This window comes from Phascolarctos cinereus, unplaced genomic scaffold (genome assembly GCF_003287225.1).
Source record: "Phascolarctos cinereus isolate Bilbo 61053 unplaced genomic scaffold, phaCin_HiC Scaffold_2;HRSCAF=192, whole genome shotgun sequence".
NCBI classification, from domain to species: Eukaryota; Metazoa; Chordata; class Mammalia; order Diprotodontia; family Phascolarctidae; genus Phascolarctos; species Phascolarctos cinereus.
The window spans coordinates 54,940,955-55,001,902 of NW_027555625.1; the positions used below are offsets into that span (position 1 = coordinate 54,940,955).

The 60,948-nt window shown below is 39.3% G+C and overlaps 1 non-coding gene and 1 pseudogene across 1 annotated transcript; one reads left to right on the plus strand and one right to left on the minus strand.

The window, feature by feature from the left end:
- The first annotated feature begins 42,080 nt into the window (after nt 1–42,080).
- LOC144456122 (U6 spliceosomal RNA) lies at nt 42,081–42,188 on the plus strand. Its single transcript, XR_013485023.1, has one exon. It is a non-coding gene; the product is annotated as a U6 spliceosomal RNA (small nuclear RNA).
- Nucleotides 42,189–44,404: 2,216 nt separating this feature from the next.
- On the minus strand, nt 44,405–50,585 carry LOC110210495 (WASH complex subunit 3 pseudogene; annotated as a pseudogene).
- Between the last annotated feature and the right edge of the window lie 10,363 nt (nt 50,586–60,948).

Here is a 60,948-nt window from a genome sequence, read left to right on the forward strand (position 1 = left end):
ATGATTGCTGTGTTGTAGTATTGTTTAAGATCTGGTACTGACAGGCACTCTTTCTTCTCACCTTCTCCTACCTCTATTATTTCCCTTGAGATTTTAGACCTTTTTTTCCTCCAGATGAATTTTGTTTTTATTTTTATAGCTCTAAAAAGGAATCTTTCAGTAGTTTGATTGATATAGACTTGAACAAAAAAATTAACTTTGCTATTATTGGCATTTTATTATAAATTTGTTCTGACTACCCATGAACAACTTACACTTCCCCAGTTATTTGAGACTGTCTTTATTTCATTAAATTGTGCTTTGTAATTGTTTTTGTATAATTCCTATATGTGTCTTGGTAGATAGACTTCCATGTATTTTATAACTCTCTAGTTATTTTAATTAGTATTTCTTTTCCTAGTTTGTCTTGCTGGGTTTTATTGGTAATATATGAAAAAAGCTGATGATTTATGTGATTTTATTTTATTTATTGTATCTTTTCTGAAGCTATTGTTTTATTTATTTGTTTTAGTTGACTTTCAGATTCTCTAAGTAAACCATGTTATTTATAAAAAAAGGATTTTTCTTTTCTTAAGATCATTTTTCTCATATTATCATTATAGCTACCATTTCTACCATTATATCAAATAATGGTGGTAATGATAATATCCTTGCTTAACTCCTGATCTTATCAGAAAGGTCTCTTTTTATTCCCATTACATATAATACTAGCTCTTGGATACGTACTCCCCCTTGCCCCCACATAACCATATTAAGAAAAGATCCATTTATTCCTGTGTTTTCTAGTGCTTTAAACAGAAATAGGTGTTGTATTTTGCCAAATGCTTTTTTTGTGTCTATTGACATAATCATATGATATTTGTTGTTCTCATTTTCTATAATTTTTTAAATATTTAAATAGCCCTGCATTCCTGGTGCAGAACCAATCTAGTCATTTTATTTATTTATTGGAAGAGAACTTTTAAAAAATTTTGATGTTTATTTTTTCCCCAATTACATATAAAAACAGATTTTAATCTTTATTTTAAAAAAAAATTTTAAGTTTCAAATTTTCTTCTACTCTCTCTTCTCCCCATTTTCTGAGCCAGTAAGCAATTTGATATAGGTTGTACGTGTACAATCATGCATAACATATTTTCATATTATCATGTTGTGATAGAAAAAAAAAACAAGAAAAATTAAAAAAAATCCCCAACAATATGCTGTGATCTGCATTCATTCCATCAGTTCTTTCTCTGGAAGTGGATAGGATTTTTCATCACAGGTACTTCAGAATTATCTTGAATCTTTGTATTGCTGGGGATAGCTAAGTCATTTATAGTTGATCATTGTACAATATTTCGGTTACTGTGTACAATGTTCTCCTGGTTATGCTCATTTCACTTTGATTCAGTTTATATAAGTCTTCCCAGGTTTTTCTGGGAAAAAACTGTCTTACAGCACAATAGTATTCCATCACAATTACATATCACAACTCGTTCAGCTATTGCCCAATTGATGGGCATCCTTTCAATTTCTAATTCTTTGCCATCACAAAAAGAGCTCTTTTCCTTTTTATTTCTTATATCTTTGGGATACAGACCTAGTAAGGGCACTGTTGGGTCTAAGGGTATGCACAGTTTTATAGCCCTTCAGGCATGGTTCCAAATTGCTTTCCAGAATGATTGGGTCAGTTCACAACTCCACCAACAGAGCATTAATGTTCCAATTTTCCCACATCCCCTTTAACATTTGCCATTTTTCTTTTCTGTTATATTAGCCAATCTGGTAGGTGTGAAATGGTACCTAAGAGTTGCTTTAATGTGCATTACTCTAAATAATAGTGATTTAGAGCATTTTTATATGACTATAGATAGCTTTGATTTCTTCATTTGAAAACTTCCTTGTTCATATCCTTTGACCATTTATCAATTGGGGAATGACTTATATTCTTATAAACTAGACTCAGTTCTCTATATATTTGAGAGATGAGGCCTTTGTCAGAGAAACTTGCTGTAAAAAATTTTCCTCAGTTTCCTGCTTTTCTTCTAATCTTGGCTGCATTAGTTTTGCTTGTTCATAACCCTTTTAATTTAATGTAATCAAAACTATCCATTTTACATCCTGTAATGTTCTCTGTCTCTTATTTGGCCACAAATTTTTCCCTCATCCATAGATCTGACAGGTAACCTACTCCACACTCCCCTAATTTGCTTATGATATCACCTTTTATATCTAAATAATATACCTATTTTGAGCTTATCTTGGTACATGGTGTGAGGTGTTGGTTGATACCTAGTTTCTGCCATACTGCTTTCCAGTTTTCCCAGAAGTTTTTGTCAAATAGTGAATTTTTGTCCCAAAAGTTTGGGTCTTTGTGTTTATCAAAAACAAGATTACTGTTGTAATTTCCTACTGTATGTTGTATTTCTATTGATGTACCACTCTGTTTCTTAGCCAATACCAGATTGTTTGGTTTCTTACCACTTTGTAATATAGTTTGAGATATAGTACTGCTAAATCCCCATGTTTCACATTTTGTTTTTGTTAATTCCCTTTATCTTCTTGATCTTTTGTTCTTCCAGATGAATTTTCTTATTACTTTTTCTAGCTGTATATAATAATTTTTGGTAGTTTGGTATGGAATTGAATAAGTATATTCATTTAGGTAGAATTGTCATTTTTAGTATGTTGGCTTAGCTTACTCCTGAGCAAGCTAATATTTTTCCAACCTTTTATAGCTGACTTCATTTAGGAAAAAATGTTTCGTAATTGTGTTTATATAGTTCCTAGGTTTCTCTTAGCAGGTAGATTCCCAAGTATTTTATATTGTGTACAGTCATCTTGAATGGAATTTCTCTTTCTATCTACTTTGTTGATAATATGTAGAAATGCTGATGATTTATTTTATATCCTGTGACTTTGCTAAAGTTGTCAATTATTTCAGCTAGATTGTTATTTGATTCTCTGTAATTCTTCAAGTATATCATCATAAAATCTCCAAAGAATCATAGTTTTGTTTCCTTACTGTGTATCCCAATACTTCAGTTTCTTTTCTTCTTTTTTGCTATAGCTAGCATTTCTAATACAATATTATACTAGTGATGATAATAGACGTCCTTACTTCACCCCTGATCTTATTAAGAATGCTTCTAGCTTATCTCCATTACAGATAATACTCGCTGTTGGTTTCAGATAAATATTAATTATAACCTGGTCACTTTATTAATCTCTTCTTTGATTTTAATAATTTTTACTTGGTGTCTAATTGGGGTTTTTAATTAGTTATTTTTCTAGTGTTTTAAAGTTGCATGTTCAATTCATTGGTCTGTTCTTTTGTTGCTGACAACGTTTATATATATTATGTTCTCTTACAGATTGCTTTAGCTGCGTTCCAAAAAAATTGCTACATTGTCTCATTCTTGTCACTACCTTTAATGAAATAATTTACTGTTTTAGCATTTTCTTCACTGACCCACCAATTCCTTGGGATTTAATTTCTAGTTAATTTTAACTCTGCCCTCAATGTTCTTTTATTTAATATAATTTTTATTGCATTGTGTTCAATATGGAATATTTAACATTTTTACTTTTCTGAATTTGTGTGGTTTTCATGCTCCAATACAAGGTCAATTTTTTAAAATGACATGCATAGCTGAGAGGTATGTATATTACTTTTTATTTTCATTCAATAATCAACAGAGATTTATCCTATCTAATGTTTCTAAAGTTTTTAATTTTCTTTGTTAGAATGTCTAGATCTGAAATGAACATATTGAGATCATCATTTATTATAGTTTTACTCTCTATTTCTCACTGTAACTTGTTTAGTATTTCCAGTATTTAGATGCTGTAATATTTGGCACATACATGGTAAGTATTTAAATTAATTGTCTATGGTCCATTTCAGCAAAATATTGTTTCCTTTTTGTCTCTTTTAATCAATTTTGTTTTTGCTATTGTTGTGACTGAGATCATGTTTACTACCCTTACCTTTCTGAGTACGGCTGAGGCATTATAAACTGTCTTCACTTCTTATTTTTCCTCTGTGTAAATATGCTTCAAATGTGTTTCTTGTGGACAATGGATTATTGGCTTCTGCTTCTTAATCCATTATAATACTCTTTTCTATTTTATTGGTGAGTTTATCTTACTCTCATTCACAGCTATGATCATTAACTGTGTATTTTTCCCCACCTTGTTCTCTTAAACTTTTTGCTATTTTTGCTGTGTCTCCTCTTTATAGAGAAGAAAGAGGTGGGAGATAAGTAGGCTCAGTTGTGATGTTCTTTGTTTGATGCAGTCAACTTCTTCCCTGCTCTCCTCTTCTTCTTTCCCAGATCCAAATCATAGGTTCTCATCCTTTCTTTCTTTCCATTAAATTTATCTTCACAATCCCATTTCTGATCTTAGATTCTGTTTTGCTTATAATTATTCTTTCCCTAAATCTCGCCTCTCTGTTATTCCCCCATTACTCCTTTTCCTGTTCTCTTGTGTTTCCCTTTTGAGTTGAATGCATTTCTTCACCTAATTCTTTGTATGTCTTTGTGATGCTTCCCTCTTTTGAGCAGTTCAAATGACAGAGAGGTTAAAGTAACATCCAGTCCCCTTATCTCTTCCTTATTCTTTCCTTTTACTTGCACTCCATGATTATGCAAAATAATAAGATCCCCTCAGTTGACCCCTTTTTTCTTCCTTAGTATATCCTTCCCTCTCCCTTTCTTTTCTTCACAAAAATATGCCAAAATCTCTCCTAGGCCTTCTGTCTTCTTTGACTACCTCTTTGACTCCTGATGACATTAGGGTTGACAGAGGATGCATGTGTAACACCCACTATTGGAATGTAAACACTTCATCCTTATGAAGTTCTTTCTGATTACTCACTTGTATATTACCTTTTTATGTTTCTTTTTATTCAAGTATTTGTATTAAATAGTTGTGATTTTGCTCTAGTCTTTTTTTTTATCAGAAATACTTGGAAGTCTTCTATTTTATTAAAGGTTCATTTTCCCTCCTGTACGATAATACTCAGTTCTCCTAAGTAAGCGATTCCTGGTTATTACTCTATATTTTGCCCTTTGGAACATCAAATTCCATGCTCTCTGCTACATCATGATTCGTAGCCTTCTAGAGCTGCTTTGATCAAAAGAATTTCATTATCCCATGACCTACCTGCTGATTAGCTTCTCTGAACTGGAGGTACGGATTGGAGGTGTCATATTCAGACGATGAAAATAGGCTGTTGGTAAACTCGTAGACTTCTCACCTCAGTGTCTGCCAGACCTTGCTTTCAAGAGCATTGTATTCTATCTACATCGAAGAGAAAGGTTAATGTTATTAGCCTTTCTTTGAAAAACTCTGGGCCAGGAAGGATGAGGCAGAACTTACTTTTCAATGCTCCTTTATTCCCATCTTGGGCACTCAAAGGAGAATCTGTCCTCCTATCCCCCCTGCAGCTTTTGTTCCATAACCCATAGTCCTCCTCCAATCCTCCTTTACTCAGGCAGCCTCAGTCCTTGAGACAATGAACCACTAAATTCTCCAATTCCGTAGAACTGAGAGCTGGAAGAGATTTTTGACAGACCATCTAGTTCAGTCTCCTCATTTCGCAGCTGAGGAGTCTGAGCTCCAGAGGCGTTGTGACCTCAGAGCAATAACTAGGAATTTTTGCTTGGGGCAACTGTCATGAGGTAAATTTTCAGCTGTGGGGAAGGTGCGGCTCTGCTCCAGTGTGAAGCAGATCCTAAGGCAGAGATTCTTAACTTTGTGTGATAGACTTTTCTGGCAGGCTGGTGAAATCTATGGATCTTTTCTGTGAAGAATAGTTTTAAATGCATAAAATAAAACACATAGGATTACAAAAGAAACCGATTATATTGGGATACAGTTATCAAAATAATTTTTAAAAAGTTTAAAAAGTTTAAAGTTTAAAGAGGATAAGAGCCTCTCCTCTAGGGTATGGATGTAAGGCCACTTCTGGGGAGACCCTTTACAGGGAAGCAGTAGAGCACAGGGGTGAGTGAGAAACTCATTCAAGCCTGCCATCTGGTAGCTTTCTATCTTAACTAATTATTTTTGTCATCAAGGTGTTAAGCTCTGTTGCCAGCTGCTGAAGGGCTGCACATGCTGCAAGCTCTTTAACCTTCTCCTTGGGGAAAAGCCCTAGTCACCCCACTTTAGTTATAGCTCTGAGTGACTTACCCAATGTCATACAGTGACAATAAATGCTTGTTGACTGACCCTTTGCCTGCTGTCCAGTGACCAGTAAACTAAACTCAGAGATGCTCATTACCAGAATGGCCATAGGGTGGTGAATGTGTTGGTCAGAGTTAACACTCAAGTATTCACTAAATTGTTAGAGGGGGTGAAATCTATATAGGAATCTATGCACTTTCTTCCCTTCCCCTGAGCCTAGAATCAAGAAGACCTGAATTCAAATTAAGCCTCAAACACTTACTAGCTGTGTGACCCTAGGTAAGTCACTTAACTTTGTCTGCCTCAGTTTCCTCAACTGTAAAATAGGGATTAAATAGCACCTACCTCCCAGGATAGTTGTGAAGATCGAATAGGATTATATTTGCAAGGTGCTTTGCAAACTTTAAATGATATATAATTGCTAGCTATTGTTATTATTATTCTATTAAACAAAAGAAAAACTTGTGGTAAGAGATGGCTTTTCTTCCTATTTGATTCCCACAACAGCCTATTAGGTAGATAATACAATACTTGTGTTGTTACCTCCCTGTTTTATAGTTGAGGAAACCTGACTGTCAGAAAAGTTAAATCATTTATCCAAGGTCACACAACTAGTAATTCACAGAGCCAGGATTTGAACCTGTCTTCTGATTCTCAGGCTAGTTGGCTTATCAAGTACAAGAGGCTTCCTCTTGAGGACCCAGCTCAGTGTCCTCAGCAGATAAAACCCTCAGGAAATGTCTGTGGTTTGGTTGGTGTCCCATTCCTGTAGAGTCCTTCTCTTTGGCAGTGATAGGTGGTAATGGATTAATCCTTAGGGCTCTGAATTCAATCAGTTTCCAGCTCCTGTCTCCACCAGCTCTCACAGTCCCCTTAATTCAATCCCTTATCACCTTTCTTCTGGTCTGCTAGCATCCAGGGTCTCCTCCAAACTGTCCTTCACACAGTTGCCAAATTGATATTATTAAAGCACAGGCCTGGCTGCCTGACTCCTGTGCTCAAGAAGCTTCAGTGACTACCTATTGCCATGAGTTTAAAATACAAACTCACTTGTTTGGCATCTAAAATCCTTTACAATGTGACTCTAGTTTATCTTTCCAGGCTGTGCACATATCACTTCTCCTCATACACTCTATTACCCCAACATGATGACATTTTGGCTATTGTATATCCAGGATGTTATATCTCTCTATTCTATCCCCCACTCCTGAAATGCTTCTCCTCATCTTCATATTTTGGCCCCTCTAGGTCCTTTCAAAGATTAGTGTGACTTTCAAGAAGGCTTTCCCATTTTCTTCCCTGTACCTAGCCTTTTTATATTTATTCTATTTATATTTACTTATACTCTCCTCTGAACATATTATATTTCTCTAGTAGAATGCAAGCTCCTTGAGAGCAGGGATTGCCTCCCTTTTGTCTTTCATTTCCAGCACAGCTAATTGGAGCAGTGGATGGAGCACTAATCCGGGACTCAGGAAGATGTGAGTTCAAATCCAGCCCCAGATACTTATTAGCTATATGACCCTGGGCAAGTCACTTAACATTTGTTTGTCTCAGTTTCTTAACTGTAAAATGCAAATAATATCCCTCATCTCACAAGGTTGTTGTGAGGATCAAATGAGAATATTTGTGAAGTGCTTGGCACAGAGGGGGTACTTAATGGGGATTGACAGATTGAGGCCCAGCCCTGGTCTTTTCTAACTGTGTAACCTTTGACAAGTTGCTTACCATTTTGGGGCCTCAGTTTCCTCCTCCACAAAATGAAGGAGATGGACTAGGCATTCTTTAAAGTCTTTTTTCAGGTCTAAACGCTGAAAAATTTAGGAAGCAAGATTTAGCAGGAAAAAAGTCCCAGACTGGGATTTGGGAGCCCAGCTCTGCAGCTCCCTACATGAGCTTGAGTGAGTCAATCAGTCAACAAGCTTTTATTAGCACTTACTTTGTGCCAAGCAATGTGCTTGGCCCTGGAGCTACAAACACAAAAAACCCCAAATAGCTCCTGACCTCAATAAGCTTAAATTCTATTGAAGAGAGTGCAATAGGGAAAAATGTAAAATTCATATGAAGTAAATCTGGCAGTGGCTGAGTAGTGGGGTGTGGGGCTCAGGAAAAGTCTTATTTACAGGTGGTCCCTACCCATATCTTGCCTTCCCCATCTGTAAAATGGGGTTGATTTTAACCTAGGGTGTGGAGTTCAATCCCCACTAGAAAGTGTCTGCCAGCTTTGCCTACCTGTGAGGCCAACCCTGGCCAAGGTCTGCGGAGACTCTCCAGCATTCTGCATCTCTCTCTGGATCCAACCTTAATTTCATGTGCCCCACAAAGAAAAGCAGAGCCCTCATCTCATGTTGGCATGGGCCAGTGAAGGGAAGCTGATTCAGAGGTGTTGGCTGGATAGGGCTTTCCTCAAATGGCCCAGGGATTGAAATGGACTGAAGGCCCCTTCTTCACTCTCAGCTCTTTAGCACCTGGGTGAGAATTAATTGTGAGGGCAGTGCACATTTGGAAAAATGAAAGCCTTCAGTAATTGAGGTCAGTTACTGTGACTGTTAACTGTTAGCATAGGAGCATTTTACAAGCTGTCAGGCCACCTACTTGGGATGGGGGGTGGAGGAGGGAATTACACCATCTAGCTTAATCAGGCAGTCTGCTTTCTTTCCAGATGCTGTGTCTCAGAATATCTTCAGAAGAAGCCTTATTCACAGTTAAATATATATGTATCGATACATAATATTAAATAGATACATATATAATATTTATATGTAGTATACATGCTTATATATACACTATATAGACACATGCAATGCATATATATATATATATATATATATATATATATATATATATATATATATATATATCAATTAAACTAAACAAACGCCAATTAAGTACCTCCTATATGCAAAGCACTAACAAAAGAAGAATAAGATGTGGTCTCCGCCCTCAGAGAACTTACTGTCTGCTAGCGAGAGTTAGCTGTAGGATCAGTGACTTAAAACTACAAAGAATCTTCGAAGGCATCTACTCCAATCTCTTATATTTAGAGAAAGATGTAAGGCCTAGAGGAGGAAAGGACCTTGCCCAAGATTCACACAGTAGAAAGTCAGAACTGGAAGGGTCTTTAGCAATCATTCAGCCCATCATTCAGATTAGAAATCTGAAGCTTTGGTAAGTGAAATGATTTATTTGAGTTAGAAAGTACCTGAGGAAGGATTTATATGCATGTCTTCTGGACTCCAAGTCTATTCCTCTATCCACTGGACTATGGTGAGGGAACACATTGGGTACCATGGAATCTTCAGGTTTAGAAATGATGAAGCTTAACGCCTTTCATTTATAGAAGAGGAAATTGAAGCTCGTGAGATTAAGTGACTTCCCCAAAGTCACGGAGCTCTTTCATGAGACATCTGGGGCTAGATCTCTGATTTATCTTGTGCTTTTCCCACTTGTTGTATTTCTGTTAGAAAGTTTAGCCACTGCCACTCAGACTACTTCCCAATACCATTGGGCAAAGTCGCTCTATCTCTCTGAGTCTCTGGTGCCTTCTCTGTGAAATGGTTGGGTTGGGAGATCTCTCACATACCCTCCAACGTCTATAATCTATGATTTTCATTTTCTCTTCCCTCTCTTCAACTGCCATCGGTGATGTCCTCTTAAGATCCCAGGTTGCAAAGCAAAAGATATATATGAAACACATTCAAGAAGGATAAGCATCTTACTTAAATTATTTGAATTTAAACAAGGTTCTATCAATATTCTTGGCTGAATTAAATTCTATTGTTTCTATTGATTGGAGGATTTCAATTTTTTTCAGCAGATCTGCTCTCATTTGAGATGTAAAGAAAAATGATATGTTTTACAACTGCTACCAGATGAAACTCTTAAATCACCCATTAAGCCATCTTGATGGTCTTTATCCAACCCTTGCTGAATGACCATATTTAGCACCAAATGAGAGCTTGTCCTTATGGGTAATTTCAGGTAATTTGGAACCTAGATCTAAAAATGAGTGCTGGGGGAAGCTAGCTGGCACAGTAGATAGAGCACTGGCCTTGGATTCAGGAGGACCTGAGTTCAAATCCTGCCCCAGACACATAACACTTACTAGCTGTGTGACCCTGGGCAAGTCACTTAACCCCATTGCCCAACCAAAAACAAAAACAAAAATAAAAATGAATGCTAAAAATAAATAAAATGGGTAGGGATAATTGTCTAAAAAGTCTAAAGATGTGCTAACTCAGTTATATCATTTTTAAAAGGAAAAACAAAGCAAGTAATTAAAAGAACAGTGACCCTAATGCTAGGTCTGCATTGCATAGGCTGAAGAGCATTTACTTAGTGAGTTTAGATAGTGTAGACAGTCAACTTGGAAAGTACCCCGAGAGAACAAGGTGCAGAAAAGAGATCAACTTTTGGACATGACTGCAGTATAGACTTATTTTTCTCAACTAAGTTTATTTGTTGTAAGGATTTTTTCCCTTATCCCATTTAAAAAAAAATTTTATTTTTAATTTATGGAATAAAACAAGCATTTCCATAAAATAATATAATAAAATAGAGATGATTGCACATGAAACTGAAAATCTATCAGGTAAAATTTGCTATTCTTTTAAAATATATAATAAAAATTATCATTTAATTTCCTTTTTTTCCCTTCCCTCCTTTTTCCTCCTCCCTCCCCCTCCCAATGGCTACCTACAGACACTGGGTTTTTAATTGGGGGAGGGAGAGTGTTGGAAGAAAGGACAATTAATAGTGGTGTCCCCCAAAAGAAGGGGATAGAAATAGTTTTGAAATGCACACAAGGGAACTGGAGGAAGCACAAATAGGACAATTTTGAAAGTAATATACTGGATTATTACATTTTTTTTTTTAAAAGCAAGTGACATGATACGGAGTTTCATCTGAAGTCTTTGTGTTCTGTATGTGAAAATGCTTGTTTTTGAAGTTTAAGTTCAGGATAAAATATTTTAAAGTACAAAAATAATCACAAGAGACACTTTCCCCTCAATTCCTTCATGAAGTCCCACTCTGAGGCCTCATTGTGGCCTAGAGGTGATCCTGAGTTCTGGAAGGCTATGACAACAGAGTCGAAATTCTGGAAAAGTGTTTCATGCAAAAAAGTCTTCAAAGATAATCTTGCAACAGACCATATCTGCTTTACAAGGACCAGTCTGGAAGGTAAGGAGAAAGTCTTGAACAATGTACTGGTCGCTTGGTGATCAATTCTTTTGTCAAAGTTATCTATAAGTAAAAAAAAAAAATTACAAAATGGCTCCCAGTCCTATGTGGACCCCCTCAACATCTGCAAAAACAATGAGAGAATGGCAGAAGAGGGAGCAAGGGACGCTAATAAGCATGCAGTTTTTAGATTCCCTATAAACATAAACAGAGCTAATGGTGCCCTGAATATACAATTCTTGTTCAATGACCAATGAGAGTCCATACTCCTGGAAGATCTGAATTGCATCAATCTTGACATTCTTGCTATGAATAAAACAGGAACAGAAAAGGAATATAGGAATAAAAGGAAAGATGTTCCTTTTGGAAAGGTGAATAAAGGAGTTGGCAGAGTTGATTCTACCGTCTGTCCAGAGGCAACAAGAAATACCATTATGGGGGACATTTGGCCGTCTCATATTACAATGCTCTTGGTGAACATTCGAAAAAAAGACCACCAGCAAGATAATTGTAGTTTAAGCACCACCATCTGTTCTCGAGGATGAAGAAGCAAAGAAATTCTACAAACAACCTGATAAGACCCTGTGAAGTAAATTGGCATATCCTTTAATATTCTATGACTTCTGTGTGTAGGTGGGCATGGGGGTGGATGACAAAGAGCAGGTTGAAAAACGTGGTTCGATAATAAGAGAGAGCAAAGACTCAAAGACTACAAAGGAGGCTCATGCCTATATATCATGAATATTTTCTTCAAGGCACTGGACATGGCAAACACCAAACAATATAATGAAAAACTTTATTACATTTTAATAGGTGGAAAATGATTGATTTCTAGTGTGAAGTCACTTATGAACCAGCTATTTGGTATAGTCAGATAACTGACTTGTTAGAAGAAAAATAAAAATAAATAGCAAACAAGACAGAATAAAAATGAGAAGATATGTCGTACAATTGAGACTTTAGTCTGACCCATTTTCAAATGCTGTTGATGAAAATATGGGAAATATATATAAAAAAGATGATGCAAATAATCGCCGCTTCCTACTTCTAACTAATATAAAACACTCACCACAACAAGGAGAACAAAAGAGCTGAGAAATTGCCTAGGACAATAAGCATTTGATCTCTTTGTCAAGCAGAGGTGCAGGACAGACAAGAGCAATATCAGTCCAGATGACAAACTCATTTGCGAGGTTTTATTGAGGTGGATGTTGCAAGATTATCAGCAGCAGCAGCGTCTCATAAAACAGCGAGAGGCAATGGGAGAAAGAGTAAGTCTGCAGAAAGCTTGGTGTGACACCCAATTAAGAAAAATCACAATGATAGCAAATAAGGGTAAAACTAGACAGAGGACGAAAACCAGACAAAAAAAGAAAGACTTCCCCAATAAATTGTTTCACCATCAATGACAGTGGAGGTACTATATTCGGGCAAATAACATAACCGCTCCAGATATACTGCTAGAAAAAATAGAAATGGTACTAAACAAAGCAAAGATAGTAAAACTAGGTGCCCTCTGCTTAGTATTTATAGAGGAATGCTGTGTAGAGGGTGACACAATTCTGAGGGCCTTGAAGGACTGATTCCAGAGATAACTGAAAAAGAGGACAATACTATCACTTAGAGAAAAAATAACAGTGATTTTTTTTTTAATAAAACCTCATCTAGATTTTGCAAGTGATATTCTATAGTGGAACATATTTTTCTTTTAATTTAAAATTTGTATTCTTACCTCTTGTTTTTGTATCACCTTTATTTGCAAATATATTCTTCCCCCTTCCTCTACTCTGAGAGCCCCACCCTGCGGAAAAGAAGGAAAAGGAAATATAAGGAAAGGAAAACAATTCAGCAAAACTGATCAATACATCAACCAAGTCTTATTGTATATGAAATGTGTCACAGCCAAAGTCCCTAATATCAGTATAGAAGAGAGGAAGGTGTATTTTCCCATCCTTTCTATGGAGTAAAGATTGCTCATTACAATTTCACAGCATTCAGGGTTTTTTGATGGTTGTTTTCCCCCATTTCTCTTATGGTTATTATTTTTATGCTTGTCTATCCCGTACTATTTCATATGTCTGTGTTCCTCTGAATTACTATTGTTTATAATTTCTTTTGTTCAATTGATAAACCGAACGATTATTTTTCAGTCGTGTCTGTCTGTGTGTCTGACTCTTCATGACCCCATCTGGGGTTTTCTTGGTGAAGATACTAGAGTGGTTTGCCGTTTCTTTCTCCAGCTCATTTTGAAGATGAGCAACTGAGACAAGCAGAGTTAAGTGACTTCCCCAGGGTCACACAGCTAATAAATGTCTGAGGACAGATTTGAACTCAGGAAGACTCGTCTTCCTGACACCAAGCCCAGTGCTCTATCCACTGTGCCACCTAGCTGCCCCATAATTTCTTAAGATAAAATAATATTGCATTACCTTTACGTACCATAGATTGCTTAGCCGTTCTCCAACTGATGGGTATGTAAGCAGACCACTTCTCTGCAGTTACACTATTGACTGAAAGGTGGAGAGAATACAAGATCCCAAAGTACTTACTGTTTGCAACATTTGATTTGGGAGAAAAAAGAACTTCCTTAAAAACTCTGTTCCTGCAAGATGTTTCCCATGAAGATACCAAGCTCATTCAAGATTCCTTGAGAGATACTACAACAGAGTTAACTTTTCTCAATGATTTTTATCAAGAGATATGTAAAGAAGAGAGAAGTATGCTCACTGAAGATGTTTGTTGCTGTTAATGTAGGGTGTCTTGTTCAGAGTTTAAACAGAAGAGGGATTCCCTATGGATGGTGCCATCTGGAACATTGTAAGCTTCCTAAATAAGAATCACAGGCACTTAAGTGAACTTAGTCTAACTATCCACACAGGAAAGAAAAGTGGATGAGGGATGCCTATGATATACTGTTGGATAGACAAGCTATAGAGCTAGTTTATCAGCTTATAGTTCTTGGACAGACACTATATATGGGAAGTGATCTGGGACTAGAATTCAATAAGAGAAAAGAGCTGGACTGCATTCAGGAAATTGTACAGTGCTTTAATGACCCCAAGCTGGTCCCTGAAGCAAAGGCTCATCTTTGCAATAATACTTTTCTAGTGATGCTATACAGCTGTGAGTCATATAATACCATAGTCTCTGCAAAATTAAAGTTATGGGTTACCCAAAGGTCAATGGAGAGGCACATGGTCAGTGTGAGTAGAATGCAATTCATCCCCAACAAAGAATTATATGGAAGAAGACAGAGGCACAATAGCTAACATTTTGAAGTTTTCAAAGTGCTTTACAATTACTACCTCATTTGATCATCACAACAAAACCCTGGGAGGTTGGTGGTATTATGATTCCTATCTTACAGCTAAGGAAACTGAACCTGGTAAAAGTAAAGTGACTCAACAAGGCTATATAGCTAGTAAGTATCTGAGGCTGGATTTGGACTCAGGTCTTCCTGTCTCCAGACTGAGTGCTCTATCCACTGCACCACCTAGCTGCCCAGAAGGTGGTGAGCAATTTTTTTTTATGGATTCATTGGTTGTTTGGAAAAAGGAAAATGAAGCGGCATGGTATAGCGTTTGGAGACCTGTCCTCAGAATCATGAAGAAGACCAGGGCTCATGTCCCGCCTGACATATACTGACTGTGTGACCCTGAGCAAGTCACTTAACCTTTTAAATGCTGATTCCCTTCTTCCTTCCCTTCCCTCTCCATATTCCAGGCAACTCAGGTGCAGACTGGTTGCCAAATTGCATTTAGAAAAGGAGTTTCTACATCTACCAGGGAGTTTTCTACATCAATGAAATAAATTCTAGACCATGAAAAAAAGAGAAAAGGATGTGAGCATCTCTTTTTATAGCCTTAGGAAGGGATAACAATTAATGTACAGTCTCCTTTCCTCCTTTGGCATCTACCAGTGCCTTCATGTCTAGAAGGAGACTTCCAGGACAGTGGATGGGTCCCTGTGGAAGCTTTCTGGGAAGACATGAAAAAGATAATGAGTGACCCTAGGATGTAAGGTGAAGAGATTGCAGTTAACACCATTGGAGGGAGTGCCTACTTTGTTGAGAACATGGATCCAGTAAAGTATCCTTCAAGTGATTCATGGAGAGCTGGGTGAGGGATGGGAATGGTCAGCTGGTCAGTCAATAAAATACCTACTTGGTGTCACACACTGCAAAGTGCTGGGGAATACAGAGAAAGGCAAAGGACAGTTCCTGCTCTCAAAGAGCTCGCAGTCTAATAGAGGAGACAACACGCGGACAACCAGGTACAAACAAGCTGTCGACAGGATAAATTGGAGATAATCAAGAGAGGAAAGTCACCTGAATTGTGAGTGATGAAGGAAGTCAGGGAATCCAGAAAGCAGAAATAAGACGAGAAGTGAAAGTATTCCAGACAGCCAGGGAAAATGTGGGGAGTCAAGAGATGGAGTTTCCTGTTTGAGGGGCAGGAAGGAGGCCAGTGTCACTGAATTGAAGATCTGTGTGTGTGTGTGTGTGTGTGTGTGTGTGTTGTGTGTGTGTGTGTGTAAGGTATAAGAAGACTAGAAAGACCAGCCTGGGAGGAGTGTCCTCTTCTACAAACTACAGTTTGAAGGGCTTGTGTGATTTATACACAGCTGGGTACTTACGGTGACTAAGCAAGGACATTGATGTCATTTCCTTTTTGTTCTTAGGACTATATTTGTTTATATTTGTAGTGTCGCCTTCTGTTAGCTACAGTGACAGAAGAAATTGTTGACACATGTAACATACAGGACGTTGGTTTACCTGAATTTGCGTAGTGGGTCCTTTTAAAATTTTTAATTAATTACACAGACTGATCATATAATTCTGCCAAAGACTCATTTATTTTGGAAATGCTTGGAACTGTGGGGGCTAGTTTGAGCCCTGCCCCTCTGTGACCTCCCCCTCTTTGGACCTCCGTTTTCTCTGCTATAAAAACAGTAGGGTTGGGCTAGATGAGACCCAAAGTCCCTTCCAGCTCGGATATTCTATGGTTCCATGATGCTATGAATGTGTCGTCCATTTCAGGCTTGGAGGCCATGGGGTTAAGCACATTTTATGAGCACTAAATCACTTAAGATGGAAAATAAACAAGTTATGGGGTCTAGATTACATCAAGAATGAGTAAAATGGCATAGATAAAAATGAAAACCAAGTCAAGTCTTCACCCAAACTGAACCCTGAGAGGGTTAGAAAAGTTCAATTATCCTTTGTAGCCAAGGTCAGCCATCAAAGCACGAAGAGAGAGCAGAGCAGGAAATGCTGGCTTTGTGGTGCTTTGGAGAGAATCCAAGAAATCCTGGAGATTTCACAAGGACTCTTATTCTCTTGTGAATTCCAGCCTGGCTGACTGTGCCCAAGCATAGGAATTTGCACAGAATAGATGCTCAAATGAGCATCTGTTAAATTTGAAATGTCAGACCCATGAAGTCTGATAAGCTTTGGATGGGAACCCAAGGACCCACATCTTTAGAAAATAATATCAGTTAGCATTTATATAGTGCTTCAAGATTTGCAAAGCACTTTACAAATATTACTGTATCTCATTTTATTCTCGTAACGATCCTAGGGGGGAGGTGCTATTTTCATCCCCATTTTACAGATAAAGAAACAGGATCTGGGAGAGGTTAAATGACTTGCCCAAGGTCACACAGCTAGTAAGTGTCTGATTTGAACTTAGGCTATGATCTTTGATGTTCCTGATTTGAGGTCTAGCATTCTACTCCTTGCACAACCTAACTGCCTCTTAACATCCATTTAAAGGAATGTAATTTGCTCTTTTCCACCCCATGTGCTCTGTACTTAGACTTCACAATAATCCTTCTATGGTGCCTCTTTGTAGCATTCAAGCTGTTGTAGGTTCTTCTGTGTTGGAAAGATTGAGGTTATGGTGCCCAGTGATGGACTGCTTATCTATTGTTCAAGTATTGTTCAAGGACAACCCTTGTTCAATGGAGAGGTGGTCCAGCACTCAAAGGTTAACCAACAGGCCATGTATCTTTGGACACAGCAGCCAACGTGATTTTCCCAAAGTTTAGGTCTGATCATATTAACTCTCATGCCTAATAACATCCACCGGGATCAAATCTGAAAACTTCTGTTTGACATTTAGAGTTTTTAAGATACAACCTAGCCCCTTTCTACCTTTTTGTTTTTCTCATACCCTGCTCTCCTCCACATAGTCTATGGTCCAATGATACCAGCTTCCATGCTGGTCCTCACACATGCCATTTAATTTTGCATTGCCTGTTCCCAATGCCTAGAATGCTCTCCAACCTAACCTCCACTTCTTGACATATCTGGCTTTCTCCAAGACACCTTAAATGCCACCTTCTTCCGGGGACCTTCCTGGTCAATTCCTTTCTTCCTTCCCCTCTAAAATTTCCTAATATCTACTGTATATGTATTATGTATATACCTATTTATTTACAGGTTGTGTTCCCCATTAGAATGTAAGTTCTTTGAGGGTAGGAGATTTTCTTATGATTTCACTTTTCTTTTAACTTCCAGTGTTTAATTTTGTGCCCAGGACATAGAAAGTGCTTAATAAATGCTTGGTGATTGATTGAGTAAACAGTGGGCCAGGAAACAGATATAAATACAAAATGGCCCTTGGTCTTGTATGGCTCCATTTTGCTTCTGTAGTGGAAATACGGTGGCAGAAGAGACCAGGAAAAGACATGAATGGGAGGAAACTACATAGGATGAGAGGGTGTGCATAAGTTGTTCTAGTGGATTTAGGGTGCTATAGGACAATGGCACAGCACACAAGTGACTTCTATATCCTCCCTCAGTGCCTTGCACAGAATTGTGCTTATAGTAGGTATACAAGTCATGTTTCTTGAATTGACTAACACATGCTCATTACTTTTTTTATGGAGAAGAAACTACTTATCCCATAGTTAGGTGGTTAGTTGGAGGATAGCAATTAAATAGTACAGAGCAGACAGATGTAGTGGAGGAATTACCACTGGTTATAAAGTCAGGAGACCTGGACTCCAGTCCAGCACTTAGAATGGGACATGGCACATAGTAAATACTTAATAATCTCTTGTTGATTGACTGACTGACTTACACCAAGATCCTTATGACTAAGGACAAGACAAACATATGGCAGTTACTTAATAAATGTTTATGAAGTACAGCTAGGTGGTTCAGTGAGTGGTTAGAACATAGTACTTGGAGTCAGGAAAGCAAATGCATATCTCACCTCAGATACTTAGTAGCTATAGGCAAACCACTTCCCTTCTAGGTGCCTCAGTTTCCTCATCTATGAAATGGGGATAATAACAGTGCCTCACTCTCAGGGTTGTTGTGGGGATCAAATGAGTTAATATATGTAAAAGACTTTGCAAAGCATAAACTATTATATAAACGACTATTATTATTACCAGGAAGTTGCAGCACCAGCTCTAATATTCTAGGATTCTCAATCCTGGCAATAACTTGTTAACTTTGGTTAGCTGTAGTCAAACATAAACCATGTTGTTCCTGAAGCCGTTACTCAGGGGAATGCATTAGTTTAGGTTATGTTCTATTATGCTGTGCTTTCGTATTATATTGCATAATATTTTACATAGCACACACAGCCTTGTTTATACTTTCATATTCATTTCATGCCCTTGCAATTCAGAAAAAAAAAATACCACTCTAACTCCAATTTTTTTCTTCCTGAAAAGTTTGCTGGTAATTTCTGGTTGGGTTCTTGCAATTTGGCTGTCAAAATTTCTTCAAGAGACCATTGTTCTTCATTGCTGCCTAATTTTTATTTCTTCAGTCAGGATAAACAGCCCTCATGAGACATCTGTTTAGTTTCCAAGGAGGTCCTGGTTTGAGGAGAGCCGGCCATTGATTGCAACCTTAAAAAGCCTCCCACCCCCCACCCTAACTCCCCCAGCCCAGCTGCTCCAGAGTAAAATAAAACTGGTAACATGTGCCTCTAAATTAAACTTTAAAACAATATCCTTGCCCATAAAAGCCCCCGAATAGTACTTCTTTATGCACTCAGGGCCAAGAGGGCTTTGGCAGTGCAGACTGCCAATCATTCTCCCTAATTACAAGTGTGCTTCAGTGAGAGGCTGCTTTTCATGGGAGCCATGGAGAGATGGGAACAGAAATGGTGCTGCCTCATCCAGCACAACCTTTCAGAGGGTTCTGATCAATATGGAACCTTTAGGGGTCTGTCAAAACTGTCTTGTTGGAAATCAGGTGCTCGCTGTAAGCAGTGAATCAGTTTGGGCTGATGCAATAGCCACTCTGTATTTTCTTGGCAACAGAAGGGAGGATCTAGAACTAGAAAGACCCTTGGACGTCATCTAATCTCACCCCTCTTCCTTTTATAGAAGTGGCAACCCAGACTCAGAGTGTGGAAATGACTTGCCCAAAGTCACAAACTAGTAATTAATAGTCATTAATAGAAAATTAAAAGCCACCAGTCAACAAGTAGTTACAATATAACGGTACCCTGCTCATCTCTGGGAATACAAAGAAAACAACAACAATTCCTCCCCTTGGGGAGCTTAGATTCTAACAGTATGGAGAATGTGTAAATAACCAAATAGATTTGAGATCTACACAGAGTAGGTGGGAGGTCATCTCAGAGCAGACAGAAATCAATAGCATGGTGGGGGGAGAGTGGGAAAGGCCACCCACAGGAGGCAGGGGTTTTGAGCTAAGACTGGAAGGAAGCCAGGGAAGCCAAGAAGCAGAGGGGAGGAGGGAGAGCATTCCAGGCATGGGGAGATGGCCATTACAAAGGCACAGAGAAAGAGGAGGCAGAGGATTGTGTTTAAGGAACACAGGCCAGTGCAGCTAGATCGCGGAGTTCAGGGAGGGGAATAAAATATAAGATGCCTGGAAAGGTAGGAGGAGCCTAGGTTATGAAGAGCTTAAAATGCCAGACAGAGGAGTTTACATTTGATCCTAGAGGTATTAGGGAGCCACTGGAGTTTATTGAATGGGGGTGGGGAGGTGACATGGTAAGACCTGAGCTTTGGGAAAATCACCTTGGCAGCTAAGGGGAGGTTGGGTTGGAGTGGGGAGACTGGAGGCAGGGGAAGCAATTAGAAGCCTATTGCAGTAGTTTTAGGGAGAGGTGATAAGAGCATGAGCTAGGGCAGTGGTTGTGTGAGTAGAGAGGAGATGGTACATAGGAGAGAATGTGTAAAGAGAAATGGTGAGATCCATTACTTTCACATCCCACTGCCACAGAATGTTCAGTTACTGCTATTTTCAACCAAAGACAACTACTGTCTTACGACTTTGCACAGCTCTGCCTCACTTTAATCCAATTCACTCACAAGTCGAAACAGCACCTTCCTGATGCCATTGGTCCTCTTTGAGAATGAAGGATCAACAGCACCAATGTAAAAAGGGAAATCTGACTTTCCATTTGTCATCTTAGCTGAGGATAGGAAATTGCTGCGTAGGCAAAGAAGACTAGGCTCCTGACTCCTGTAGCATGATGGAAGCAGGGAAGGGTGTATGGGAAAGAGCACCAGTCTGGGAGAAAAGAGACTTGGGATCTGTCACTGGCTCCCTATATCACCATAGGGAGAAGTGCTCAGTTATTCCTACAGTGGTTTATTTATGCTTGCCATGGTAGCTGTAAGGTCTAAAACAACCAACATCAGCAGTAACATCTTCAATGAACAGAATACACAAAACTTGAAAAGAAATCATAGATTCTCTGAACCTCAGTTTCCCCATTTGCAAAATGAGAGGGTTGGATTCTCTTCAAATATTTGAAGGCTTCTTGTAGAGAGGAAGGGTTAAGCCTTGTTCTACTCAGCCTGAGAAAGCAATGGCCAAAAACAAAGGGGGCAAATTTCAAAAAAGGCCATATTTTAGTTCAATATAAAGAATAACTTTCTTAACAGTGAAAGCTCTCCCCAGTGAAATGAGTTGCCTTGGGAGGAGCTAAAATTTCTAATCCCGACCATTTTCAGAAATGTCGTAGAAGGGAGTCCTGCTCAGGTATGAGTCGAGCTAGAATGCTTCTGAGGTCCATTCTATCTGTGAGTCCATTCCAATTGTGAGATTCTGCAATTTTTGAGAAGATTGGAGAGGGAAATATTTTTTTCTTTCACTTTAAACTTAATTTAAAAATTTTTTTGACTTTGAATATCAATTCAACCATATTGTTTTCTTTGAAGTAAACTCATTTAACCATATAAAGCATTATAAGACTTTTTAAGTCACTTACTCTTAAGTTCCTATTGGAATTCTTTGTACTTTCATTCTTATTCATTTTTCCTTATATATGACCATTTACAAGAAATACACAGTTCACTCGCTAATCTCTGGTTGTTCTTTTGTTTTGTTTTGTATTATTGCATAAAGGTCCTCCCAGGTTCCTCTGTATTCCTTGCTATCTTATTGATCATATTACAATTTTTTATTACATTGTTGTCCCACAATTATTGTTCATTCCTTGGATTGTTGGACCTGTAAATTTTTTCCAAATTTTATAATTCTATCTAATCCTGTTACAAAAATCTTGGGCAGACCTCCTTTGGTGGGGGAGAAGATTGGTTCTGATAACACTTTGTGTACTTTCCCAATAACAGCATTATCAGATCAAATTATCTGATTATTTTTGTAACTTTTGCTGTGTACCTCTACATTACTCTTCAAAAAGAGTACACAGGTTTTCAGATCTGATGGCAATGAGTGAGTTTACCTTATTCTACCACAAATATGGCAGCATCGAGCTTCATTGCACAAAAATTATACCAATTCAATAGATGTGAGGTGAAATTTTATAGTTCTTTTGAGTGTGTTTATTAATGAGGTTAAATATCTTTCAAGTGCTTATTAACTGTTTGTAATAGAAAATAAATAACTACATATAAATAAAATAATTATTGGTAATAATTATTCATATCTATTGATCATAGGTTGACTGATATCCATTGACTAGAGACTAGCAATGTGATGTTTTAATTGCTCCTCACATATGTTTAGATATTGTTTTATAAGTCATATTTGCTCGAAATATTTTATTGAGCCTGTTTTTTTCTTTTAGTCATGTTTTTTCATACACAGTCAAGCACATTTCTCTTCTCCCTGAAAATACCTTTTGTTGACCTGTAAAAAATTTATTCATCCTCTACAACTGAGATAAAAACTTTATTACATTTTCCTTCTTTTTATATTAAAAAAAACATTAAAATCCCTCACATAGTTGGAAATTTGGGGGGTTATTAGGCCTAGGATGTAGGTAAAAAGTTGCTTTCCTGGAAGATTACTAATCAGTTTTCTCAAAGACATTTTAAGAAATAATGAACCTTTTCTGTGGTTTTGATATTTCAATGGATTTACCAATCTTTTCCATACATTTGGTTGAATGTTTGGTGCAGCTGCTCTACTTAATCATCTATTTTTACCTCCAGTAATAGATATTGTTCATAATTGTCTCTATTTTCTTTATATTTAGTCTGTATACACTTAGATGTTTTTCTTATTTTCCTGTTATAATAGTAATTTCCTTGTGAGTAGGGATTGTTTCTTTGTATTTCTATCTCCAGTGCTTAGCATGGTTCTTGGCACATAGGAGTGCTTAATAAATGCTTGTCAATTAACTTTTATATGTTTTAATGTTTTGGGGTGTAATACTAATTTTCCTCTTGTGTTCCAGCTTATGTGTTGGTTAGCTGGCTTGCTTTTCCATATAATTATAATTTTGATTTTTTTCTAATTCTCAAAAGAAGCCTCTTGGCATTTTGATTGGTATCACAATAAATATATAAATCAATTTGAGGAGTATTGTTATTTTTGCTATATTCACCCAACATATCCATGAACCTTGAATGTCCCTCTATTGATTTAGGTCTTCCTTAAATTAAGTCATTATAGTTTTATAGTTGCCTGTATACTGGTGCTTGGCTCATATACAGGTCTAGATAAGTCAATTACCAAGCATTTGATGGTATCTGTTATTATTATTATTGTTGAAAGAAGTTTTTTTTATATTTATTATATTTTCACGTTATTTATTATAAGCTAGTGAGAGTATAGATTATTCTTATGGGTTAAACTTGTATCCTGCAACTTTGCTGAACTAATTTATCATCTTCATTAATCTTTTGGTATGGTTTGGCTGAATTTTTCTAGATATCCTCCAGTATCATCTACAAAGGACGATATTTCAACCTTCCCATTTAAATGTTAACCCCTGTAGAATTTTTTCTTGTCTTTTTGCGTTTGCTAGAAATGCCTAACACTATTAAATAAAAACAGTGAGAATGAGCACCCTCATTTTGTGCCTGCTTTTAGTAGAAATGTTTCTAGTGTTTATCTATTGCAAAGATATTTTTAAAGCGTAGTATGTTGTTTCTAAAGTAAGGAGGAGCAGCTAGTTGGTGCATTGGATAGAGTGCCGGGCCTGGAGTCAGGAAGACTCATCTTCCTGAGTTAAATCTGGCCTCAGACACTAACTAATGTGACTCTAGGTAAGCCACTTACCCCTGTTTGCTTCAGTTTACTCATCTGTAAAATGATCTGAAGAAGGAAATGGCGAACTATGCTAATATCTTTACCAAGAAAATCACCAAAGGGGTCACAAAGAGTTGGATACCACTGAAAAGACTGAACAACAAATAACAGATTAAAAAGAAAACTATTCCCTAGTTCTCCCTTTGACTGAAATTTAGATGATTCTGGGTTTATCCCTTAGCCAAGCTATGCCATGGTTCTTTTGTCTTTGTAATGGAATGGAGGTACATCATTGTATTGAAATTAATCAATAAGTAAACAGCTATTGAGTACGTACTACTTACTCACTCATTCATTAATTCTTTAACTCATCAACTATTCATTTTATATCATTTAGAGCTGAAAGGGATCCAAATGATTGTCTAACCTAGTCCCCTTTATTGAAGTTGAAGAAATTGAGGGTCAGAGAAATATGTCACACATCCAAAGTCAGAAGTTAAGTGGCAGAGCCAGGATTTGAAATCACATTTTCTGACTCTAAGTCTAGTGTTTTTCCAACTATACCACATCTGCGATGCACTGAGTAGGGAGAGGACCAAGACATTTAAGACATGTTTTTTTCTCAGGAAGGATATACTACTCATAGCTCCCATTTATGTAGTATTTTTGGGTTTTCAACATACTTTATGTGTATTATTTAACTTGGTCAATACATATGCATGCAATTCGATATAACATGTGTACAATGACTACTGTTCAGAGTAGGATATAAATAGAATATGACAGGTATGAAATTGTGAGAAGTTGGAAGCAGGAAATATTTTCAGCTGCAGGGAAGGAATTATGGAAGTGGGAGAATCAGTGAAAGCTTCATGAAAAAAGCATCATTTGAGCAGGTGGATAAATTGATTGCTTTTTGAACTGAATGAGTGTTGTGTTGCAAGCTCATCTTCTGCACATTCACTGAAAGAATTTTCAGGACAACTCTAGGAACAGACGTGATACCGGTGAAGGCATGTATTTTGTTCTGTTCTCACATGGTCTGATTTCTTTCTCTAGGGCTCTGTAATTTGAAAGTTTTTTATTCCTTGTAGTTTGGAGATCACGATTACTTTATATGGCAATGTCTATCAAGAATGGTTTTCTTAAATTGTTATGGATCAGAGTTCTATCTGGGCAGTTGTGGGCAGCATTTCTGGGTATAATGATGCTCTAGTTCCAGCATAGTTTATTTGTTGACTCCTCTAGCATATTTTTGGTTTTGTTTATTGGATATCTGGCAAGGATAGCAAGATCTTGGTCTGTATTCCTCCTCCTCCCCTTCCTATGCTTTTTCCTTCTGCTCTTCTCCCTGTCTCCTTCTTCAAGATAGTATATGAGAATATCATGAGAGTGTACACAGCTACCTCTCTTGGCATACAGAGGTACACAGAGATATAGAAACTAAGAGGAAGGAGAGATTGCTTTTAATTTGGTGTGTGTGTGTGGGGTGGGATGGAGGGGCAATCAGGGAGGCTTCATGGAGTAAGTGGCTTGATGATTTGAGCTTAACTTTGAGGGACCTCATCATAAAATGAGGCTGAAAAAGCTTAAATGACTCACTCAAGATCATATAGCTAGCAAATGGAATATTCAGGACTCAAAGCTAAGTGATAAAATCATGGGATTTAGAATTGGAAGGGAACTTGGAAATCATCTATTCTAATCCTTCTGAAAGCTAGGTGGCTCAGTGTATAGTCAGGAAAACCTGAGTTAAAATCTGACCTGACACTTACTCGCTATGTGACCTTGGGCAAGTCACTTTACCCTGTTTGCCTCAGTTTTCTCATCTAGAAAATGAGTTGGAGAAGGAAATAATAAGCCACTCTAGTATCTTTGTCAAGAAAACCCCAAATGGGGTCACAGAGAGTTGGATATGACTGAAACAACTCAACGACAACAATAAAATCCTTCCAAAGAAGCTGAAACTCTCAGAGGGAGAGGGGCTTGATCTTTTGTAGCAAATGACACAATTGTGACTCAAACCCAGGCCCAACTCTGTATCAAATTCACTTTCCCTTACACCTTGCCACCTCCCTTATGCTGAAATTATACTCTGCAAGTTATAGTATTCTGCTTGGGAAACAGTTGTGGCATAGCCTCCTTGGGTCACTGTGGGGCATCTCATCTGTTTGTGGTTCAACTCTGGTCCCAAGCGCATTGTTTAAACTTTATTCCCAACTGGCCAGACTCCTTGCATCCAGTAGTATATACTGTCTTCACACATCTCGTGCATTTAACCATAAAAAGGAACTGTTGTAATTTATGAGTGGGCCTCATGCTGCGTTCAATTAAACCTACTGTTTCCAATCAGGTTTAATGTGAGGATAAAGTGAATGCTCCCTGAGATTTGAGAGGAGGATAATTTGTCAGTAATAATAAGTGTAGACAAACAGGATGTTCTACAGTTCACAGGGCTTGATTGGAACCAAATGTGCTCTTAGGGGCTGTCTCCAAAGTACCCGTAACAACTACATGAGGCTTAGCCCTGTGATTGCTGCCTCAGGTCATGTGTGATACTTCTGCTCTACCAATGGATGACAATCAAAGTCTTTCCCAGCTTGGGTTGGAAAAGTAGAGCCATATGGGTGGATCTCACTGAGACCCCTTCTAATGCCTTCCTTTCTTTCTATGGCCTTTCTGTGATGGTTCAGAAAGCTGTCAATGAAAGGACATCTTAACAGGCAAGGGAAAAATCTTGGATTTGAAGCCTTACCCCATCATATGTCCTGGCATGCATTTGTCTGTCTAGACCTGATGTTTGTAAAAGAGACTTTTTCTAATCAAAATGAGCTTCCTCCAATGACCCATTTTCTTTTAAGGGAAATGACCTGAGAAGACTTTCTCTTGCAAAGACTACAGTCACCCTACTGTGCCTGTGCAAGTGTGAGCTTCATCAGAATATCCACTAATTAAGAGTGGGTTTTGTCCATGAACGAGTGTGGAAGTGTGGTAGGATGCTGGGCTGATTTGAAATGTTAGGAAGAGTAGGCTCCAAATCCTGTCCTGGACACTTATTGTAGTTCTTGGCAAGTCACTTAACTTTTCTGTACCTCAGTTTCTTCATCTGTAAAATGAAGAGGATGGATTTGTTGACCTCTAAAGTCCTTTCCAGCTGTGAATCTACACTCTCATAATTCTATCTTTAACTCTTCCAACTAGTCCAAAGCTAAAATTCTCATGTCATATTCACCATCTCTGACAACTCCAATTTTTCTTGTTGATAAGTCATTATTATCATGGTTTTACATCATTATAGACACTTTCAGCCAGTGAACTGTGAGGGCATAAATAATTTAATTCCATAAGCTACCATATGTATTTAATCCCACCATAATCAGATACTGCACTAACCCTTGGGGACAGAAAGATGATATTGAAATGCTGCTTTTCTTTTAGAATGTAACAGACTGTAATATTTTTGAAGGCAATGGCTAGTTATTTTTTATCTTGGTAACTGCAGAGCCTGCACAGTAGGTAGCACAGAGTAGACTTTTAAGATATGGTTGATCAGTGAATGAATGTAGGGCTATTCCTACAGCCCTTTAGAATTTACAAAACACTTTCCCCACACCAGCCCTGTGGGGCAAGTAGGGCAGGGATTATTGTTCCCTTTTGACAGATGATGGAAGAGAGTCTCAGAAAAATGAAGTGATGTGACTTAAGTCCCAAGAGAGAGTGAGGCTGATGACTTGGTGAAGCATTGCCTCATTTAAATCCAATTCATGCACAAGTCAAGACATCTCTTGGGATGTCATTGTTTCTCTTCAAAAATGAAGGCCGAACAGCATATCCTGGTGTGGAGGACAAGCATGATATACAGATGACTATAATTGCTTGCAATTAGAGTCATTAGGAAGGGAACTAGAGTAGAAAGGGCACTGAATTTGGAACCAGACCTTAGTTCTAGACCTGGCTCTGCCAGTTACTATCTGTGCCTACCTTGCGTGAGTCAGTGATGAATTTGAAGTCAAAAGACATGGGTTCAAATCTTGGTTCTGTTACTATCTGTGTGATTTTGGGCAAGTCACTTCTCTTCTGGCCTCAACTCCATCATCTTTAAAAAGGAGAAGTTGGTCAATCATGTCTGACTCTTCATGACCCAATTTGTGTTTTTTTCCTTTTTTGGCAAAGATATTGGAGTGGCTTGCCATTTTCTTCTCCAGCTTATTGTACAGATAAAGAAACTGAGGCAAGCAGGGTTAAGTGACTTGCTCATGCTCACAAAGGTAATAAGTGCCTGAGGTTAGATTTGAACTTAGGCACATGAGTCTTCCTGACTCCAGGACTCTGTCTACTGTGCCACCTAGCTGCCCGTGGGGTTGGACTAGATGGCCTCTAAAAGTCCCATCCAGCTTGAAATTTATCAGTCTATGAGGTAGGTACTACCTACATACTTCAAAGGGCTATTAAAAGATGAGATGAGGTAATGATACGTTAAATGTTTTATGAATGGCAAAGCACTGAATAAATGTGAGCTATTAATACTTTGAAGACAGTATCAGAAAGTGCAAGAAGAGAGATCTATGCATAAGTTGGGGCTTGTAAGCTATAGTTTTAGGAGAGCTAAATGAGAGTACTTTGAATTGGGAGTAGTTGCATGCCTAGGGACACAACCTGCTATAGGAGATGTAGACTCATAGGAGGTTAGATTTGGAACCAGAAGCAACCATAGAGGTATATAGTCCAACTCTTGATTTTACAGACATGTCCAGGGTCATCCAGCTCATAAGTGTCTTGGGTCCAGTCTTCTGATGCAATGTGGAAATGAAGAGAAAGTCTTCAAGCTCAGGTAGGTGAAATTAAGGAGGCTTCATGGAGGAAGTGGAATTTGAGCTGACCCACAAGCATTCAATTCAAAGATGACTTTTGTAAGGACAACAGGCTAACTTACAGTTCAACTTTACAGTTTCCTAATTCCAAAGTAAGCCAACAATTTTTTTTTTATCCTAAAGCATTTACCTTAAGACTAGAGTTCTAGAATTCTAGAGGATATCTTGGAGGTAATCCTTTTTAGAGGTCATCCAGTTTACACCCCATCTTCACCATTTTATTTTATGGAGGATGAAGCTGAGACCCAGAGATGCCAGCACAACCGAGTTCACATGGGCTTTGAGTGGTAGAATGAGGATGTAAGGGGCAACTAGGTGGTGCAGTGAATAGAGCACTAGCCCTGGAGCCAGGAGTACCTGAGCTCAAATCTGGCTTCAGACACTTATTAGCTGCATGGGAACAAACTAGGATTTGAACTGACTCCTGATCTAGTTTTCTTTGGGGCAGAGATAACAATAATAACAAGGCAATAGCATATGAACAAGAGCATTAGATTTAAAATCAGGAAGACTGAGTTTAAATCCCTGCTTACACTTTGGATTAGTCCCTTCACCCCTCTGGGCCTTGGCTTCCTCATCGGTAAAATGAAGAGGTTGGTCTAGATCAGAGGCTTTTTTTGCATTTAATAATATTTTTTTTTTCAATTACACGCAAAGATTTTCAACATTCATTTCTGTAAGATTTTGAGTTCCAATTTTTTCTCCCTCACTCCTTTCTCTCTGCCCTTCCCAAGACAGCAAGCAATCTGATAGAGTTTATACATGTACAATTATGTTAAACATATTTCCACATTAGTCATGTTGTAAAAGAAGAATCAGAACAAAAGGGAAAAAGAAAAGGGAGAAAGAAAAAAAACAACAAAAAAACAAGATGAAAATAGTATGCTTCACATCTGCATTCAGACTCCATAGTTCTTTCTCTGGGTGTGGATAGAATTTTCCATCATGAGTCGTTTGGGCTTGTCTTGGTAGAGCAAAGATTCTTAATCTGTTTGTGTATCATGGACCCAGAACTGTGCTGCAGCCATTTCAAATGAATTGGAAGAGAGCAAATGATTAAATTTTCAATGTGAGCATTACCCCTCAGAAAATGACAAACATTACAAATCAAACATTGATTGATTATTTTGTTGGTTCTTGAGACTTAAGAAAGTGATGGACAAAATGCTAACAATGCAGATTAAACTTAAGAGTGTTGTGCATATATAAACATATATATATATATATAATATACATATATATATATATACATACACACACACACACACACACACACATACATAATATATTTTCCTCAGAAAGCTAATTGCTAAACAGTTATCAGCATGTAGCTATTTGGCAGCGTGAGAGCTCATGGACTTCTCAGAATCATGTTTTAAAATGCGTAAAATAAAATGCATAAGAACTATAAAGGAAGCTAATTACATTGAAATGCAGTTTGTGAAATATGAAGTTTCTGTTTTACAGACTTGTGAAATCTCTCCATGGCTAGACTGTTGGGGGTCTGCAGCACAGGTTAAGAATTCCGCATCTAAGCGATTTCTGAGGTCCCTTCCAGCTCTAAATTCTAGGATCTCATGATAACAAGTCCCACACTCTTTCTACTATACATTCTTATATGATTAGTAGATATCTGGCACTAGTCAATGTTTACTAATGGGAACTCTCTGTGTGACCCAGATTTAAACTAATGATCTGAAGAGAGAATGAGATATCTCATGATTAATATAATCAGGGCCTACAGGAAAACAATGAAGTGTCTTCGGAAGTGATAGAATTGGCTGGAAAAGAAGGAGGTGGAGCTTGCTGTGGGTAGGGGTGTGTACATAAGCAGGAGGGGCAGGGTGTCGATCCTACAAACATTTTTTTTTTAATGAGGGTGACCTGTATAAATTTAACCACCACCAAAACACTGCCTTCATTCGTTCGTACCTGGGAAGCCAAGGCCAGAGAGGAAATCTGGCATCAGGTCTGATGAATTCAGAGACTGCAGTAGAACAGAATAGTTAGGATATTTCAGAGCCATGGGCCTTCCCTTGATAGTGCCCCCACCTGGGTCTCCCAAATGTCACATCTGGGAACGATTATAAGACCAGCAGGCTCTGGCTGACCCTGCCTGCCAGAGCTCAGGCGGTGTGGGGAAAGGCCATGTCACATGTGAACAATGTGGAAAGTTTTGAAGGGGGAATGTGTTGGAAAGCAAGCCAACCCCAGAGAAAAAGCCCACTGACACCAGTGCCTCAGATCTGCTTTTAAGAGGAGAAACAGAGGCTAATGCTTCTCTTTTGTCATCAGGACTATCTTGTAGGAGATTAATTGCAGGAGCTCTGTTTGGTGCCAACCTTGACCTAGGCATACTCAAGGGTGAGATCTTCACTTGAGACAAAAGGAATCTTAAGAATATAGGTTTAGAGCTAAAAAGGATCTTAGAAGTAATAGCAGCATAGATTTAGAGCCAGAGGGGACTCTTGGAAGTCATCAAGTCCGATCTACCCATTTTATAGATGAGCAAACTGAGTCCCAAAGACAGACAATGACTTGCTCATGGTCACACAGGCAGCAAGTGTCTGGGGTAGGGTTCAAACCCAGGTTTATCTGATTGATCTAATACCTTATCCAGCACACCAGAATACCTCGTAACCAAATCCAAACCATCTTACTCATGATGATTACATGAGAAAAAGGTTTGCCAAAGGTAACTGAAAATTAATGATCGACAGACCAAGGGACTAAAATTCAGCCTTCCAATCCAGTGATTTCCCTACAAAACTGTGCTCTCAATGATCAGTACGGAGGAAGAAGTTAATTCCTTTTTTTTTTTTTTTGGTGAGGCAATCAGGGTTAAGTGACTTGCCCAGCTAGCAAGTGTCAAGTATCTGAGGCTGGATTTGAACTCAGGTCCTCCTGACTCCAAGGCCAGAGCTCTATCCACTGCGCCACCTAGCTGCCCCAATGGAGTTAATTCTTGAAGATGATCTAGGAATCAAAAACATGAGTGCTTCTTTTCCAAGTGAGTTAAGTGTTGAAGAATAATTAGATGGGATTGTATTTATGGAGAAGATTTTGGAGAATGTTTAAAGAAAACACATGAAATGTAACATCAAGTAAAGGGCTAAATCACTACTTCCACTTGAAAACCTCAGCAGGACAGATTTGATCTCTTAAGTGGTTTCTTTCCTTAGACCTCTTCTAGGTATGGTTTCATTCCATTCCATAGCACAAATATTTAAGCACCAACTATGTGTCACACATTATGGTGGGTATTAGTAGAGGTAAAAAGACAATAACAAGAAATTTCCTGTCCTCAAGGAGCTTGCATTCTACTAGGAAGGAAAGAAACAATAATTTATTTATAATTATAATAATAAATTCACTATTATAATAAATTCATCCATTTATTCATGTGTTTATTTATTTATTAGCATCTACTATGTGTCAGGGGGTGTATGGTGTTCAAGGCCTCCCATGTGAGGGCTTGCCAAATCCTTTTCAGGGCTGCTCATCTACCTTTGGTGCCCACCTGCCACCCAACTCTCACCTGTGGCTCCAAGAAGCTGAAGCATATGCAGCAGCCACACCCTGATAAAACCATCTCAACAGATAGGCTAAGCCAGAGAATAACTGAGAAACTTCAAACTCATTGGTGAGTTAGGGGAGGTCTAGCCCAAGTGTGTGAAGACTTCCCCAGCTAATTTTGTGCTAATTTTGGCCTGACAACACCAAGAAAACAGAAGTTTTCCACCAGCCAGTATCACATCATCCATACTTGGAATCATCAGTTACAGCAAATAAAGAAATTTTGAATGCTGTGCATAAATTCACTTGGCAGTATACTTTCCAGGGATGTACACACAGATGATGAGGTTGACACATGCATTGTCAGAAATAGTTCAGTGTTTGAGAGGATCCCAAGGAAAGCATGGGAGAGAAGAGATATTAGGCTGCTTACCAAACTGAAGGTCTACAGAGCTCAATGCTGAGCTCATTGCTGTATGCCTGTGAAACCTGGACAGTCTACCATCATCATTCCAGGAGATGGAATTGCTTTCATTTGAATTGTCTTAGGATGATTCTGAAGATCACCTGGCAAGATAAGGTACCAGAGACAGAGGTCCTTTCTTGACCTGAACTGCCAAGCAGTTGCCAACCACACCTCCAATGGTCTGGCCACATTGTTTGAACGTCAAATGCATATTTGCCTAAAAGACTATTTTATAGAGAACTCACACAAGGCAAGTACTGATGTGGAAATCAGAAGAAGTGATATAAAGACACTCTCAAGGTCTCTCTGAAGAACTTCGAATCGATTGTGAGACGTGGGAGACACTGGCAAAGAACTGTCCAGCATGGTGTGCCCTCATCAGAGAAGATACTGTGCTCTATGAGCAAAGCGGAATTGCAGCAGCTGAAAAGAAACATGAGATGCACAAATTTAGAGATATCTTCACTCCAAATGTTCATATGGACTATTTGTGCCTGACTTGTGGTAGAGCCTTCCAAGCTTGTTTTGGTCTGATCAGCCACAGTCGGACAACACTGTACCTTGACCCCAACATAGTGACATCTTTTTGGTCCTCTTCAAGCATGGAGGACAGCAATCTTAACTATGTGTCAGGCACTGTGCTAGGCATTAGAGATAAAAGTCAATAACAAGATACTTCCTATTCTCAAGAAGCTTACATTCTACTAGGAAGGAATGAAGGAAGAAAGGGAGGTAGGGAGGGAGAGAGGAAGGGAGGGAAGAAGGAATGAAGGAAGCAACCATTATTAATCATCTCCTATGTGCCAGGCACTGTGCTAATCCTTTTATGATTATTCTCAAATTTGATCCTCATAACACCCCTGGAAGAGAGGTGTTATTATTATCTCCATTTTATAATTGAGGAAACTGAGGCAGGTGGAGGTTAAGGAAATTGTACAGGATCACACCCCTGGTGAGAGTGTGAGGCTGGATTTGAACTTGAGTTTTCCTAACTCCAAGTTTAGTGCTCTGTCTTCTGTGGCCCTTAATTGCCTCTGGGTGTAGTGATATGCATGCATGCATACATACATACATACATACATACATACATACATACATATATACATACACATATGTGTATATATCTGTGTGTGCATAGGTGTGCATGTGTGTATATATATATTCATAACACGTGTATATATATAATATATATATATACATATATATGTATTACAAATTCCTCTCTCTCTCTCTCTCTCTCTCTCTATTTCTCTCTTTCTCTCTCTCAGTAAATGAAGTATACAGTGATCTCAAAGAGCACTGAATTTATACCCAGAAGGCTTGGAGGGGTCACTTCCTAGCTAGGTGAATGAAAGCATGTTATTTAACATCTTTCAATTTCATTTTCCTCATCTGTAAAAATGGAAATAACAGCAGCAGCAGCTGATTGATATCTATGTGGTCAAGTCAGCAAGCGTTTAAGTGCCTATAATGTTCCCGACATGGTGCTAAACTAGTAGACCTTTAATGCTGGAAAAGTGCTTAGCATATCGTACATCACCTGATACTCACCTAGTACCTTGTGGGCTCAGCAGGCATTGTTATTTCTGTTTTATACACAAGGAAACGGAGGCTTAAGTTCAGTGATCTGGCCCTGTCATACAGCCACTGAGGCCGTATTTGAACTCAGGTCTCTAATGACTCCAATTCCAGCATTCTTTCCATTATACCATGTTACTATTACTACTATAAATAAAACTAACATTAATATTAACAATACTGCAATAGCACTTGTACTTCATACTTCATGGGTATGAAAAAAGTTTATTTTGCTACCCTTAGAACATGATAGCTATGTTTATGATCTTCTATAATGACAGGTAGCATTGGAGTCAGGACAATCCAATACATACTTGCTGGGCAAGGGTGCTAAACCTCTAAGAGCCCTAGTCAACTCTCTAAGTCTACAGATCACCAATGAGTTTCTGATCTACACTGGTATAAAGAGTTTCCCAACTACAGTACCACCTAAGCCATGAAATCACAAGTCTGGACCCCACCCCAACTTAGTATAAAGTTTTGCTGACTAAGGTCATCCCTGTTTCCCTTATGTCATGTTGCATCTCACACAGAAAATACTTCACTATTTTTGTATCTATATACTTGTATATATGGATATTCTCTTCCCCCCCCCCCCTTCCTGCCTGGCCATGAATATTGATCCTTTAAAGTCAGACTTGGTCTTTTTTTTCCCCTTATATATATGTCACCTAGTACAGTCCTTAGTACATATAGATGATTCATAGCAACTTCCCATGCATCTATTTAGTTCTTTAAATACTCATATAAACTCATGGGCATTCTATTTCATGTGTATTCGTGCTTGGTGGCTATACTAGCCAATACAGGTTACACTGTTGTGAGTGGGGTGGAAGGCGGGGTAAAAAGGATAAGATACAAAGGAAATATAGATTATGTAAATATTATATAGTTATATACCTAATTTATATGACATATTATGTATAATATACAATATAATATAGTTATATAATCTTATGTTACATAGTTAATTATATAATTAAATATATACTTATGTATAAATATATAATAATAAATACTTGTTGATTGACTCATTCATTTATAGAAAATTATTTTGAATAACATAACCTTAATTAGGATTACTTTCTCCAAACAATGGGAACAAAACTGATGTAGATCTGAACTCTTCTATTCCTTAATCAGAGGTGAGCTACAAAGGAGTCTACATTTTGTAATGTTCAAATCAAACAAACTCACCTTTGGACAGCCACAGGCTGGCTCATCCTAGTGGGAGAAATTATATCTTTTTCATCGGAAAGAATTATAGAACCACAGAATTTCAGAAGCCTCTCATTTCACAGATGAGGAAACTCAGATCTCAAGAGTTTAAAATCACCCATTTCCAAGAGACAGAACAAAGATTAGAGCCCGAGTGTCTTCTACCCCACTCTACCTGTCTCTAAGCTATGGATCACAGAGGGGGAAGCTGAAAATTTGCTCAAAGAAAAAAAATTATTTTTGAGATTTACAACTTTGTTTGGGGCTAACCTTGGGGGAAACATCATGGTGAGTTTCTTCTTTTAAATATGATATGGCATAGTGTGGCAGCCACTTAAATAATAAAAAAGCAGCATTAAAACAAAGCAGTTGTAGTGGCCTCAGACTTATCAGTCAACCAATCAACAAATGTTTATCAAGGACCTACTGTGTGCACAGTGTTAGGTGTTGGGGATACAAATGCAAAGAACGAAGCAGCACTTACTCTTGAAAGGCCTATATTCAAATACCTAATTAATTAAGATACTGCTGTACTGAGCCTGAGACTGACATTTGAAGAACTTTTAATTTCCAATTACTTTCTAGATAACCATAGCAGGAAGAGAGGGAAAACTAAAAATGGGGTGGATTGGGGCTGGTTTAACCCTCCCTTCCTCCTTCCTTCCTTCCTCCTTCCTTCCTTCCTTCCTTCCTTCCTTCCCTCCCTCCCTCCCTCCCTCCCTCCCTCCCTCCTTCCTTCCTTCCTTCCTTCCTTCCTTCCTTCCTTCCTTCCTTCCTTCCTTCCTTCCTTCCTTCCTTCCTTCCTTCCTTCCTTCCTTCTTTCTTTCCTTCCCCTCCTCCTTCCTTCCTTCTTCAGCTCTGGAGGAGAGGCACAGAGAATATGCCAGGAAATTTGGTTATCTGATATTGGCTGCTGACCCACATGAACAACTGTGGCCTGGCTCTCTACAGGATGCCCACATTACAGCCACAATCAAATTGAAAAGTTGGGCCTTAGGGTAAAATTAAGATCATGTGCTTAGGGGGTCAGCAAATGTTCTCCCTCAGTTTCGGGAATAGAACAACCTATTACAAACCAAACAGTACCATGGACAGAGTATTAGGCAAGTCAATGTGGCTGGGAGATTAATGATTGTCTGTCCACCCATCTTAACAAATGCTTGGGAGCCCATGTGGTAGATTATCTTCTCTCCACTCCTCTGGGAAGGGCTTAGAATGGCAGGAATGTTAATGGCTTTCTAAGACTGAAGATTCCTTCCTTTGAATGTGGATAAGTCTTTCAGATAAACATCACTGAAAACAGAAAAAAAAAGGTTTTGGATTTGGAATGCCATCTTTCCTGTCTGGCATAACCGCAGCTTAAATGCGTACAACCCTAAAGAAGAGTCAGTAATCACTGAATTAAACATACTTATGTGACCCTTCAAACTGTAAACATATCCCATTTGAAAGACTGGGTTCCTATTTCACTGAACCTTAGGAGGTGACTCTAGACAGAGTTATTACTATCAACGTTGCCCTCTGCTTGAATCCACAGTGACTACTCTCCTTCATTGATATTGAGAAGAAACTAATGGTTTACTCCCTTAGAAGAAAAATTGGCCTTCCTCAGCCAAGTTTTGAATCTGTACCACTTCTCAGGCTTTGGGGGTTGGAACCAAATTTGAATCTTTGTAATCTGAACCAAGATTTCCCCTTTCTTTAGCATTGTCATTAAATGACTTCCTGGGTAAAAGGCAAGTTTTTGTAAAGCTCTCTCTAAGGGTCCCACTATGGTCTGACAGTGGAACATGTTGATGGTTTAAGTGTAGATAAATTGGACATTGAGATTAAATTTCCCTTGAAATGCAAAAGAGTCTAATATTTAAAGTGGGAAAAATCCTTGGCTAAAATCAGCAATGGGTTTGGCTAGGCCCAAAATATTTTTCTTCTCTCCTCCCCTCCCCCCCTCTCCCTCCCCTCCCCTCCCTCCCCTCCCTCCTCCCCTCCCCTCCTCCCTCTCTCCCCTCCTCTCCTCTCCTCTCTCTCCTCTCTCTCCTCCCCTCTCCTCTCCTCTCCTCCCTCTCCTCTCCTCTCCTCTCCTCTCCTCTCTCCTCCCTCCTCTCCTCCCTCTCTCCCCTCTCCTCCCCCTCTCCTCCCCTCTCCTCTCCTCTCCTCCCCCTCTCTCCCCTCCCTTCTCCCTCTCCTCCCCTCTCCTCCCTCTCCTCCTCTCCTCCCCTCCTCTCCTCCTCCCCTTCCTCCCCTCCCCTCCCCTCCCCTCCCCTCCTCCCCTCCCTCCCCTCCCCTCCCTCCCCTCCCCTCCCCTCCCCTCCCCTCCCCTCCCCTCCCCTCCCCTCCCCCTCCTCCCCTCCCCTCCCCTCCCCTCCTCCCTCCCCTCCCCTCCCTCCCCTCCCCTCCCCTCCCCTCCCCTCCCCTCCCCTCTCCTCTCCTCTCCTCTCCTCTTCTCTTCTCTTCTCTTCTCTCTTTTTTTTTTTGGCAAGTGGCTTGTGACAATTTCGCAAAACCCATGATAGGGTCAAGTCAGAATTAATTACCTGCCCAGATCTCCTAACATTCATCAGCAAACACAGGCTACGTCCCTCTAACTTAGAACACGAAAAAGAGCAGTCCCTGAGTGTGGTGGCACATACATGTAATCCCTGCTACTGGGAGGCTGAGACTGGTGTGGATCACTTGAGCTTGAAAATTCTGAGCTTCATTTGGGCTAAAGCCAGTCAGGTGTTTGCACTAAGTCTGGTAACAGAACTCCTGATTATGGGGCAGCACTAGGCTGCCTAAAGTGGGATGAACTTGTCTATGTTATAAATGGAACAGGGCAAAGCTACCCTGCTGGTCAGCAGTAGGATTGGGCTTGGAAGTAGTTTGCTACACTTCCAGCTGCTTGGGTGAGATATAGAGACAAAAAAAAGAAAGAAAGAACAAAAAAGAAAGGAAGAAAGAAAGGGAGGGAGGCTAGGGAGAGAGCAAGGAAGGTAAGAAGAAAGGAAAAAATGAAACAAAGGAGGGAGGGAGAGAGGAGAGAAAGACAAAGAGAGCAAGAAAGAAAAAGAGAAAAGAGAAAGAGAAGGATATAGAAAAGGTGAAAGAGAAACAGAGAGAAAAGAGATGAAAGAAAGGAAGATGGAAGGAAAGGAAAGATAAAAATAGGAGAAAGAAGGAGAAAAGAAAGATAGCAATAGAAAGAAAGAAAAAAATACATGGGCTAAGCCCCTCTAATTTAAAATGTGAAAAAGAAGCAGTCCAAAATATTTTGATAAGGGAAGGTGGGCTCCTCTTCAAAACCACAATGGAAGAATTTAGCACTCTTTATGTTCCCAGGTGCCAAGGAGGAAAAAAAAAAGGACCTGGAATTGGGGAAATGGGTGCTCCTCTCCTTCTCCTGTACCACCTCAATCCAAGGGCTTGTTAGATGGTTTCAGAAGAGTGAGGGAAGTTTGAAGAAGTATTGACTTAAAAAGCTAGATGGTTCAGCAGTCTCCCTGCCCTTCTGCCTTCTCTTTTACTTCCTCTCTGTAAAAGAAGGATGAACTCGTAGGTCTGGGAAACGCCTGCTTTTCTTTTTTTCTTCGCATGCTCACCAATTCAATGGCATTCCATTCCATGTATATTCATGCTTAATGAATCATGTACTAGCTAATACAGGTTGAAATGGCAAGTGCAGGGAGGGCGGCTGATGAAAAGAGAAGGATAAGGCTTATTTATTCAGGGGCAGAGCTAACCTAACCAGAAGGTGGTCATTGATTCTGCCAAAAGACAAGAGAAAGCGTTATTAAGTGTTTCTTGGTGATTCCATACTTCTTTTATATATGCAATCAGGAAACTGCCTATTGTGAAAACAGCCCCTGATCCCACTAGAGGAGGTACCTTCTGCAGCCCTGTCTGGCAGGTGGAAGACCATATCTTCAGACTCACAGAAAGCAGTTTTTGGACTTTGTAGAATCTTAGCCCTTGGATTGCAGCAAGAGATTATTCTCTGTTTAGTCAATGTGACTCAACATTCAAACAAAGATCTTCCACATGAAACGGTTGTGGGAATTCAAACAAAACAGCAACAACAACCACCACAATAGTATTTAGAGTATCAGATAGATATTTCACTTTGTTTCAGAAGTGATGAAGATATGGGGAGGGAAAGAAAGTGACTTTCTTATAATAAAAGAGAATAAACCAAGTTGCTCTAATAATAATAATTATTATATAGGACTTTAAGGTTTGCAAATTATTTTACACACATTATCTCATTTGATGTTTACAACAACCCTGTGAGGTAGATGCTATTATTATTTCCATTTACAGATGAATAAATTGAGACATTCCTGCCATTTTAAGGCCTTTCTAGAGGAGTAGAAAGAGATTAAGTGACTTATATTCACCCAGCTAGTCAGTGTGTAAACTTGGATGTAATGCTCTATCCATTATGCTTTTAGACTGCTTCAGTGCAGGAAGCCGTGAAGTCTTTTTTTTTTTCATTTCAATTCAGTCTATTTTTGTTTATCGAAGAGGGAAAGAGTATTGAGGAGCAGGAAGAATTATTCTTCAGTTTGATCTCCTTTGTTTCAGAGGCAGGCCATGCCATTGAGTGCCAGCTCTCACCCTGGCTCTGATCCTGATAGGAATTTGGGGGTTTGGCAACTTGTCACTCTGCAAGTGCAGCTGGACGTCCAGGCACTATCGAATTAACGGTATTTTGCTTTAAATATTTTTTAATAATTACAAACTCATTAAAACTCCCAACAAATGTTGGCTCTCAACAAGTCAATAAACACATAAAAAGACAACCCTTGATAAAATTATAATCCTTAGTAAAAGCATGAAATTTGTGCTATTTGTATTTCAATGAAAATAATTATGTTATGTTGCTTTAGAGTATTGGAGTACATTCTAATTAACTTCTTAAATACTCCAGTGCTTCTTTGAGCTCAGCAATGTGGGTTTTCTCTTCAACACTGTACTTTGCAATGCTATGGTATTCTTGCCCACGTCTCTCCATGGGCATTCAACACAATGTTCCTTCCTTGAGGTGTTCTATGGATTCTATGATGTCCTATGGTTCTGTGGACATTCTATAGATAACAAGTATAGCACTGGTCTATCTATCTGTTATTCTTTGCTCATGCTTACATGACTTTACATGCTCGTGTTTACATACCTTTATTTCTAATCATACATTCTCTGGATGATCCATCTCTCTCTCTCTCTCTCTCTCTGTCTCTCTCTCTCTCTCTCTCTCTCTCTCTCTCTCTCTCTCTCATATATTTTTCTCTTTATCACTCATCCATAGGTATAGATACAACATAAGAAATTTTCTCTGCGCCAGAAGGTTGGACATCAGGTGATCATTCAATCATCAACAAACATTTATTAAACATCCACTATATGCCAGGCATCATGCTCAGCTCTGGAAATATAAAGGCAAAAATGAAATAGTTCTTGCCTTCAGGGAGTTTACATTCTGTCATACATTCTAATTGAGGTTTTCCCACTATCATTGAGCTAGTAAGTGTCAAAGGCAGGATTTGAGCCTGTACCTGACTCTGACTCTGTACTACTTTCCCTTACTATACCATATTGCCTATCATATGTATCCCCTTCTGATCCTTTCTTCAACTTATGCACCAAAATGTTGCTAAAAATTCAATTAAACAATCCAATAAACATGTATTAAATTAGGTAGATAATTTTTTTTGGCCTTAGGAACTTACGAAGATTGTTTAAGACACAGAGGGGTATTGGCATTTAGCAATTTTGGGAGTGACCACAGAGATAAAAAGACAGATGCTCAGTGTTATTGAGAGAATATGAATGTGCAAAATACTAACCAAAGCTCATATAGAGTATCTTAAGGTTGATAATGCACCTTCCTCACACCAGTTCTATGTGTTATGTGATAAAGATATTGTGTTCATTCCACAGATGGGAAAACTGAAGTTTCTCTAGAGCTACACAGCTAGTTAGATGTGAGACCTGGAATTCGAACACAGGTCTCTCCTCTCTCCACATAGTGTTTCCCCCCACTATATCACATTGCTTGCTATAGAAATTCAATATTTCTGTATGCTCTCTGTTCTTTTTTTCTCTCTTTTTGGCAATATACTAAAAAAGTTATTGTCATTGGTATTTGTTTTTAAATCTCTAACATTTTAATAAACATTTATCAAGTACAATCTATATGTAATGTACTATGCTAGGTCCTGGGGAAACAAAACATTCCCTGCCCTCAAGGAGTTTACACTCTATTGGAAGGAGATATATACATGTATATATATATACACACACACACAAATAAATATGTAGCACAATGAAAATTCAGTGGGACAGGGCACTTCCAGCTGGGGAGAATGTGGGAAGACTTCAAGAAATAGCTGTCACCTGAGCTGAGCTCTGAAAAGGTGAGGATTTCTAGAGACAGAGCTCGGGAGGGACTGCACTGTGGACACCATGGAATACATATGTGGCCACTTGGTTCATCAGTCAAAAACCATTCATCAAGCACTGACTACGTGTGAAGCACAGCGCTAAATTTTGGGAATACAAATACAAACAAAATGAAAAATAGTTCCTTCTCCAAGGGAGCTCACATTCTAATGCGGTAAAGTAATGCATAAAAGGAGCTAAAAAGTGGGGGAGGAATGTGCTTGCTTTGGCAGCACAAATACTGAAATTGGAATGATACAGAGAAGATTAACATGGCTCCTTGCACAAGGATGACATGCAAATTCATGAAATATTCCATATTAAAAAAAAATAAGAAGGGAGTGGGGGAGGGGAAGGTATCCCTGGTTGGGGTTGGGTAGGATATAGTGAAGAAGTCTAGAGAAGCAAAGCTGTAGGAGGACTCTGGGCCACTGTCAGATGGTCAACTCTTTTGGGGCAGAAATTGTCTTTTGCCTTTTCTTCTTTTTATTCCCAGAACTTAACACAGTGCTCAGCACACAGTAGATAATACATGGTTATCCTTAGACTGGACTCATTCTCCTAATCTACCCATGCAGTACAGGGTTGGGTCTTCAGAGCAAGGCAGCATCTTTCCCTTCAGGTTCCAGGAGCAAGTCTGAGAAGTGAGGGTGATTCTAATGCTATCTACTGCAGAAGGAAATGGCCAACCACTCCAGGATCTTTGCCAAGAAAACCCAAAATGGGGTCACAAAGAACTGGGCATGAATGAACAAGATTATCTATTTGAGTGCCTGCTATTAATCACCAGCAATTACTGCCCAAATATCATTTAACCAATTAACATCAGAAGAGAAAGTTCACAGAAAATATATAGAAGTTAAAAAAAACCTCCCTGAATTGAAGGTAGGCAGAACACACTATCCCTTCTACCATGTTAGTCCTGGGGACACCAGGCTCAAACTTGGAGTGATTACTACCAGTCATCTGCCCCCACCATGTTCACTTCTGATTGCAGCATAAATAGTAGATGAGTTGCTCTTTTGCTGAAGGACACAGTGCCTTGGCTGCTGGGTTGATCCAATGCTGATCTGGGTAACTAGGTTCAGCTGCCAATAAACCTTAGCATGGACTCCCACCGTGGGACCTTTGTTTCTCCAACCTTTTGAAGTCTCAAAAAGTCCTGTCCCAAAGGAAAGAAGACGCAAACAGGAAGTAGAATCATCCAGGACACAGGCTTCCCTAGGAGGTTATGTGCTCATAGGAGTCATATGAAATAAAGCCAGAAAGATAGATGGGAGTTGGATTGTGAAGAGCCTTAAATGCTAGGCTTAGGAGTTTTTAAGGGAATGGGGAGCCACTGAAGATTTTTGAGTAGGGATGTGACTGGCTTGTGTTTTGGGAATATCTATTTGGCAGCTGTGTGGTGGATGGGATGCAGAGGTGAAAGACAGGAATTAGGAATGTCAATTTGGAGGCTTTTAAAGTCATCCACTTGAAAGGTTGTTAGATCCTGGACCAGAGTGGTGACTGAGTGATTGGAAATAAGGAGAGAGAGGCAAAAGAGTTTGCAAAGGTAGAACAAGACTTCACAATTGATTGACAACTTGGGGACACTGTGGAAGATGACTCTTAAGTTACAAACCTGGGGGACTGGGAAGGGTTTTAGTTTTCATATCTGTTATCTACACTGGCTTATTTTAGAGTCAGCCACATGGCACAGTGGATAGAATACCAAGCCTGGAGTCAGGAAGACCTGAGTTCAAATCTTGCCTTAGATGCTTACTAGCTGTGTGACCACGGGCAGGTGACTTAACCTTTGCATGCCTCAGTTTCCTCAACTGTAAAATGGAGGTGAAAATTATACCTACCTGCCAGGGTTGTTGTAAGGATCAAATGAAATAATATTTGGAAAGTGCTTAGCAATAGTAGATGCTTAATAAATATTTGTTTCTATTCTTCCTTGTTTTATAATCACTTCATTTGTCTTTCCAACTTTCTTTGTGTTTTTATACTTGTTATTTTTTATGGCATGATAGTTAGCTGAACTCTTTGTTTTTTCAGTTTGTAATACCATTATGCTTTATTTTAAGTAGGCTATTCACTTTTTACTTGTTCAGGTATACTGGGGTTATAGAGTCTTCCATGTGGTAATAAGATGCACACTGTCAAGTTACTCATCTACCATGCTAATAAAAAAACCTTTGCGTTTTTAAAACATAGAAATAATTTTTGACTGATTGTATGGCTGGTTATTATTTCCTTTATGGGTCAGATAAAATTCAAGTTAGGCATTATAGAAAAATTTTCACGAATTCAGATGATTCTTAGATAATATTTTTTCAGCTTGTGATTAGAAGCCATTATGAAGAGCTGAAAAATCTTAGTCTAGTAAATATTTTGTAAGAGAGGTGATCTCTGAAAGTTGTCACCCTCTAATATAATAAAAATGGATTTTACCTTAGGACTAAAGCATATAAGTTGTCAAAACATCCCTCCTTCTACACACACACACACACACACACACACACATATATAAATTCTATAAGGCCAACATGAAGTTCAGTCACTAAAAGAGGATTCACTGTCTGAACTCTCTTTGGCATTTGCTTCACCTTCCCTATCAGGCACTGGACTATCTGGCCTTTCAAGAAGATCTGGGTCCAGTCCTTCAGATATCATTTTGTTTCTTATTGCCATCACAGGAACACCCACTTGAACTGTTTTGAGATATCTGGCATATTTTAGACCCTTGGCTACAGTTACGATATGTTCTGCTGCCGCTTCACATTTCTGTGGTCCAGCGTCTTATACACTGTTCTGCTCAGATTGAGGAGACAGAGATGACTGTTGACTGGAGGGGGCTTCAGGACCATTTGTAACACCACTAACATTTGCAGTTGATATTTCAAATTTAACATCATCTAGCCCCGGAATAGATGATAGCTTTGCATCCAAAATATTGAGGGTTGTTTCAATTTGTTGGATCCGAAGAGAAAGAGCTGACAGTTTCTCTTCACAAACTGTAGAAAATTGGTTGAGGAATTGTATGGTATGTACCACAAACTGGTTCAGAAATGCAACAGTCCTTTTCTGTTGAATTGCTGACACCTTGGTCAAGTCTATGCCTGACCCATTAGAGGCAGCCCGTCTTCATCCACGGCTCCGGCGAGTAGGCCCCACGCCCCCTGCTTTCCCAGGCTGGACCCTGGGAGCGGCTCCCAACTGGCCCCCTCAGCCTGAAGTCCCACAGCCCTTTCTCCCTTAACTCAACTCTTGTGTAGGGTCCAGTAATCAGTTAGATAATAGATACTGATTGGGTTCTTTCCACATGCAGTATGCCATGATGGTTGTCATTATTGACAGCAACAATGCCATGATAGGTGGTATGGAAGATTCAGAGATTCTTAAGCCACAGTCCTCGCCTTCAAAGAACTCATAATCTTATTGAGAAGATAAGATTTGCATAAATAAAAGAAAAGAACACCAGACTTGAAGTTGGAATTCAAATCAATTTAATACATTTTTTTTTGTACCTACTAAAGCCCTGTGCCAAGTTTTAATCCCACCATTGCCGCTATGAGACCTTGGGTAAATTAATTCATTTATCTTTCTGGGGCTCAGTTTCTTCATCTGTATAATGGGGATAACAATAGCACCTATCTTCTGGGGTTGTGGTTAGGATTACCTCAGGTATTACAAGGGAAGTACTTTGCAAACCTCTAAGGGATGTGTAAATGCTAGCTGTTATTATTATTAAGCCTTAAAAAAGTTATAGAAATGGGAAATGTGAGGAGGTGAAATCCGCAGTGGGTCTGGAAGGACCTATCGGTCAGAATTGGACTGGCAGAGTTGGAAAGAAAGGGCATTTCAGGAGGAGGGAACGTTATGACAACCCCTGGCGGGAAATGAGTCCACATTTCAAAACTAACACTCCATTTGGCATGGTTGGCAGATTCTGCTTATTTATGTGGGGATAGGCCTAAGACAGCTGGCTTTGGGACGTCAGAGGTGAACTGTGCGAACGAGGTTCTTTGGAGTTGTCTCTGCAGCCCCCAGTGAGGGTTTTCCAAAGGCTGGTATAAACACGTAAGTGAAGCCTCACCCTCTTCTCATGTGTGAAAGGCACAGGCCATGAAACCCTAGAAGGAGGCCCTTAAAATTGGACATTTTGAACCTGTGGAAAACATGACCCCAGAAAACACTTGCCAACTGTCTGCAAATCCAAACTTCGGAGGAAGGGAGAGAATTCCTATTCCTGTGTGGCAGCTTTGGTTACTTATTATGGGGGCCCTGGAACTAGATACTGCATGGTATCCTACAGTTAATCCCACCAGAAGGGACTGACTAGCAGCTGGAAAGCCTCCTTGAAAAGCCAAGCACCCTGCTTGCCACGCTTCACGAGGCTGCTCTGCCTTAAGACTTAAAAAGGAAGCTTACTGGAGATACCAGTTGTTTATAATGGGTATTTAGCCACAGCTACTGCACCTGAGGAAATGGTCATTCAGCCTGAAAGGAGCCAATCATGCCTGCTTCTCATTTAAAAAAATATTTATTTTATTTTTAATTTATGGAATAAAACCAGCATTTCTTCTCATTTGAATTGCTCCTTCTTTATCTTCTTCTCTGCCATCTCTGGCCAAACTGATTATTTGATAATGGAATACACATGATATATGGGGTCTGAAGATATCAATTTAAACACCAGCTTTGCCACTTTCTAAGTAGATGACAGGGGACAAAATCTCTTCTCTCAGGGCTTCCATTTCCTGCTCTATAACATGAGGGAGATTGCTAAGTTCAGAGGCTTTTTAATCTTGTATGTATGTGTGTGTCATGGAACTCCTTGGCCAGGAGTGGGAAACCTTGGGACTCTTTCTCAGAATTTAAATTCTGAGATTTTAAATAATTTTTTATAATTTTAAATAATTGATTTTAATTTTATTTGAAATTTTAAATAATTGAAGGAAATATTAGATTTTAAATAATTGAAGGAAATATTAGATTTCGAAAGCAGAGATATAATTTCCCCCCACACCCAAGTTCATTGATTCTTTGAGTTCTATCAGTGGACCCCAGGTTGAGAATTCTTGAACTAGGAGATCAGTATGATACATTGCAAAGAATACTGAACTTGGGGCCACAAGAACTGAGTTCTAATCCTGGCCGTACTAGGTACAGCCTACGTGACCTTGAGTAGGTCATATTCTCTCCATTGGTCTCAGTTTTCCCATCTGTAAAATGGCTGGGTTAGACTAGATGATCTTTAGGGCTTCTTCCAACCTTATGCCTGTGGATTAGGATCCTATGATCTCTTGGTGTTTAGTCATTTCCATCTTGTCCAACTCTTCTCCACCCCATTGGGGGTTTTCTTGGCAAAGATATTGGAGTCATTCTCTATTTCCTTCTCCAGCTCATTTTACAGAGGAGGCAACTAAAGCAAACATGGTTAAGTGACTTGCCCAGAGTCACACAACTAGTAAGCGTTTGAAGCCATATTTGAATCCAGATCTTCCTGAGTCTAGGCCCAGCACTTTATCAACTGTGCCAGGTGGTCTTCCCTATGATCTCTCAGCTTCCTTCACACTCCACAACACAATGATTCTTCTCTTGTGGCCCTTTCCCTTCCACTTCTTAGTTTTGTCAAGGTAGGGAGCAGGGGATGGAGGCGTCAAGATAAATATAGCATCTACGTATCAGGAAGCCAGAGTTTCAAGAAGTTTCTTGACTTCTAGATGGAAACATTCTATTGTCTTGTCCTGTGGTTCTTGGATCTTTGATGTAAATACAGAGAGTTTAACCCTTCTTATTAGCTGAGCAACCCTGTGTTCTGAGAAGCAGCCTCTCTTGGGGTTATGAGCAGGGTTTGGAGATAGGAAGACCCGAATTCACACTGCTACGTGACCTTGGGCAAATCACTCATCCTCTGCAACTGTCTAAGATTCTAAGTCACAGAGAAGGTGCCTTACCCAGTAATTTTCCCCAAATCAGTAGAATCACAAATTCCTGTCCTTTCTGTGGTAGAGCCTGAGATTCTGTATTAATAATTCTGTGGTTATTTCCATCTCACTAAGCCTTCTTAAGTTTACTGAATTAACTACAAACTTCTTGTCCAGCTTTCAAAGCCTTGCAAGTTTCATACTCCAACTTTCAGCTAGTTAATAATCATTTTTAAGCACCTAGCATAGCTAGCATTTATATAATCCCTTAGTGCTAGGCACTGTACTGGCCAACTTACCTTTCCAGCCTCATTGCCCTCCCTAAACCTAGTCAAACTCTTATAGGATCATAGATTTAGAGTTGAAAGAGACTTTAGGGTCAACCTATTTGAGCCTCTTCATCTTATAGATGAAGAAATTAAAACTCAAAGAGGCTAAATGAATTGGTCATAATCACTGTTAGCAAATTTTGGGGACAGAATCTGAGCTTATGTCTACCTGCCATGATGCCTTACCTAAAAGCTCCTAGAACATTCCCAGGACTGTCCTGACTCTGTTTCTTTTGCTTTCTCTTTCAGAAAACCTTTCTCTAATCCCTTCCCCCAAATTTATCCATTTCAAGATAGACTTCATATGCCTTCACTTTACTTTCATGAAGCCTTCACTGATACCCTCTAACTAGATGTGATATCACTATAGAAACCTCTGAACTCTTTATCTGCATCTTTTATGGACTTTCCCCTATTTTCTCCTACAGCTGTCCGTGAATTGGCTTTTGTCTCTGTGACTACACTGTAAGCACCTTAAAGTCCCAGATTATATCCCCACAGTGTCTTGAACATAGTAGATACTCAATAAATATTCATTGGTTAAAATAAAAAAAAATGAATTGGAGCCAAAGTGAGTTCCTATCAATTGAGGAATCACTGAACAAATTATGGTATAATGAGTATAATGGAATATTAATGTGATATAAGAAATGATGATATGATGGATTCAGAGAAACCTAGGAAAACTTTTGAACAGATACAGAGTAAATGACCAGAACCAGGAGACTAATCAACATGATGACCGCAATAATTTAAAGGCAAACAATGCTGAAAGACTTCAGAACTCTGATGATCTCAGAAGACTCATGATGAAGGATGCCTTCCATCTCTTGGCAAAAAGGGGACAGATTCAAGGTACAGAATGATATATATTTTGAACATGGCCAATTCAGTGTTGTGTTTTGATTGACATACTTACCCGTTACAAGGCAGGGATTCTATCGGACAGATGGGTGGGATGACTTAATGTGTAATGATAGAGATAACAGAAGAGAAAGGGAGAAAGAAAGAAAGAAAGAAAGAAAGAAAGAAAGAAAGAAAGAAAGAAAGAAAGAAAGAAAGAAAGAAAGAATGGAAGAAAGGAAAGAAGGAAGGAAGGAGGAAAGAAAGAAAGAAAAGAGAATCCATTGAATATTTAAAACACAAATCAATTGAGCATGTGTTTATTAGGTGTTTCCTATGTACTAGGCACTAAGTGCTAGGGATAGAAGGAAGGTCAAGCATGCGGTTCTTTCCCTCAAGGAGTTCGCAATCTAATGGGGGCAGACCATGGACATGTGCAAGTAATTATGTTTGACTAATATATATTATATATATATATATTAGGTATATATATATATAATATATGTGTATCTATAGCTATGTATGTAATAGTTGGAGATAAGGAGAAAATTTAAAAAATATAATAGGGACACAAAATAATTTTGTTACTACCTTGTTAAACTAAATATTACACTTAAATAAACTATGTAACAGTTCATGGTTCCTATACAATTTTCTTTTTTGTTCTACATATATTGAAACTTTTTTTATTAATTTTTATTGAGTACGTAGTAAAAAGACCTTTTAAAATTGAATGATGGTGGTTGTGGTCTTTCATTCCTGAGGAGGACCAAAATGACATCACTATGTTGGGGTCAAGGTACAGTGTATCTGACTGGCTGATCAGACCAGTGTGAGTTTGGGAGGCTCTACCACAGGTCAGGCACAAATAGTCCATATGAACATTTGGGGTAGATATGTCTCTAAATTTGTGCATCTAGTGTTTCTTTCGAGCTGCTGCAATTCCGCTTTGCTCATAGAGCATAGCGTCTTCTTGGATGTGGGCACTTTATGCCGTGTGGTCTTGTGTCGATGTTTTCCATGTCTCACAATTCATTCCAAAGTTCTTCAGGGAGACCTTGACTGTGTCCTTGTATCACTTCTTCTGACCTCCATGTGAGCGTTTGCCCTGTGTGTTTTCTGTAAAATAGTCTTTTAGGTAAACGTACGTTCGGCATTAGAACAACGTGGCCGCCCCATCACAGTCATGCTCTCCGTAGTAGAGTTCAAATGCTTGGCAGTTTAGCTTGAGAAAGGACCTCAATGTCTAGTGCCTTATCTTGCCAGGAAATCTTCAGAATCTTCCTAAGACAATTCAAATGGAAGCAGTTCAGTTTCCCAGCATGGCGCCAGTATGCTATCCAGGTTTCACAGGCATACAACAATAAAGTCAGCACACCTCTAGAGGTTCACTTTGGTAGGCAGCCTAATACCTCTTCTCTCCCATACTTTCCTTCAGAGCCTCCCAGACAATGAGCTAGCTCTGGCAATGTGTGTATCAACCTCATCATCTATGTGTACATCCCTGGAAATCATACTGTCAAAGTAAATGAACTTGTCCACAGCATTTAAAATTTCTCCATTGGCTGTAACCACTGGTTCCATGTACGGGTGGTATAGTGCTGGTTGGTGGAAAACTTCTGTTTTCTTCATGTTGATTGTCAGGCCAAAGTTAACACAAGCAGCAGAGAATTTATCCATACTCTGTTACATATTAGCCTCAGAGGCTGCATTAAGGACACAATCACCTGGGAACAAAAAGTCATACACCAACTCTCCCTTCTTTTTAGTCTTGGCTTATAGCCTTTATAAGTTAAATAATTTTCTGGCAGCATCGTAAATGCTGTTTTCATCTTTGTTGAAGGCGTATGACAGCATTGCTGAAAACATCGTGCTAAAAAGCATGGAAGCAAGCACACAGCTCTGCTTCACTCCATTGGTGACTGAAAAAATGTGAGAGCATTATTCATTATCCAGAACTTGTGTGAGCATGCAGTTGTGGAAAATCATTTAATCTCTCCAGGCCTCTGTTTTTCATCTATAAAATGGGGATATGGTTCTGCATGATCTCCAAGTTTTCATTCATATCTAGATCAATCAAGCAGTCAAGAAGTATTTGTTAGGTGACTAATAATGTGTGCCAGGCACTGTATTGGGAGTGGGAATACAAATGCTTTTCAGTGAAAAGAACTATACAAGATTGTGTCATTTTTCTTTCTCTAGCTTTTCCTTCCCTTTTCTTTCTCTCTTTCTTCTTCTTTTTCTTCTTCATTCCTTTCTTCTTTCTGTTCTTTCTTTCTTTCTTTCCCCTCCTTCCTTCCTTTCTTTCTTCCTCCCTTCTTCCTCCTTCCCTCCATTCCTCCATTCCTTCCTTCCTTCTTTCTTTCTTTCTTTCTTTCTTTCTTTCTTTCTTTCTTTCTTTCTTTCTTTCTTTCTTTCTTTCTTTCTTTCTTTCTTTCTTTCTTTCTTTCTTTTCTTTTTCTCTGTTTCTCTGTTTCTTTTCTTTCTTTTCAAAATAGCCCCTGGCTATTTGAAATCAAGCCAAATAGCATTCAGATCTAGAAGAGATTAGAGGCCATCTAGTCATTTTTACAAATGAGGAAACTGAGGACCATAGAGGTCCTGGTCCTGTAGCCAGTCAGTGGCAGAAGCCAACATCCTGACCAAATCATCTCTTAGAGGAAAGAGCTCTGGCTTCAGAGTCAAAAGAATTGGGATAGAGTCTGAGTGATTTGGAGTGACACCATTTTTCTGGGTCTCGGTTTCCTCATCTGTAAAACAAGGGGTTGAAACCTTTCCTACCTAATACTTGGGTTAGACTTCTCATTTTTAAACAAACCATAAGAAAAACAGATTAGAAAATCATCTGGAGCCCTCTGGGATCTGTGCTGACATACAAGCTAGAATGGTGTGAAATATGGAGTGGTATGTTTCTTTAGTAATTATTTTTACTAAGGACAGACCTGAGCAGATGGAGAGACCAGGCAGAGAAGCAAAGACCCGATGTGATTTGGAAATGGGGAAAGCACAAGCAAGTCCATCTCCAGGGGTGAGTAAACACAGCTCAGGATTGGGCTTCACTCTGCTGGGGCCCTGTTTTTTCACACCTTCACCAGGACTAGGTGTGGAGCCACTGTTAAGTGTGGTCTTGGTTACTGACCCACTGAAGGGAGCTGTCAAGGGGCCCTCCAGAAAAACCAAAGGCTTTAGCTATGAGGCCAGCTTTGAGGGGCTGTGTTGAGGGAGTGTTAGGTAATCAGAGAAAGATAATGAATGGGGCCTCGTGGAATGAATGCTAGGCTAGAGGAAGCCTTGATAAAACTGCCTGCTCAGCATTTAACCAATTGAGAGGGATTGAAAAGAAATGCCACCGGTTTGGGGCAAGAGGAAAGATTCTTAGGGATTTCTCAGCTCTACTTTTGCTTTCTTGGGAGGCTGAATTTGTGGTCCTTTGAGGGAGTGGGACCCTCTAGAATCCTAATATCCTCTGGACAGAAATCTCTTGTGCAATATTTCTGTGTTTTTTGTATGAATTTGACTTCTACTGTTACATTAAGGAAATCATCCCAAATTCCTTGCATTCTTTTCATTCCTGAAGAGCCCAAGGCACCAGATAATGAGCAGTGATTTCCACGCTGACTCTGGTGTCAGCGTTATTGGGTGTCCTTAGGAAGCTGGACCATCACTGCTGATAAAAGCAGTTATAAATAGTGTGTGTGTGGTGGGGGAGGGGAGGTAGAATCTTTGAGTTAGGTGATTTGACAGCCAGCCAGTCAACAACCTGAGGAAGAAAATGGCAAACCAGTCTAGTATCTTGGCCAAGAAAACCCCAGATGGGATCACAAAGTATCAGATATGACCGGAAAATGACAGAAGAGGAATAGTTAACAGCTAGACTCTCAGAGGATATTAAAGGTGGAAGGCATTTTTGAAATTATTACTTCTAATCTCACTGGGCAGAGGAGAAACTGAGGCCCAGAGAGAAGGAACTTGTTCAGATCACATGAGTTAATAGCTGAATGAGGAGGAGGAGGCTGATTGTTCATTCCCCATCCCTTTGCAAGGCTTGTGGACAATCTCTGACTGACCCATGTGGTTAACCACAAAGGTTTCTCATCATTCAGGAGTGTATCTGGGAGAGCTTGATTGGGGGTAGACAAATTTTTATTTCTCATTACTCCTCACTTCCTTCTCTCCAAGAATCCTAACCTAATGGTAAATAGGACAAATCTCTCTCTAGTTTTGGCAGCCATGGAGAAAGGGAGGGGGATAGGGTGCTATTATCTCCTCAGGTATCTTGAGAGGGTTCTGAAGATTACCAGCCACCTAGTGCCATCTTTCAGGCATATTTTTCCATCACTGATGTAAAAGGTTGGGATGTTACCTAATCTAACCACTACTTTCTGGCAATACTGTCCCTGAACCATCTCGAAAAGATAGCTGAGTTATCTACCCTCTCCTTCAAAACATCCATGGAGAGATTCCATGGCCTCTCATACTGCATTTCAGGGTCATTAGAGAAAGTATATTGAGACCAGATGACATTTCAAAGTATGCTCTCCTCTCTTTTAAAACTGGTGCCTATGAATATAATGATTTCTGATGCTGCTGAGAAACAAACCTTTAAATGAGTGGGCAAGGTGAGCCTGTTTTCCATAATAACCTTCCCCAAAACCAGTTTCTCACTTTCGTTTCCTCACCCATTTCCTGTTTTCTAAATTTATTTTGCTGGAGAATGAACTGAGGGGCCCTATCCCACCCAGGTTCCCTGCCTTTCACAGCCAACATTACACTTTAGGCAAGTGTTAAGTGAGAGTTTCTAGCACCGGCCTCCTTAGATTACAGTACTTAGAGACTGTTTGTTGTCTAGTGAAGGCCTCGGGTTAAGAGGCATTCACTTAAATTCCTGAGAGGCTACCCGTTTGGGAAAGGGGTCTCTGAACTGGAGCCAGAGAGAAGAAGGATTCTAAAGGAGAGAGGGAGGGGTTTCTTGTATGCTTTTGTACTTCCCACAGTCATTGGCCAAAGAACTTGACCATTCCTTGAAGTGTGTGCCTTCAGTAAATCCTTAGCTCTGCTGAAAGATTCTTATTTTGGAAAAAGCTCTGAGCTAGGAGTCAGGCTCCCAGCTATGCTGATTGACTTCGAGCAAATCCCTTCTCTGGGACTCAGTCTCCTCATCTGGAAACAGAAAGATTTGGGTTAGGTGATTTCTAAGACCCAGTCTTCCAGCTCAGGGCAACATGGTATAGTGAAGAAGTTCTTAACTATTTTTGGACCTAGGACTCTTTCTGCAGTGTGTTAAAGTTTATGGACTTCTTTGCAGAAACATATCTTTAAATGTGTATAATAAAATACATAGGATTACAAAAAAATCAGCTATATGGAAAAACAGTTATCAAATTATTTTTTTGAAAACACATACTCTCGGATGCCAGGTTAAACAACCCTGGTAGTGGAAATAGAGTTGGTCTCAGAGTCAGAAAAGCCAGTCCCAAATCAGACACTGATTGGGAAAGAAATCACTTAGCCTCAGCTTCCCCTTCTGTGACATGAGAATAATAAATTGAGTGCTTGTCAAGCCTTAGTAGCTATAATCATTATTGGAGAGGCAAGACGGTATCATGGATTAAGAGCAGGCCTTAAGGTTAGGAAGACCTGGGTTCAAGCCCTGCCTCTAACATGGACTGGCTATGTGGCCCTGGGCAAATCACTTATACTGTCAGGGTTCCAGACAATTGTCTAAGACTATAAATTGAACCACAATTGATGCTCTCTATTTGTAGAGCGGGTTTTCACACTGCCCATATATAATGAAATTATAGATAGAATGATTTTTACATACATACATATATATATATATATATATATATATATATATATATATATATATATATGTATGTATGTATGTATTTGTGTCTAATGGTAGCCACTCTTGGGCAGGGGTGTGGGGGAATTGAAGACAAAAAAAAGCAATAAAATATGACCAAAAATCACTTCCTCTCTCTGGGCTGTTGTGAGGGGAAAAAGTAGACAGTAAATCTGAGCCATCATTTCTATTCAGTCCTGGAAATGGAGTGGGGGAATTGCTTGGGAAAACATTTTATTTTTTTGCTTAATAATTTCGACATGATTTCCTTATACACGCTCCTAAACTTTGTCCATTTAATTGTGGGGAAAGATAAGCCCTTAGTTAAAGCCTGTCCTCTTTTTCTTAAAAGCCCACACAGCCCTTTAGCCCTCCAAAGAGAATCAGGTTTGAATTGTACTAAATTGTCTCCTTTATCTCTCTCTATTTTCATCAGACCCATCATTCTCTCTGAGCAAGGAGGCCTGGCCCACCTCTCCCCTCCAAGACTCCCAGGGAGTCCTAAGGCAGTCCTGGAGGCTTTCAGGTAAACAGACACTTGAAACTCTTAGCAAGTAGCTGATAATAGAACGGCTTTCTCACATCAATTTAAAACTGTGGCTAGTTGAAGAGCCGAGACTCAGGCCCTTCTTTTTGGGTATCCAAGTGTGCAAGTGGAATTAAAACCTTAATACTGGCTGACAAGCGAGCATTAGACTATAAATAGGGCTGAGCAGACCTCCTTGAGGGTAGCTGAGTGCTAGTTTGTTTAAGGTGTTAATACAGCTAAACGAGAAAAGACTGAGTCCATGCTCCAGCTTGAAGGATCCAGGTTTTGGGGGATGGGCTTGAGGAGAAAAATCTTGCTTAAACAACTTATTTTTTTTTAATAGAAGTTAAAGTTAAAAAACAAAACAAAACAAAACCAACCCACAAATCTAAAGTGTTTTTCTCTGCCTGGGAAATCAGTCTTTCTGGCTACAGTGTGCATTTTCCCTCAATAGAGAGCCGTGTATAGGTTATCAATAGTCTTCATTTCTACAGCACTGGTTTGGTGAATAAAGTACTTTGGCCTTTACTGTTTCCTAACCCTTTCCTGCTCTGGCCTTCCTTTTTCACTGACCTCATCTTTTTCCAGGAAATTGGGTGGAGACAGGGAGAGGGGTTTTCTCTTTGTGCTCCTCAAGTTTGGTGATGGGAAAACATGGAATGTAGAGCTGGGGAGGAACCTAGAGATCGCGTCTTTCGAGCGTCTTGTTTTATACAGGACAGAGCTGAGGCTGGTGGAGGAAAGAAGGCATACTGTCCAACTGTCCAATTTAAGGGAAGAAGACATTGCAGCCCAGAGGTTCTTAACTTTTTTGTGTGTCCTGGACCTCTCTGGCAGTCTGGTGAAGCCTATGAACCCTTCTCAGAGTCGTGGACTTAAATGCATCAAATAAAATACACAGGATGACAAATAGCTATTGAAATACAGTTATTACAATTTAAAAAAAGTGAAAGATAAAGTGACATATCCAGGGTCCACAGGTAGTGACAGAATCGGGATTTGAACTCAGGTCCTCTGACCCCTATCCATGCTCCAGGCTGACACAGCCTCTCAGCATAGCAGAGTGACAGGATTGTTGTTGTTTTTGTTGTTGTTTGTCCTTCCTTCTTGAAGAGTACTGTGAGATCAGGAAGGTGATGTCAGGACATGCCAGTGAAGTGAATTTAAGTGAGGAGGGCTGTGCAAAAATACCTGTTATTACCCTTTCCTCCAAAGCCATCTGGGTCCAGTGGCAAGATATAGGTTAGGATGGCTGGAGATGGCCCCCATAGTGAGAGAAGCAGTGGGCTGGAGGGTCCAGAGGCTGGGGTTCTGGACCCAGTTCTGCTACATGTGACTTATATGACTTCAGGCAGGTAACTTCTCACTTTTGGCCCTTATGTTCTCCATTTGCAGGGGTAAGACTAGATGACCCCTTCCAGCCCTAACTGCTATGGAAGTTTCACATGGTGACTGTGCACACAGCAGCCTCCCTACGGAAAGATTCACAATTAGTGAAGAAGGGTGGAGCGGGGTACCAAGAAAGTGGATCATTGAAAGATGGGAGGGTGGTAAAAGGACCTACTTCCAGCATTCACATAGTGAAAGGAAATAATATGGAAGATGAAAAACAAAACTGACCTTACAGGAGTTGATTTCTGTGATTCCCTGTTGTTGTTGTTGTTGTTGTTGTTTTTTGGAGGGGTCACGTGACTTCATGGGAGTAGCTAATATTATTAATAGCTAACATTTATGTAGCTCTTTAATGTGCCACATGCTGTGCTAAGCACTTTACAGTTAACTGTCTCATTTAATCCTCACAACAACCCCAGTAGTTAGGTGCTGTAATTATCCCCATTTTACAATGAGGAAACTGAGGCAGAGGTTAAGTGACTTGCCCAGGATCACACAGCTAGTAAGTGTCTGAGGTTGGATTTGAACTCAAGTCTTCCTAACTTCAGGGCCAGTTCTCTATCCATTGAATCAACCAGCTGTAGGGAAACAACCTTTCTTCCTTTGTACCTTATGTAGTTGCCTGGTAGACACTGAGAGGTTGACTGAGGTTCTTCCCAGGGTCACCCAGCCGGGAAGTACAACTCAAAAATTCTCTAATTTGACAGCTAGGCTTTGCCCATTGGGCTGGTGACTGGCCTATAGTGGATGTATTTAGCAATGGCGCCTCCATTTCCCTCTTCCCCACCCTCCCACTCCTGAGAAGTATCTGTAGGTCACTTGTACCGTAAGAGGATGTGATCGCTTCATCAGGACTGGGCCTGGATGAAGCCTTTTCTTCCTTTGAAATTATTTCCAGAACTCCCCAGACTCCAGGATTATTGGGACTCAGACCCTGCTCACATTGCCTCTGGGTTATTTTGGTTGAGACTCAGTATGTAAATAACAAAGGGAGGAAAGACTTTTCCTCTGAAATTCAGAGAATAATAGGTCATTCCATTTTCTTTGGGTTGAAGCATAACTGCAGATTTAGGGAGGGAGGGAGCAGTTAAAAGAGAACAGCCCCACTTGCCTGAGTTTGTCCACGATTGGAGTTGACTGGAAATGGTGAGTTTTTATCTGCTGGCAGCCAATGTGAGCTGGGCACAGGAGCGGCAGCAAGTTTCAGGAAAAGTAAGAAGCTGTTTGTTGGCTGGTATTATTTATGGCGCAGCTGCCTGGAGTGAGGGCCTTGTACCTACCCTAGACACACAACTGCTGCTTTCAGACTTTACAATCCCTGAAGGTATTTGTGTATAAAAGAGACCCTGTCACGTTTATGCATGCTTGATTTATTTGATATCATTCATTATTCTTTTCTTTGGAAGGCTCAGACAGTGAGACATTTGGGGGGCACCAAATCTTACTTTCTCATTGACATTAAAAGAGGGGGGAAGGATCCTTTCTCCTGTTGAAAGCTTTGTTGTCTCTCCCCTTGGGGTTTCATGGAAATAGTCCCGGTTTGAGGGTGTAATCCTGGCTTTTCTGCTTACTCGCTGTTTGTTCCCCAGCATTTAGACTGAGATTTAAGATTTACAAAACACTTTACCAATGTTCAGTCCTTACAACAACTCTGAATAATAGTTGGTGCTATTATTTGCCCCATTTAGTAGATGAAGAAACTGAAGCAGACAGAGGTTAAGTGACTTGCCTAGGGTCACACAGCTAGTAAGTGTCTGAGGCTGGATTTGAACTCAGGTTTTCCTGACCCAGGTGTTTAGCTGCTTCATTAATAGCAAGCCCTACCTCTCCCTTTTTTTTTTTCCCCCTCTGGGCTGCAAAGTGACCTCTCTATAAAATGAACAGATTGGACTAGATAATGACATGGTCTCTTGGTGGCTGGAATGCTCTGCGACTTTATCTATTTCTCTTTTTTTCCTAGCTTGGCATAGGGATATTTAATCTTTTTTGTTGTCACGGACATCTTTGGAAGTTGAGTGAAACCCTTTCTCAGAATTATGTTTTTAAAGGAATAAAATAAAATGTCAGATTACAAAGCCAACCAATTCTATTGCAATACAGAGATCAAAACAAAGCAAATTTACGAATCTCAGCTTAAGAACCTTTTCCTGTAACAAGAGAAAAGTAAGTTTAAAAAATGGTTTTAAAAGTCCCAAAGCTAAAATCCTTCTTATATTTTGTTATAAATATTATATATTCTTATAACATATTTATTATAATGTATTTTATTGTAATGTGTTTACTATAACACATATATGTTTTTAAAAACCAACTTTGGAGCAGAGAGGGAAGGCTTTTTTTCTCCTAGTAGTTGCATGATTCTTGAGAATCACCATACCAGTAACTACCCTTAAAAATATTAAAAGTTGGTTAATTTATTGCATTTTCTTGCACTTATTCTGCCATTCAATTTTTTCCTACAGGAATTTTTTTCTTTCTTTTCATTTTATTAGGTTAATAAAACTTGTTTTTCAAGCTTTTTGGAGGGGGGGTTCCCTAGGGTGCAATCATCCTAGATGTCAAATTCATCAGGTACCTAATGAAAGGACTTTGGAGGTCTCCAATACATCTGTACCTGCAGTTTTTGGTGTCTCATAAAGGTATGGACTTTGGTTACACTGTATATTTTGTCTGTCGGTTTCCCCAATTTCTCCAGCCAGATCGGCCGCTTTTTCAGATTTTATATTTAGTTTACAACACGGCAATTTCTCTCCACTCCCCACTACCCCCCTCCACTCACTGACTCCCTGAAATAAAATGAAGTTTCTGTAATAACAGGAACTAGAAACTTGTGCATAGGAGAATTTTAGAACATTCTAGCAAAGGGACATCGGTGGGAAATGCCTTCACTCTCATTAGAGAGAAGGATATGGACTAGTGGATAAAAAAGACATAGCTGGCTATTTCAAATAGGAAGTAAGGGCTGAAAAAAAATGCCTTTTTCTTTCAATTCTCACCCTTGCCCCCAGTGGAGAATGAGTCAAATACTTTTTTTCTGGTTGATGATGGTGGCAGTGAAGAATGGGTCATGTCTGCCTGTGGTGGTGGTGAGGTCTGTGTGCGTGGGGGTCAGCTTGCTCATGGGAAGCAGTCAGCCTTGCCCCTTTCCTGAATATCTTTTCCTCCTAACTAGGGGCTCTCTCACCTTCCCTACATACATATATTGTGGATGTTCAAGGTTTAGCCCATCCAAGACTTGAGACATCAGCTGTTCAGGTTCTCAGGAGAGACACGATTTTGGAGTCAGTCAATAAACATTTGTTATGTACCAAGAATTTTGCTAAACTCTGCAATATAAATAAAGACAAAAATCAAGTAAATCCTGACCTCAAGAAACATATTCTAGGTAAGTAACAATATATCCATAGAGATGAAAGTGGCCATCAAGATAACATAATCTGAGATTATCTCAAAGATTCCTAATCTTCTGTGTGTTATGGACCCTGTAGGTAGGCTGGTGAAGCCTGCGAACCCTTTCTCAGAATAATTTTTTAAAAGCCCAGAAATACATAGGATTACATAGGAAACAAATGCATATGCACACATACATGGATTCCTTTAAAAATGTTCAGAGAAAGTGTCCATATGCTTTATACATAAATGCATATGTATTAATGTATATGTATATACAGGTACACTTACATACACATATACATATATGTGCACACATATATGCACACACAAATTCCCAGACTTCATTCAGTTTAAGAACTCCTGATTCTAGTCCAACTTTCTCTTTTTAAAGGAGAGAAAATTGAGGTCCAGAGAGATTGGGAAGGGACTTGCCCAAGGTCACACAGCTGGTCAGCGGGAGAGACAAGACTACCTCTTAATCCTCCAGAGCCCCTTTTTTGGAGCTTTTAGGAAGGCATTGAGCAATTTCAGTGTAATAAAGTCGTATTAGTGTAGGGGAGTACTGGGGGTGACTGCATTGAATACGAGGTTCCTCGAATTTCCAGTTTCTGGTCAATCCCTTCCTATCCCTTACTTTTAACTGTAAGGTAATTTTCTTCTTCTTTAATAGGCAAACGAATTTATGTGAGGGCTCAAGGATCCAGCTCTACTTTAGGATTTTAATTCATTTCTCCACACTCCCATTTGACCCCATTAGAGATTTTTTTCTTCCTTTCTTTCTACCCCTTCTCTTTGGGTCTCTGTGTGTTCACATCTGCAGATGGTCAAGCAAA